Source organism: Homo sapiens, chromosome 4, assembly GCF_000001405.40.
Source record: "Homo sapiens chromosome 4, GRCh38.p14 Primary Assembly".
NCBI classification, from domain to species: Eukaryota; Metazoa; Chordata; class Mammalia; order Primates; family Hominidae; genus Homo; species Homo sapiens.
The window spans coordinates 65200662-65261609 of NC_000004.12; the positions used below are offsets into that span (position 1 = coordinate 65200662).

A 60948-nucleotide genomic window follows, 5' to 3' on the forward strand; every position below is an offset into this window, starting at 1 on the left:
AACCATTGTGAAAGTCAGTGTGGCGATTCCTCAGGGATCTAGAACTGGAAATACCATTTGACCCAGCCATCCCATTACTGGGTATATACCCAAAGGACTATAAATCATGCTGCTATAAAGACACATGCACACGTATGTTTATTGCGGCATTATTCACAATAGCAAAGACTTGGAACCAACCCAAATGTCCAACAATGATAGACTGGATTAAGAAAATGTGGCACATATACACCATGGAATACTATGCAGCCATAAAAAATGATGAGTTCATGTCCTTTGTAGGGACATGGATGAAATGGGAAAACATCATTCTCAGTAAACTATCGCAAGAACAAAAAACCAAACACCACATATTCTCACTCATAGGTGGGAATTGAACAATGAGAACACGTGGACACAGGAAGGGGAATATCACACTGGGGACTGTTGTGGGGTGGGGGGAGGGGGGAGGGATAGCATTGGGAGATATACCTAATGCTAGATGACGAGTTAGTGGGTGCAGTGCACCAGCATGGCACATGTATGCATATGTAACTAACCTGCACAATGTGCACATGTACCCTAAAACTTAAAGTATAATAAAAAATAAAAAAACAAGAAAAAAAATAAAAAATAAAATATCAATTATCTTTCTTCTGACTTTCTCTCCTGGTCATCAAGTTGCTATCAGGAACTCCCAGAGTCTAGAGAGAGTTTCCATTCAGCTATTTGTCATTTAGTTGACTGAATAAAGAAATTGAGTTTTTTTGCCATATATAAAGGCTTGCATGAATATCAGAGAGCAGTCTAAAACGTATCAAGAGATGAAAAAAGTGTTCTCTTTCATAATTTCTGATTCAGCACCCACTATACACAGAAGATCACGGTTTTTGTCTTTGAATGACAAAAAAGTGATCTCTTTCCTCTCTAGGCTTCTGATGTACTGTAACTTTCACAATATAAATCGCTCATTTTATGTATTAATAACATTTACCTAATTTTTCTCTCACCTTTAAATGACCATAGAATTTATACTGGTGAAAGTTATTTCAGTGATTTTTGAGAGCCACAATTTTATCCTGTCATTCCAAAACATGATTTTAACTGTACCTCCCATTTTTCATCTTTATAATCTAAAAGAATATTTGTTGCATAGTAGGTGGGGCCTCATTCATATCAATAGTTACACATTGCTTTACAAAGTTGCCTGCTCCTATATTGCCATATTTTCTTTATCAATATTCTATTTGGAAATGTGATTAATTTGTCTCACCATGTTTATGGAGTTAATAAAACTGCTTAAAATCTATCACTTATGTTAACTTCTTAGTTAAGTCCTCCAGCACCTGTTACTAACCACTTTCTCCCAAAATATGTTACATTTTACCAAATTTGTTGTTTTTTGTGTCTTCCGTATTTTGTGCTATTTTAAACTAATATATATTCTTGAACCAAAACAACGATGAAAAATATTGATCAAGTGTTCTTTAGATTTTTTCTTTCAACTATTTAAAGACTTATATAAATCTGTATTTTCTCTAGAATTCTTTAAATCTTGTATATCCCAAGTAAAGGACATATAGTCACTTCTATCCTTAATTGACACTTCTTCCTGAGAAATGGTTGAGTCACAAATACATATGCTTTTCAGGAAGTACAGTTTTATTTCAACCAAGTCCTTGTGAGATATTTCTAGTCCTTCTGAGAATGCAAGTCTTTATGAAACAGAACATATGTTCCATTTTACAGCCTGTCCCACTTTCTTGGTAGTTGTATTATTTTCTGTAGATTTATTTTCTTCCAAGCCACCTGATACATTTTCCAAATAGTTGCTCACATATATAGAATGTTTCAATAGCTAGGTAATAAAAATTATTATAAATATACATGTGTATTAAGAAATTATATTAAAAAGACTTTTGTAAAAACATGGTGTTCTCTGAAAGTGGGCAAAAGCTCATTTTCAGATTTTAGTTGTTATCTAAACATATTTGAAACCAGTATCATTCTCACTTGAAGCGAAAGTGTGAAATGGTAAAATGCTAAAACTAAAAAGAGTTCTTTTTAGTTCTCAAGAGCAGTAGATGAGCATAAGTATCTGAAGAACAAGTCAAACGAATGAGCTTATGAATGATAATAATCTAAATTCAGGAATCAAATTTACTTATCTTTGTTTTACCCTCATAACTTCCTTCAGTGTCCTGTCCATAAGAGGTGAGTAATAAATGCTATTGAGTAACTGATTAAATAAATGAAAGGGTGAATATATCAAAACATATGACTTATCTCTCTGTACATATACATATACACACATATGTATGTATATGTAAATATATATGCATGTAAAACAAACTCATGGCTGCTAACATATATACATATGCAAGTGTGTATGTATAGCAGTCTCCCCTTATCTGTGACACTGCTCTCTGTAGTTTCAGTCACCTGCAGTCAGTCAGCCATGGTGCAAAAATAGGTTAGTACACTACAATAAGATATTTTGACACAGAAATAAAGAAATCACATTTAAATAACTTTTGTAACAGTATACCATATTTTCTAAATTTTATTATTAGTTGTTAATCTTTTATTGTGCTTAATTCATAAATTAAAATTTATCATAGTTTTGGGAAAACATATATATAAGATTTGGTAGTATTCATAGTATCAGGAATCCACAGGGGGTTTTGGAACATCTCAATCATGAATCAGGGGGAGCTATTCTATAGTGAGTGTGAGAGAGAATCTCAAATCACATTAAGGATTATATCATCATAAAAAATAAATATGAGAAACATACTGAAAAAAATACTGAAAATCTACCACATGCATGACATATATATAGGCTTATTGCTTACCAAGATGTATAGGATGAATATCTTGCCATTAATGGATTCCCTGTCTAGTTTTATAGACTCCAGGAGAACATACACACACACACACACACACACACACACACACACACTCTCTCTCTCTCTCTCTCCTATTTTGCTGAGTGAAAATATCTTCTCAAAAGAAGATATTGATGTAAAGCTTAATAAGTCATTCTATCCTAAGGCTAAATGAAAATAAATGAATAATTTGACAACTTCAAAAATGCAAAGTCGATAAAAGATTCCAATCTCAACCAATGTTGAAATGAAAGCTATTGGAGACCTTGTAATGCTTAGAAATATATGTGCAGCCAAGCACTATCCCGCCTCTCAAGACATGAGCAAAATTCTTCTCTTTGTAGAATATAAATCCAGACCATGTTCCCATTGGCAGCGTGGATCTAAAGCAATGCTGGAGATTCATTAAGTTCCCAAAGTGCATCACTCCATCCTCAAAAATCCTGTGATGGGAACTTATGAGGTTAGATTCTCTTCAAGTTCACCTTAGTGGTTTTGATACTTTTGTCAGCATTACAGCTAGAAATTGCATTGAAATATCTTATGATTGATTTTTTTGTCAGATAATAATGTTATTTTCATGAATTTTACTGAATCTAGATAATATTTGTTGCCTCTCTATGGTGTTTGCAATAGAAGTGCTGAAGGCACTGTGACACTTTGGTTAAAGGGATAATAGAAAAAGGTTACATGATGACCAGTGCCTGTGACAGTTCTTGAAATTTTAACACAAGTAACTGTCTGATAGCAAGGCTGATATCTGACAGCTGCTATGATGAGGAAGGCCAGACTCTTGAAAGTATGTATAGCTTCTCTCCATTGCCCTTCAGGTATAATAGCACTACACACTCCTGCATGACAATTCTGAATGGACAGCTTATATGTAATTGATATATTCAGGGTGGTGGATTTTAAGTTTTGATAGCTTCCATAAAGCAGTAGCTGTATTTTATTCAAAGTATCTTCTAAAATATGATTATTGTATCTCTTAACAACTAAAAATGTGAAAACATTTACATACATGTATGTTTACATATTTAGATAAGTATAACTTAACTATAAATAATAGAAGTGGAGTTTCTGTTTAAAGAAGTATATTTAACATTTTTATATGTCATAATATGTTTCTCTACCAGATAGTTGATAAGGACTTTCAATTCACAAGAATGTTAAAAAGAGGATTGGATCAAACTTTTGAAGAGTTTCTCAAGCTACTTGGTGAAAAAAATGCTATCTATACTTTAAATGTTTATTTATCTAAAGATGAGTGTGATAATCTTTTTCATATTTTACTGGATATTTGTAATTATTTTTCTATTAACAACCTGCTAATGATATTTGGATAGTTTTCTGTTGGATTATTATTTATTTTTATTTATTTATTTATTTTGAGATGAAGTTTTGCTCTCCTTGCCCAGGCGGAGTGCAATGGTGCGATCTTGGCTCACTGCATCCTTCACCTCATGAGTTCAAATGATTCTCTTGCCTCTGCCTCCCAAGTAGTTGGGATTACATGTGCTCACCACCACGCCCAGCTAATTTTTGTATTTTCAGTAGAGACAGGATTTCACCATGTGGGCCAGGCTGGTCTCAAACTCCTGAACCTCAAGTGATCCACCCACCTCAGCCTCCCAAAATGTTAAGATTATAGGCATGAGCCACCGTGCCCAGCCTTAAGTTTTTTATAATAGGTAGAAAACTAGAAACTGCTCAGTCTACCTCTCCATAACTACTTGCTGAAGAGACAAAAAATAAAAACAACCACACGCAGAGGAGCACACACAGAGACAACCCTACCAACTTTTCTTGGGTCGGAGAACCCAAGAAAAAGACATGGTTTTGAGATTAAAATCCCAGAAGTTTAATCCTTAAAGGAAATAAAGAAACAATGATTGTAAAAGTAATAAGATATGCTGGTAATTATATTTTTTGTTTGTGTATCCCATTAATGAAGAGTTTCAAAGGATTAGACAAGGAAAAGTATAGATGGTCCTTTCACTTCATCAGAACTGCATAGGAAATATGATTATTAGATTCCAGGAGTCTTAATGGATGCTATGTCTGTTCTCCAATTATGAGTATTAAAAATAGAATATTTCACACATTTTCTATAAGAAAAGCCAAGGGAAACTCATGTGATCTCTCTGTTGGCAAATAATAAATCATGATATTATAAGCATCTTCTTATTCAGGAAAAAACAGATACATAATAAAACATCCAAACTATACACACAAAACTATAGAACAGAGTTTTGGGCATTCTTGTAAAGCAATCAAATTTACACCCTCAATATATTCCCAAAGCGGTGTGGAAGAGAGTGAGACTAGCATACATATGGGAAAACCTCCTAGAACAATATTCTAGAAGCCCAAGCAAAAAAGAAAAAGAAAGGTGAAAATTTGAGGTTGTTAAAGGTAGACTGAAAAATATGGGCATATTAAATGTATTTTAAGATGGAATTAGCAATACTTGGTATTTGAAAGGATCTTAGTGGTAAAGAAAAGGGAAGCATCATAGATGATGCTGATGATATTCCAGGATGAACTAGTAACTAGGTGGACTGGAATGAGATAGGGAACCATGAAAAAGAAGGAAGATTTCTGTGTTGGCCATGTTCTGAGGTAGGAGAGAGATTATAAAATCAGTTTTCGACAAGATTTCAAGTTTTGTGTGAGAGATCTGGGTATATCACTTAACATCAAAAGAGTGTTCTGAATTGTTTATATACATTACTAAATATTAGTCATATTTCACTGATAGTATGGGTCTGAATATGATCACTGAAAAAAACAGTGTAGTGTGAGAAGGGCCAGTGATTAAGCCCTTTAGAGAAACAATAACACTGAAGCAGTAAGTAGAAAGAAGGAGCCAAGAAAGAGACTGTCTTAGTTTGTTCTTGTTGCAGTAATAAAATGCCATAAGGGGGGAGCTTGTAAACAACAGAAATTTATTCCTCACAGTTCTGAAGGCTGGAAAGTCCAAGATCAAGGTGCCAGTAGATTCAATATCTGGTAAGGGCCAACTTTCTAGTTTATTGATTACGATCTTCTTGCTGTGTCTTCAAATGGTGAAATGGATGAGGGAGTTCTCTGAGGACTCTTTTATACGGGCACTAATGCCATTCATGAGGGATCTGTTCTCATGACCTTATCACCTCCAACGACTCCACTTCCTAATGCCATCAAATTAGGGGTTAAGATTTCAGCAATTAAGTTTTTGGAGAATGTGAACATTCAATCTGTAGCAGGACCGACCTAGAAGAAGTTGAGAAGTTATTTGAAGAAACGAGAGAAAAAATATGAAGTTCTAGTGTTACACAAGCCAGGAAAAGATAACTTTCAAGGAAAGACAACATTGTCAACCTAAAATAAAATAAAATAATTCTGCAAATTTGATTAGAATAACTGAAAATATGTATTTTTATTGAGTACTATATAATCATTTTTAAGTTTAGCAGGAACATCTTGAAATTCTTGTTATTAGTACATGCATCAAACCAGTGAAATAATGCCTAAATACTTTAAATCATTAAGAAAATAATGTGTATCACAACTAACTTATTTTGCAGTTAGGACAATTTAAAATATTTTAGATATGCCAGAAATAGTAAAACAGCATCTATGCAACATTTTTGAAAATGACTATAATACTGGTGCTAAAATCAACAGATAGATTAATGGAACAATATATACAGAGACCTGAAATTATCTCTAGGATCTTTAAGATCTCAATACCTAATAAAGGAAGCATCACTAATGAATAAAAAGTCATGCATTCCTTCAAAAATGTAGACATAAATTTTGACTATCTAAAAAAATTTAACTCAATATATTATAAGATCATTTCAGGAGAATTACATATTTATTCATAAAATTACTATAATTAAATTCATTGGAAAAATTTAAGTAATTGCTTACCAAATTTAAAAAAATCACAACTGGACACTGAAAAATATTGCCAACTGATTTCATGCATTTGCTATTTTTTCCAAAATTTTTTAAGAAAAATTCAAGAAAATGTAAGTATATATAATTAAGAGAGAAATGAAATATTAACTAAGAAATTGTAACAATATATTATAAAGTAACATTTCATGACCAAGTACATTTTATCTCAGAAATACAAAGATCATTCAACATACAACATAATTCCATATAATTTTTTGTTAATACATCAAAGACCAAAAACATACTATTACCTCAATAGATATAAAAAAATCTTTTAATAAAGTTATTCAACTAAGTAAAAACATACTTGTAAACTAAGTAATGAAAAGATTTGAGTAAACTCCAAATTAAAAATCGTAAGGCAGAAAACTGATTATTATAATAATTGTGAAATTAAGAATCTAATATTTAATAAAGATCATAAAATACAAAGAAATGAAAAGAAGACAAGTTTTAAAAGATATTTACAATGTTTATAATAAGCAAGGAAGTTAAAGAGACTCCTGAAAATTGGCACAACAACAAAGGGAAGCTGTGGGAGAAGACTCTCAATGGAAAAATAAACAAAGATATAAACAGATTCACAGATAGGGACAACCAAAAGGTAAATAATAATAGAAAGAAATAGTCAAACTCATTAGAAATTAGAGAAATGAGAAAAAACAAAAACAGAACATAACTTTGCTTCTAAAAATTAACAAAAATTACAAATCTGATAAGTGTAGGCAGATATTTGGTATTCAGGAATTTTTGTCTACTAAAGTTGGAAGTGTAGATTAGTATGTTCATTATGGAGAACAATCCAGCAACATTTAGCCAAATTAGAAACAAATGTATTATTTGTTTCAGATTTTTTGCTACTAGTTATGGAGGCCTAGGAAATTCTCACATATATCCATAAAGATATGCACACAATGAAGTTCACCTCATTGTTTGAGGCTGTGAGGTATTGGAGGCAATCTGCGCCACCTTCTCTGGGAAAATGGATAAGTAAAATATGTTGAATGTATATTAAGGAATATTACGCAGAAATTAGAATCAATTATGTTAGAAACTACATTTAGAATGCAGTGTGAACACAAGGAATTAATAAATTCAGGTTTATAATGTGATTTCCCTAAAGTTACAAAAAATACATATACTATATATAGTTTTATGTACATATATATCACACAATATATAACATAAATACGTATATACATGACACATATCAGAATGGCTTCCTTTGTAGAATTGAGAAGTTAGAGTGAAAGATTAGAAATATATTGGAATAAAGTCATATTACATACACCAATGTTGCCATATTGTAAAGATTCAGATTTATTAACTTAATTCTCCCTACCTAAAACTTTCTCTCTCTTTATCTAACTGATTTAGTTTACAGGAGATTATAAGAAAAGTTCTAAAGAATATCATTGATATATGTGACTTCATAAAAATGTATATACAGTCAAATAGCAGATAGACATATGACAAACTGAAAACACACTTTGTAGTAAATATGACAGGCATAAATTTAAATGCATTGACATGTAAGTTTTACACATCAATAAATACAAACATAGTTTCTTTAAATTATATGTAATAGCCTTTTCACATAAAATAAATACAAAGTCCAATAAACATATAAACAATATTCAATCTAATTCAAAGTCATGCAAATTTTTTAAACTATGTGGTATTTTTTAACCAAGGAATAAGAAAATATAACGTTTTCATAGTATGGAATGCTCCTTAAATGATGGTTGAAAAAAAGAAATTAATAAGTCTATATGAAAATTTTTTGCATGGCTTATGTCAAGCACAAGTGCCCAAAATGATGAGCAAAAATGAAGGCTCTTTTTCTGGCAATAGTGTGACGATAAAATTTTATCACATGAAAAACAAGAAAAAAAGAAAGCAAAAGTTCTCATTTCACATATGTCAAAATGCTAAGAGCCATCTATGACTAAGCCACAGCCAACATCATACTGAATGGGCAAATGTTGATAGCATTCCCCCTAGGAATTAGAATAAGACAAGGATGCCCACTCTCACCATTCCTATTTAACATAGTACTGTAATTCCTAACCAGAGAAGTCAGGCAAGTGAAAGAAATAAAAAGCATCAAAATGGGAAAAGAATAAGTCAAACTATCTCTTCTTGCTGACAATATGATTCTATGTCTAGAAAACCCTAAAGACTCTGCCAGGACCTCCTGGCAATAATAAATGACTTCATTAAAGTTTCGGGATAAAAAATTAATATACAAAAATCAGTACATTTCTGTGAACCAGAAATGTTTAGGCTAAGAGCAAAATCAAGAACAAAATCCTATTTACAATAGCCACAAACACACACACATATGCAAACACACACACAAAAAAAAACACCTGAGAATAAATCTAACCAAGAAGGTGAAAGATCTCTACAAAGAGTACTACAAAACACTGTTGAAGAAATCATAGATGACACAAATACATGGAAAAATATTTTGTGCTCTTGGGTTAGAAGAATTAATATTTAAAATGGTTATATTGCACACCATAATGTAGAGATTCAATGCTATTCCTATCAAAATACCAATGTCAAACTACCAGCATCATTTCAACAGATTTAGAAGAGAACTATTTTGTAATTTAGATGGAACCAAAGAAGAGCCCAAATAGCCAAAGCCATCTTAAACAAAACAAACAAACAAACAAAAAAATGGGAGGCATCAGGTTACCTGACTTCAAACTATATTATAAGGTTACAATAACCAAAACAGCATGGAATTGGTACAAAAAGAGACACAGAAACCAATGGGACGGGATAGAGAACTCAGAAATGAAGCCTCATAACTACAACCAACTGATCTTTGAGAAAGCTCACAAAAACAAGCAATGCGGAAAGGACTCTGTATTTAATAAATAGTGCTGGGATTACTGGCTAACCATATACAGAAGAATGAAACTGAACTCTGACCTTTTACCATATGCAAAAATTAGCTCAAGATGAATTAAAGATTTAAATATAAATCCTCAAACCATACGAATTCTAGAATAAAACCCAGAAACACCATTCTGGACATTGGCCATGGGGAATAATTTATGACTAAGTTCTCAAAAACGATTGCAACAAAAAAGAAATTAACAAGTGGGATTTAAGCAAACTAAAGAGCTTCTACACATCCAGAAAAACCTAACAACAGAGTAACAGAAAACCTACAGAATGGGAGAAAATATTCACAAACTATTCATTTGAAAAAAGTCCAATATCCAGAATCTATAAGGAACTTAAACAACTCAACAAGCAAAAAACAAATAAGCACATTAAAAAGTGGGCAAGATACACTAACAGACACTTCTCAAAAGAAGACTTACAAGCAACCAACAAACGTGAAAACGCTCAACATCACTAATCATCAGAGAAATGCAAGTCAAAACCACAATGCAATACCATCTCACGCCAGTCAGAATGGTGATTATTTAAAACAAAATAAAATAAACAGATGCTGGCAATGGTGTGGAGAAAAGAGGAAGCTTGTACACGGTTGGTGGGAATGTAAATTAGTTCAGCCACTGTGGAAAACAGTTTGAAGATTTCTCAAATAACTTAAAATAAAACTACCATTGAACCCAATAATCCTATTACCGGATATATATCCAAAAGAAAATGAATTATTCTACCAAAAAGACACATGCACTTGTATGTTCATCACAGCACAATTCACAAAAACAAAGGCATGGAATCAACCTAGGTGTTCATCAATGGTGGATTGGATAAAGATAACGTGGTACATATACACCATGAAATATTACACAACCAAAAAAATGAAATCATGTTCTTTGTGGTAATATGGCTGCAGCTGGAAGCCATTCTCTTCAGTGAATTAATATAGGTATAGAAAACCAAATACTGCACATCTCACTTATAAGTAGGAACTAAATATTGCATTCTCGTAGACATAACAATAGCAACAATAGAGAGTGGAGACCACTAGAGGGGGAAAAGAGGAGGTCGGTAAGAGTTAAAAATAACTATTGGGTACTATACTCAGTACTTGGGTGAAAGAATCAATCATTCCACGAACCTCAGCATGACACAATATACCCATGAAACAAACCTGCAATGTACCTCCTGAATCTAAAATTAAAAAGTTGAAATTTAAAATAAAATAGGTCCTCATTTCTCTGCAACTAAACAATGGAGGTTGTTAAATAAACATTTTTAAAGTAAGGAGTCTGAAATTTTATAAAATAATCAATTTTGAATTATTCCCCACTTTTGTCTAGATACAAAAAAGATCAGCATTTAAACAAAAACAAAATACAACATTTGCTTTATTTTCCTGGTTATTTGTTTGTTCATTCATACCAAATATTAAAAATTATTTTATTTGAGTGGTATTGATGTGTGATTTTTATTTGTGCCTTTGACATTTCTTGATTATGTAAATTTTCAACTATGCACACAAATTACATTTATATTTACAAGTATATTTAGGAGAATATTTTGAGAAAATTCAATCCACAAAAGCCCGTTACATGAAGAATGCAGTTAACTTTAACCCTTGTAGTTTTCTTGTGTTCAAATTTGAAACATTTGATTTTTATTGGTAGTGTTTGTTGGGTGGGCTAGGGAGAATCTCCAGAACCGAAGAATCTTGTGAAATAAAGAGAAGTAATAAGAGCTATGTCTGTAGTTATAATTCATCTGAGAAGTAACACCATTTGAAATGAACAAAAAAAAACTTGAAAAAATTTTATTTAATATATGTAGGATAATATGGAACATGGAAAATTCTATTCAAAATTATTTAAGATAATTTTACTTTCCCTAGACATTTGTGAAGTCCTTCTGACACCTTTGGAGATAGTTAGGTACAAAGTAAATCTTTGAGCAAATCATGCATTTTAAGAATATTCAGAAAAGTAAAGTGTATTGCTGTGGCATGTTAAGTAAACCAACCATGTGATCAGAGGGTTGGAACTTTCAGCCTCACCCCTCAACCTCCAGGGAGGTGAGAGGGGCTGCAGGTTAAGCTGATCACCAATGGTTAATGACATAATCAATCATGCCAATCTAATGAATCCTCCATAAAAAACAAAAGGAGAGCTTCTGGATAGCTGAACTCACGGAGGTCCCTGGAGGGTAGCAGCACTTGAGAGGGCATGAAAGCTCCACAACCTTTCCCCCTACCTCACCCTGTGCATCTCTTCCACCTGGCTATTATCTGCATCCTTTATAATAAACTGATAAACTTAAGAAAACTGTCCATTTATTTTTTTAATTCAGAATTTTAAAATATTATTAAACAGTACTATAATACTTTGGGGAATTAAAAACAAGAGAAGAATGAAAATTTTGCTAATAAGGGACAAGAGTATTGAGTGACAGGCAATTTCAAAACCAAATGATTCTATCTTTTCACATAGCTGTCATAGCTTCACCACCAAGAAAATTGTCACATTTTTAGAGAAGCCCCTAATTTCAAAAGAATTTCTGCCAACTTCTTTCACTGTGTTTTATTTCACCTGACAAAAGTGTTTACCTCATGTGATTGGAACAGTTTCATAGCAGTAATTAAGAAAATGTAATGAACAGAGGTTGGTAGCAAAACACTTTATTATTGAGTTTTGCTTATGTCTTTTCACCGTGTGGTTTATAAATTCAAAATATTATTGGCATTTATAAATAAAATAGACTCTCACATAAAAATAATAATATCTAGTAAGTACTAGCTCATAAATAAAATTTCTTATATTTTTCAATGAAATGTATTCCTTAATTGCGAAAATCACCAACCTGAATTTAGCACACTAAATATCTTCAGGTGCAATTTTTATTTGAGTCACCATTCTTCTTTCTTCAACTACATGTTTCTGTTACTTGTTGTTTCACCTTCCTTCCTATAAATATATATCACAGCCTATATTTCCATGGCAACACTGCTCTGTTCTGCCAGTTATCATGAAATAAAAAAATGGGAATGTGTTCCCTATGGTAAACAGTTAGCTCAACAGAAACTATCAACCATGGGTGAGAAATTTACTGGTATATTATCTATGCCATGTGATCATGGAAAACCTGAGTTTATGAAAAAAACAGAAATTTTGTATATTTACCTGAGAACTTTATCATATCAAATTGCATTTTGGAAGATCAAGCAGTCAAAAATATGCTACTTACCTGTATTAAATCAGAATATCCCACTATTTGTTATGCAATGAGTTTGTGGTATACTAATAAACTTACATGTTAAGAAATGTTTCAGGAATGAAGACATTTGTAAATGCTTATTTAAATAATGTAAGTCATTACTGAAGAACTTAGAATATTTTCAAAAAATGTGAAGGTCTGGGGTTTTATCCCACTTGCAAGCTAACAAGTTAACTTGACACAGTTTCATGGATGCTGACAAAAGTCATTAAAGTCCTGGGTCAGAGACAAATTATTTTATTATTCATGGCCCACCAGGAAGCATGAGCATCAGCATATTTTTGATAGTTGCCTTCGTTCTTATGTTTCACAGAAGCAATGTGAATACGCCCAGAGGCAGCCAGCATATGCAGCAGGTTGCATTACAACAGAAGAGCTCTAAGTTTAGGAAACCCAAATTTCTTATAATGGACAGTAAGCATGCTTTTTCTTTATTGAAGAAGTATTATATTGAATAGCATCTATGCCTTACATTTGCTCCAGAGGAAGACAATATGTCTATTTCCCAAGCTGTTCACTATAATAACGTATTTGAAAAGATAGTCCAGATTAAATGGCATCCTGTGTCTCCACTCAGAAGACATTCAGAAATACAATAGTCTATGGAGAATTGTCTCCTAACAGTCCTTCCATATGCTTATTTCCATTGTAAATCTTTAAGGAGTAAGATGTTCTAAATCTAATTTGCATATCAAAAGTGTGTGTGTGTGTGTGTGTGTGTGTGTTTGTGTGTGATGTGTGAAATCTTAGTAAGAGGATGTAGAAATCAAGAAAAAATTGAAGTAAAATTTTTTTCAGTGCTGGATATTTTCAAACAACTTAACATTCCTCTACTGTTGCATTCTCAATTATTTTAATGTGTAATGGGAAATAGGAGCATAGGAGCTTTTCATTCGATTTAGTAAAAATATTTATTTAGGTATAATGGCCTATATTTGAATACCATCTCCAATATTAACTGTTTAGATGTCAAGAAAAAAAAAAAAGAAAAACTCTCTGAACTTCAGGCTTTTCTTCCTGTGGAATTTTACCATATGAATTCAATTTTTTGACTAAATGAAATAATGCATGTAAATAACTTAATGTCTGCCTAATAAATACATATTTTCTATATAATTATATTAATATATTATTATAGAATACTATATCTTATATTAATTTCTATGGTATTATAATTTGAGTAATTATGAAATAAACCTGAAAATTATAAAATTAAAGTAAGGGTAAAGTAAAAACTGAATTAAATATTTGTGCATGCACAGAGGCACATGCATATATATATATATATAAGACAATATTCATTAGAAAATATCAAACAGGGACATAGAAGAATGCTGTCACCAAGATGGCAAAGTACCAGCCCTCAATCCCACCACATAAGAACAAATATAGACAGCTATCCAAATATCAAAATAGCCCCAAAAAGGCTCAAGGATCCATTAAAATCTGCAGCAACACAGTAGAGTGAAAAACTGGAGAATATCCACATAGATTGCTGGTGAGATTCACATACCTTAGACACCAAGAGACAGCTAGGAGCAAAATAGAAAGGCAAAAGCTATTGGTATCAGTCATGCAGCAGGAATCACTGTGGTCCTCAGTGGCCTGCTCCACAAAGGACACTGGCATCTTTTGCTATGAAGGTAATCAACATTCATTTCTACCAGAAAACCCCAGAGATGGAGATATGGCTGCCTCAGTCCTCGCCTACCCAAGGAGTGGACACCGTTGAGCTGCTTTGAGAAATAAACCACGACCTCTCCCAAACCCATGAGTCCCCTAACCTTGGAGCCATGGCTAAAATGAGAGTGCCCACACTCTCAACCCAGGCTCTGTGGCTGTGGTGAGCCAACCCACCTTTCAGACACTAGGGCCATTATCATAGTATGCTAGTTTGCACTATGTGTTCCAGAGGCTAGTTCTTGTTACATGTGCCAAACTCCAGGCACCAGCTCAGCTGCCATCAAAACTAGTCCCTGCCTGGACACCAGACCCTTTCTAATACTGCTCATGCCTGAGTTCCTGTTCTTGGCTCCCTCATTACTTCACAAATATCCATGTTTTGCATACTGTTACCAGTGCAGTAGGAGGGATGCCTGTGTCTTAGACGTCAGTGCCAATACAGACATGGATCTCCAGAGTTATAGTCTTCCATGCATGACTATACTTCAGTCCTCAGCTGTGTGGCTACTCAATGGACACCACTCATCAAAGACACCAGGTGCTACTGCCACCAAAAGTGAACCCATAAGTGAGACCCAATGCCAAGAGGGGCCACATCAGCCACAACTTTCCAGTGGGAGAATAATTGATTGGGAGGATGTTAGAAGCCACTGCCACTAAAGACCCCAACAACCCTTGCTGCCACTGAAGACATCCACAGCATTGGTGCCTGAAGATCCCTGCAATCTTCATCAATACCATCCACAACTCAGAGCTACACAAAGACTACACCTGTGTCCACACAGGTGCCAGAAGCCCTACAACAGATCTAGCAAGTGCCCTTGCATCCATCCACCCCAAAGGGGAGAGAAGGTTTTTCCTTGGAAAAACTAGCCTGTAAAATGCTAGACATCAAAGTAAGGCAATAAAAATCCATGAAAAAAACACACAAACAAAGAAACATAACACCACTAAAATAACACAATAATTCCCAGTATCTGACTCCAAAGAAATGGCACTATATAAACTGCCTGACAAATGTTTAAATAATTGTTTTTAAAAGCTAAACAAACTTTTTTAAAAATGCAAATAGATGATTCAACAAAATTACAAAAACAAAAAAGGTCTAAAATTAGAAATTAACAGAGAGAATATATATATATATTTCCAGAATTTCTGGAACAAACAGAAATTCTGGAAATAAAAATAAATAGAATGAAGTGAAAATGTGAAATAGAGTGTTAAAGGCAGAAACCTGTTTCCAGTTTGTTAAAGAATATAAACTGGTACTTTCTATCACACTAGTACCTGATATGTCCAGGTGGAGTCTCCTGAAGGTAGCAATTTTAAGAAAGAGATTGTTGTTGACTTATAGGGCTATCTGCTGCTCATAAGAGATGAAGAGGGGCCCCTAGAAGGCGTAGTTTGCCATGCAGGTGTATGCTGTTATGTTTTTCCACAGCTTGGAGAATGTGGTAAGCTTGCAGACTGTTTGCCACTACTACAGTTGAATGGCCAACTACCAGAACACAAGGGAGATTCTTCTAGTTCTGATGGGAACTCAAGATGCCATAAGTTCCACTAACCCAAAGGTCATCGATGACACCAGGGTGAAGAAGCCCTCTAATGACCTAAAACGGTGCATGTACTACGAGATGTGTGCTACACACAGGCTAAAAGTGGAGAAGGTCTTCCAGGACATTGACCAAAAAATTGTTGCCACAAGGAGCTATTTCTCCTCTGTCCCATCAAATCCCAGCACCAGCCAGAAGGAACTTTAGATTGACGTTCCTTCTACTGCCAACAAGCCTATGCCCAATCATAAGCAGTCCAAGTGCCAGTCCAACCTTTTCACCTCTTGAAAATGGAGTGACCCAGACAAAGAGAAGAAAGGCCTGAAAAGTCACATGGACAGCATGGGGAGCAGCTGAGCCATCCCAGTTAAACAGGACTTGCCCTTCTTTGTCTTTGCACTGAGAGCCAGTACTTATCTCCAGCCTGCTGTAGCCTATGTCCATTATCCTCCCCCTGGCCAGGGCCGAGGGATGGTCAGACCAGCCTGCATTGTGCTGAAAGCCCACAATCATCCCAGCTTTCCAGGCCTTAATCAACTGGTGGTGGGAGTGAACTCTGGATTGGCTGATTGCTCCCAGACTGCCACTGTTTGTCCTGACTTCAATGCATCTCTGATAGACCTTTGACGCCTTGCAACAAAGAGTTTATAGGAGGGAGAACTGTAGAAATGGAGTGCTCCTCAAGAAAGCTGGGCAACTCACAAAATACCCCTTAATTTCTATAACAGGCAATTCACTCCACAAAGGAAGGAAATCAATGAGAGTTTACACTTTTTCTTTGAGGAAACTTTCTTTAAAGAAAAAAATCATTTACAGGAGCTTTGCATATTTTGGGTACAAGCAATGGTAGAAACATAAGACATTAAAAAGCAAAAGAAAGAATCTCTGAACTAAATGATAGTTTATTGAAATACATACAGCCAGAGGAAAAAAAATTAAAAAGGAATAAAGAAAGCTCATGGAATTTGTGGGACAGCATCGAAAGAACAAATATTCAACTTACAGGAATTCAAAAAGAAGAAAAGCACAAAAGTGCATAAAGCTTATTTTAAAAAATCATAGCAGAAAACTTTCCAAATCTGGGGAAGGGTATAAAAATCCAGTTACAGCAAGATAAAAGTTTCCAAACAGATTCAATTCAAAGACTACACTAAGGCATATTGTCAAAAACCAAAGACAAGGAGAGGATCCTGTAAGCAGCAAGAGAAAAGATGCAAATCACTTATGAAAGAGTTGTAATAATGCTAACAGCAGATTTCTCAGAAGAAATTTTGCATGTTAAGAGAGAGTGGAATGATATATTCAAGGTGCTGCAGTTAAACTGTCAATCAAGAGTATTTCATCCAGGAAAACTATTCTTCAGAAATAAGGAGGGATAAAGATGTCCCCAGACAAACAAAATCTGAGGGAAAATATCACCAACAGACATGTCTTTTAAGAAATACTAAAGAGTCTGGCATGGTGACTCGTGCCTGTAATCTCAGCACTTTGGGAGGTCAAGGCAGGCAGATAACTTGAGGTCAGGAGTTCAAGACCAGCCTGGCCAAATTAGCAAAACCCTGTCTCTACTGAAAATGCAAAAATTAGCCAGGTGTAGTGGCACACACCTGTAATTCCAGCTACTCAGGAGGCTGAGGCATGATAATGGCTTGAACCTAGGAGGCAGAGTTTGCAGTGAGCCAAGATTGTGCCATTGCACTCCAACCCTGGTGACAGAGCAAGAGTCCGCCAAAAAAAAAAAAAAGGAAGGAAGGAAGGAAGGAAAGGAAGGAAGGAAGGAAAGGAAGGAAGGAAAGGAAGGAAGGAAAGGAAAGAAGGAAAGAAAGGAAGGAACGAAGGAAAGGAAGGAAGGAAAGGAAGGAAGGAAAGAAAGGAAGGAACGAAGGAAAGGAAGGAATGGAAGGAAGGAAGGGAAGGAAGGAAGGGAGGGTGGGAAGGAAGAAAGAAAAAGAAAGAAAAGAAAAACTAGAGGGAGTTATTTAGTTATTTCAGCTGAAAGAAAAGCATGGTAATTAGTAAAATGAAAACATATAAAAGCAAACTCTTACTAATAAAAATGAGTACACAAATTCAAAATAATCTAACTCTCATGGTGGTGCATAAACCATTTCTGTCTGAAGCATGAAGGTTAAGAGATAAAACAATTAAAAAATGACTGCAATGATACATTAAGAAATGTAAAATTTAAAATGTAATTTGTGACATAAATCATAAAATGTGGAGTGATGGAGTAAAAATGTACAGTTTTTTAAATGTAATCAAAGTTAGTTAATTTATCATCAGCTTAACTAACCTGTTGCAACTATAAGATATTTTATGTAATTCTTACAGTAAGAAAAGGCAAAAACATATAGTAGATATATAAAACACAACAAGTAAGGAATCAAAGCATACCACTATAGAAAATCACCTAAATACAAAAGAAGATAGGATGATAGGACAAGAGGAAGAAAGGAATAAAGAATCTACAAAACAACTGAAAAAGAATGAACAAAATGACAGTAGTAAGTCCTTACCTATCAGTGATTACCTCGAATGTAAATGAATTAAATTATCCAATAAAAAGACATGGAGTAAAAGAATGGACATTAGACAAAAGAGGTCAATCTATATGCTGGCTACAAAAGACTCATATCACCTTTAAGGACAAACACAGATTGAATATGAAAAGTTGTAAAGAATATTCCATACAACTAGAAACCAAAAGATGCGGAGGTAGTTATATTTATATCAGACAAAATAGACTTTAAGTAAAAAATTTTAAAAATAGAAAAGGTTATTACATATTGGCAAAGGAATCAATTCATCCAGAAGACATAAAATTATAAATATGTATGTACTCAACACCAAAGCACTTAACTGTATAAAGCAAATATTAACAAATTGGGGCAATACAGTAATACTAGGAGACTTCAAAACAAGATTGTTAACAATGGCCAGATCATCCATACAGAAAATCAGTAAAGAAATATTGGATTTGAACTACATTTTAGATCAAATGGACCTAACAGACACATAAAGAACATTCCATCCAACAACTGTAGAGTACACATTGTTCTCAAGTGCACAAGGAACATTTTCCAGGATAGATCAGATGTCATGCCACCAAATAGGTCTTAACAAATTTGAAAAGACTGAAATTATATCAAGTATCCTTCTTAACCACAATCATATTTAACTACAAATAAATAATAGAAATATTTTTGTAACATTCATGAATATGTGGAAATTAGATGCCATGCTCCTAAACAACCAGAGTCAAAAAATCAAAAGCAAAATTTAAAAAAAGAAAAAGTTGAAAAAAACAAAAAGGGAAAAAACACACAAAAACTCATGAGATATAGAAAAAGCAGTCCTAAGAGGTGCTTTATAGCAATAGACACCTACATCAAAAAATAAGGACAATTCAGAATAACCTAATATTACCTCAAGAAACTAGGAAAAGAAACTAAGTCAAAAGTTAAGGAAGAAAATAAAGATCAGAGCAGAAATAAATGGAACAGAGACTAGAAAAATGATAGAAAATATCAACAAAACTAATATTCAGTTTTCTGGAAATGAAAAAAATTGACAAAACTTTAGCTAGACTAAGAAAAAATGAGAGAGGGTGTGGATGAATAGAGTTCAAAATAAAAGAGGAGACATTTCTTTGATACCATAGAAATACAAATGATCATAAAAGACTACTATGAACAATTATATGCCCATAAATTGGATAACCTGGAAGAGATGAATAAAGCCTCAGATGCATACAATCTAATACACAAAATCTACTAAGACTGAATCATGAAGAAATTTAAATTCCCAACAGAACAATGAATAAGGAGATTGAATCAGTAATTAAAAAGTTTCCCATCAAAGAAAGCCCAAGACCTAACAGGGTCACTGAATTCTACTGAACATTTAAAGAAGAAGGAAAAAAAAGCAATCTTTCTTAAACACTTCCAAAAAATTGAATTGAAAGGAACACTTCCAAATTTATTTATTACAATGACACTAAAGCCAGACAAAGACACTACAAGAGAAAAAGATTACAGGCCAATATCCCTGATGAACACACATATATGCAAAAAAAAAAAAACAACAAAATTTCCATTTCAAATAAGGACCAAATATAAGATAGAAACAAACATCAAAAAATAAGACTCAAAATAAACTTTAATTTTCAATATTTCACGTTTGTTTTTAAATTAGCTATACATTTATGATCACAAAGTTGCTAACTGGTCCATCTTACTTACAGTCTGGAAGCAAAAATTGACATAGTGTTACAATTAAAAGCTGTAGTAAGGACAACCTTTAGAGAATAAAATTGACTGATCACATATTTTTTTCCTGCTCTAAATAGTTCCATCATATAGACACAGCATTGGCACATCTTTCCTATTAGCTCATATTCTCAAGAGTGTATGAAAATAATGCCAATTATCAGTTTATATTATTTTTATTTGGTAAGAATGAATATTGTAATTTATAGAAAATGCAATGTATTAACATTTAATTATATAGTAATATGTTAAATAATTTATAACTAGAAAAAATATTTTTCCTTTATTAACATCAGAACAATGTTTCAACCAAATTCCTTTTAAGAAGCATAGGGCTTAGATTAAAACTGACTTTAATGAAATCAGATTAATGGCATCTAAGAATGAAATTCAGACTTAGTGTGCTCATTACTTGTGTTGTAGTCAATCGTTATACCCTATTTTTTTATTTTTCTATAGTAATTAATTAACACCAAAGAGTATTTTTTCAATTTTTAATGTTGATTGTCTCTGCAACGTTTTTTTTTCTGTCTTTGAGATGAAGTTTCGCTCTTGTCACCCAGGCTGGAGTGCAATGGTGAGATCTCAACTCACTGCAACCTCCACCTCCCGGGTTCCAGTGATTCTCCTGCCTCAGCCTCCCAAGTAGCTTGGACTATAGGTGCCCGCCACCATGTCTGGCTGATTTTTGTATTTTTAGTTCAGACGAGGTTTCACCATGTTGGCCAGGCTGGTCTCAAACTCCTGACCTTAGGTGATCCGCCCACCTCGGCCCCCGAAGTGCTGGGTCTGTTACATATTCTAATAAGTAAGTCATTGTCAAGTATATTTATTTCAATGATCCATTTTTTTAAAAATTCATATAAAGAAATTGGACTGAAATTTGTGAAGTGTTAAACTACCAAAGCTCCAAAACACCTTGGCAGTGTTGCACTCATTAACGAGTTTGGCATAAAAATTCTCCAGATGAGATGTCAAACTAAGGTATTTTCTGTAAGTCAAAATTTTTACTTGTGCTCTTTCCAGATGGCCTTATCTAAGCCATTATTTTTCAGTTTTCCATGGAACTAATGCTGAACTACACATTTGCTTAGAAATTACTTTGTTAGAATCATTAATATAAGAGAAAAAGACAAATTTAATCTTGAAAGAGCTGAATTTGAGGTGTGTTGCAGACATCCAAGAGGTACTCCCAGCGAGTTAGGCAAATATGTAGGTATGTTGTCCGGAGGCTAGGTCTTGATTGACACAATCTGGAAGTCATCTGCATATAGATAATAATTAAAGCTGTGAGTAAAGATGAGACTTCCTAGTGTAAGCATAGGGAAAAAAAGGTTTCAGATTCACTTGAGGAACACAAACATTTGGTAGAAAGAGAGGAACTGGCAAAAGTGACTGACATATGTGATCTGAGAAGTAGGAGGAATCCAAGGGAAGAAAGTGTTACAGAAAGAGATAAATTGGTAAATGTAGTAAGTGTTGCTTGGAGTTGGAATATAATGAGGCATGAATAACATCTTTAGAATTTAATGGTACAGAAATCATAGTTAGCTTAGTGATTCTGAAATATTAGAAAAATGGAGATGAAACTGCACAAAATTATTTGAGTATATTAACATAAATTTTATCTTCAGAGAATTAATGAATTTACTATATAATGTGAAGTGTAATGTAAAGTGGGAAAATGTTCCATCTCATCAGGCAGAAATTGATTCTTTTACCTAATAGGTTAACTATTTAAAATTGACAATTCTCAAGTATTTGAGGCACATAATTTTATATTGTGAGGAACAGCATACCATGATGATTAGAACCTTGACCCCAAAGATTTTTGTTGTTGTTGTTGTTGTTGTTGTTGTTTTGAGACAGAGTTTCGCTCTTGTTGCCCAGGCTGGAGTGCAATGGCGTGATTTCCACTCACTGCAACCTCCGCCTCCCAGGTTGAAGCGATTCTCCTGCCTCAGCATCCCGAGTAGCTGGGACTACGGGTACCTGCCACCACACCCTGCTAATTTTCTGTATTTTTAGTAGAGACGGTATTTCACCAGGTTGGCCAGGCTGGTCTTGAACTCCTGACCTCAGGTGATCTGCTCGCCTCGGCCTCCCAAACTGCTGGGATTACATGTGTGAGCCATTGCGCCCGGCAGCCCCGAACTTACAACACATTGAGTCCAAGCTAAACTTCCTCAAAGTATGCATCTTTCGTGAGTCTCAATATCTTCTTGAGTAATTTAGGTTTAGTAGAATAACTAACTTATTTCTCAGAACTGTTTTAAGGATTCAAAAATGAAAAAATTAGGATATGTACAGGATAATGTTCTTTATCTACAACGTCATAGGCAAATAAATTATATAAGAGACAGACTGTCTGGTTGTATGTAATAATGATCTGATATCATTATCTCCACTTCTGGTCTTGCTACCCAGTATTCAATCCTCTAAACTCTGCCTTGAAAATGTGTTATTTACATCTCCACAAAAAGATAAACGTATTGTACATTACATGTTCATACATACCTAGAACCTTCCATTTAAGTACTGTCATGTCTTATTGTGGTCACGCAATAAATATTTCTTCCACTGGCTTTTAGAAATTGTAATTACTTGAAGTAAATAGTTACAAAGCAAATGAGTCAGTATTGACAGTTGCATCCTTTAAACCATGTTGAATCAGTGTAATCTGTACATTAATCTGAAGTCAAAATGCTGACAGTTATTAAATACACTTATTTGATCTAGCTCTTTGTAAAACACAATTGTATTTTCTTTTCTTTCCTAGCTGCTTTGTTTTCTCCTGCTGCCTCTACCTTGGGTAAGTTAAGGATGGTCATGTTTCACTCAGTGCTAAAGGATATACAGACTTAGCTTAATAAATACCAAGTTGAAGCCTGACAGAAATCAGCTGTGCTCCTCTCCAGTTTGATGGCCCCTTTCCAGGTAGGTTTAATGTGCACATAAAATGTCAACTCTCTGAAATAATTTGTAGAAGATTAGTTCCATCGTGATTCAATTTGATAAGAATGGGTATTAAGAACTACCTCAGTGGACTTATTTGCACTAGTCTGGCTTATTGGTCATTTCCATAAAGATCTCTGAAGTGTGGATGATAAACTAGCAGGAGGAAGAGCTCTTGAATCAGCAGCCCCCAGCCCTCTCAACCTGCCAGCCTTGTGGTTGCTGAATGTTTTCCATTTCCCTAATGTATTTATCTGTTACACTTATGACCCCGGATTTAAATAGAGGGCTCTCACTGCTGGTCTTTGGCCTCCAGTTACAGCACCTGACTTCTAGTTGTCTTCATCATATTTTATTTGTTTTAAAATAAGAGAGCTACACTGTTATTTATCATTTTAAAAGTGATACGCTGGAGGAAAATATATTAAAATAGGAAACATTTTTGCCCCTGAATGATGGGATTATAGGTAATGTTTCTGTTTTGTTTTTGTTATTTTCTCTACTTTCAAATTCTTTAAATAACAGAAAAAAATTTCACATGAAATATATTTAAAATGAACAATGAAGACTAATGCACCAGCCCCACAGATCATTAAAAATACCCCAAAATATTAAAACAAGAGTCCGTGTCAAACCTGGAAAAGATCCATTATCATTTCAGTTGAGATTATGAGTGTCATCAAACTATAACACTTAACATATGAGAAAAATGTTAAGCAACTATACACATGGAGAATATTTCATAGTTCACAATGAGGTAGCTTCAACTCAAAATACCCAAGGATTGAAAGTTATATTTTTCAAATAACACTTAATGATTATTTTGTGGACTGGAGCATTTCTGTAAAGCATTTGTTTTCACCATCTAATATCTTTAGAACACAACTCACATTCATTTATTTTACCCTCTTTTTTACCTCCCTGTTTTATGTTCTCTTTGAACTTAAAGGGACTAGTTCATATTCTCTAAAATTTTCCTTTTTTTCCTCCACATTGCCCTCTTCAAATGTTTTTCTACTTAAATCTTAGGATATACATTGAAACAGATTTTACAAACTCAGATAACTAAACTACAAAATTAGATGTTTAATATATTAGTATTCAGTACTTGGGTGACAAGACTGAATTAAGTTAGAAAAAAATGGGTTAGAAAAGTTAAACATAAGACAGGATTGCCATTTATACACATCTGATGGAAATGAGTATGGTGACAATGATCTTAGATGAAAATATTATATAACTGTATACTCATGGAACTGAAAGCTGCATAAAGAAGAAATTTTAAATCCATGTTTACTTATCTTCCTAAGTATAAATGATAGACTAGTACCAAAGTATGTTAGAGTTTCTCCACTAGATTTCTGATAAGATACATGAGAAGTAGAATCCCTTCCAAGTGGTACTTACCTTATAGTGTGACTATTTTCCCTAACCCACTGACCACCCTTACTATTACAGGGAAAACACACAGTTGTTTCCTGCTTTGCACTATCGACTCCTGGGCACTGCTGCTCCTGCTGCAATGCCGGCTTCCTCATAGTACCACAACACTTCAACTAGCCCTACTTATGCCTTTTCATGGTACTCCATTCTTCAATGTGCTGAAGTTACGTTTGGTTCATTGAGGGCAAAAGCTAATGCTTATTTATTTTTTATACTATGTTTCATAAAGCTTATTTTTACCCCCACCCCAATTTTAGTAAATTTTTGGTTAAAAAGCACTATTGTAGATTTAACTTACTGATTCCTTTTTTTCCACGAGTACAGGAGGTAGATTGGTGAAGGATTTAAGTGACAGACACCACTTTGTGTCTCGCAATAAAATTATTTCTTCTCTCCAAACATGATACTCTCTTATGCAGTCAAGTTTGATATCCTTGAATTCATCTTAACTGAAAAACAATTGTATAGCACTTAATTTGTGCCAAGTGCTGTTGTAAATACTCTCTTAACATGAACTCATTTAATTCTCACTACAATAACAGAATCAGGTACTGTTATTAGCTTCATGTCACAAATGAGGAAGCTGTGGCACACAGAGGTAAGCAACTTGCTCAAGGTCACACAGCTAATAAAATAAAGACTTATACTTCAAACCCAGGTATTGTGTGCCCTTACTGCATCACTGAAACAGGCTGCCTCTTTCTTCACAAGAAAATACTTCAGTACCTCAATAAATGACATATAGTAAGCCTGATTTACCAGTTCACTATACATTCCAGGTTAGTCTGAAACTGCAGCCCACAACATAGACACCGTGCACATGAATAGGCTTCAGTCATAAGAAATTGACTACATATGTTCATCAGTCCTTTTTCATTTTATTTCAAAGCTGAGATAACTGTGCAAATGCATATGCATTATCTTTCCTTCTGTTTCTAAACATTCATGTTCTTAAAATAGCTTTGCACTTGTAATCATATTATTTTGTTTTTTGTACAATGTTAGGCAAGTAGCAAGAAAACCATTTAAGAGCCTGTGTTTTGCTGCCAGACTGCATTGGTATGAATCCAGATTGTCACATAATATGTGACCTTAGGCAAGTTACATACTCTGTTGCTCAGTTTTCTCATATGAAAAATAGAGATTATAATACAACTTACTTTATAGGGTTGAAATGAGAACTAAATTAGCAAAGAATGTAAAGCATGTACACAGTGTTTAGCATGTGGTAAGCATTATGTCAGTGTATAGGTTATATACAATTTGCAAAGTATGCTACCATTCATATATACTTCAGTTTGGTCTTTTCTCATTTTTGGACAATTATTGATATATTTTTATAAATCTAGAGGTGCCCAGAGTTTGATTCTTAAGCCTCATTAGCATTCTCAAAGAAAAATTACATATTAAACCCATTTACCCATACATTGTTGAGAAGTAGCAAGTTAGAAAGTAAAAAATTAAAAACTTCAACATAGCACAAATTTATTGAATTCAGTTACAGCCCTGGCTCTGTGGAATTCCTGCAAGCCTTTAGTCTTCCTTCTAATTACATGGGAAACACATCCATTAAATTACAAGGGTAAAATACCAATGATAATTTGGAAATTTGTATAGATTTCTTAACTTTTTGGCAAATACACACATAAATTAAGAATCAAGGAAATTTCAGTATCCTAAACAAACATATCATGGGTCATATTTCTATACATTTTAGCCACTTATTGTATAATAGTTTGACTTTTGAAATGACAGACAAAATAATTTATATGTGTATATTATTTTACCTAGCATATGTAGGTATAGAGAATGCTTAGTTTCTTATGGGGATCTTATTATTGAATGGTATTTTGAAACTCTGATAGAGTAATAGGATTTGAAGACATGTGATTACAAATGTGCTCACAAATTGAGGTCAAATGTAAGATGATTAGTCAAGTTATATCTAATGTTGTTATAATCCTGTGCTATTTAGAAATGTCAACTGAGTAGTGACTTAGAAAAAAACTGACACTCCATTTTCTTATCTTTCTTTTAAATGTCATACTGAAGAGCAAAATACATGTGGGCCAGAGGGTATTTTGAGTTGTTTTTGAACTAAGGTTTTTATATATTGAAGTCAATATATACTTTGGTCTCATTTATATGATAACATAACACCTTATTTCAATGAAACATAGAATATTAACACATTGAAACATAGCATAAAAAGGGAAAGCTCTAGAGAGGGGGCAGTGAAAGAGGAAGTTTAACCCTTCAGTGCTTCTTCATGGGTCATTGAAGCTGTGATGTCAGTTTTCCAATGTACACTCAACTGGGATAGACTGCTAGAAAAAATTATCCTTTCATAAGTCCTCTATTACTTGTTTTTTTTTGTTTTGTTTTCATGTTATTCCACACTTTCAGATTCAGAATTCAGATTCAGATCAGATTCAGGCTTTGTTAGCTCCTGACATGCCTTTACCAAATTTCTACTGGACAATGGAACTTCCTCATATTCGTGTATATTTATTGAAGTCGTAATATATGACAGTCTGGCAGGTTCTGAGAAAGTATGTACTATAGTAATGTTTACTGATCACCTAGAAAAATATACAAGTAACTTCACAGTCTCAGTCAATATGATGAATTCTTGTCAGAAATATCTACAAGATTGATTGAAGCTTGTGGAGAGGTACCCAATTCAGAGGGGCACACTTAGAAAAGGAATTTGTAGGAAGAAGAGACAATCAATCTGAAGTTTGAAGTATTCACTAGAGTTAGTTGAGTGACAAAAGAGTGTAGTAGTGACAAATACACGTATTGGAAGAAGTGAATCTCAGTTTCATCAATAACAGGTTGTGTGACCTCAGTAGGGACATCATGCAGAGTTGTTCAGGGTGATCTTCATACCAATGTTTTGGGCCAAAATTGCTAATCAACATGAAAGCCAGCCAGAGGTCTGCTTGCCCACCCACAGACCACACTAATTTCTATGCCTGCTTAGGGCAGACATATTTTTCTAATCCACAGGTACAATGCAGCTCTAGACCTTAAATTAGTTACTTAACATCACTAGCCTTCAGATGCTTAAAGTGGAGATTATAATAGTAGCTACTTCATAGTGTTGTGAGAATTACATGAAACAATTCTCATAATTTGTTTTAATGTGCTTAAATAAGCTCAGGAAATTTTTTGTCATCATGAGAAAAGATGAAGTCGGGGAGATAAACATGGATAAGAATGATTACCAACACCAATATTTTTCCAAGTGGAAGTCTCACAATATGAAATAAAACAAGATTCTGAGATATGAGATAATATCAAACAAAAACTATATCTGACATCTTGAATTTAGAATAAGTTACTTCTCACTAAATGAAACTTTTTGTTTAATTTTTATGGTTTAAAAAAATCTCTATTCACATTATATTTCTTCTTTTCACTTTTTTTTCTTCTCCTTTTCCCTTTATATTCAGTGTATAAAGAGACCTGCCGGTCTTGTCCATAAATATTGCTTGTAGCAAGTAAAAAGCTTCAAAACCACAAAACATCTGCATGGTTACCCATTGAATTTATTTTTCATATAAACGGCTTTGACTCTGCTAATAGATAAATAAATTAACTGTCATTTTAATTTTCAGCAAAATTTAGAGAGAATTGATGTTTCAAATATCATACACTTTGCCCCTGCTGTTTCTGTTTCTTCCTTCTGAACTACTCAGACCAGTACCAGCGACAAGGAAATGACTCCTTTTGATTACAAAATAAATGAAAATTGAAGATCTGTCAAAATGTATCCAGTAGAATTGCACAGAGCAAAATAATTCTTCAACTCTGTGATGAAAGGATGAGCTCCCTCTGTGATCATCACTTACTAGGATTGAAGAATTCATGGTTGTGTGGTTTGAAATTAAACTGAGTTCAAAAGTCTGAAAGAATTTTTTTTTCTTTCTGGTTATCTCCTTGAAAACAAACAAACAAACAAACAAAACCTGAAAAGTCCGTACCAGTAAGATATTTGGATTACTATGCAGCAAAATTCACTATTGAGCTATTAAGTAAATGAACGACAGTGGTTGTTAAAATTTTCTTATATCATTATATTATCCAGATATCCATAAGTTATGCTAATTTTAACCTACATATTTTGATATTTAATTCTCTGTTATTAAACTCATGTTGCTACAAATATTTGAAAAATTCCTAACTGTATAGAGATTTTGATGTATGGCAATTATGACTAGCTTATGTAGAATATAAACTAAAAATACCAGAGAACATGGACACATAGCAAATTAAATAATAGGTTAGGAATCTTTCAGAAATTTGTTAATTTTAAGATTGAAAAACAGGTATTATTCATCAAAAACTCACAATATCATAGATGAGAAATTACATGTATCTGATTCAAATTTCTGCAATAGAAAATATATATCAGCATAAAACATGATAAATAATTACACTGCAAAAATTTCCATGGTAAATTATACCTTTATTTTACAACAGTGAAAACTTTTCATCAAATTAGAAATTTAAAAAAACATAGAACATAAGCCTTTAATTTTTTTATAGAATTTTTGTACTCACTCTTCATTCAGTGTTTTAGTCATGATCTTTTATGGTTATTATCTTCATTCAAAATTGACCCCAAAATAATATGCCAATTATTTATTTACTTTTTATCTTTCAATACTTTTTTGTTCACTCCTCATTTCCATTATCATTTTGTATAAGGATTATTGGTTAACTTTCCAATGCTTCTTTTAGGTTTCATGATATTAGGGTGGGATTGTAACTAAACAAGAAGAGGATGAACATGAGTGCTGGGACTGAGGCCAAAGATAGATGCCATGATTGTTAGGAATTTGCATCTGGCTTCTTGTGGAGAGAGTGAGAGAGATTTATTTTGTACTGGGGAGAGTCGCATTTTGTTAGGCAGAAGCATGTTGCTTGTATTTGCTACATCAACACAAATGGCTGTAGACTGGTATAGTCTGTATTGTTTGTCAATTTTCTCTCAGCTCCAAATACGACAAAATAGAAGGAGATTGGAATGCAGGAAGAGAAAGGGGGACAAGGTCCTACTAAATGCTTTGTTTACTATTTTTGCCCAGAAGTAGACCTTTCCTCCTAGAGCAGCAGGTAGTTCTCCACGAGCTTCTTCAGACACTCTTTGAACCAGTCTCATTATTCTTCCTTAGTGGAACCAGCTACAGATTAGTTTCTTCTTCAGGAAGAAGTTCCAGATCTGTGTTGCTCTTCTTCCCAGACTCTAGGATGTGACAAAGTAACTTCTTCCTTTTGTTCTGCAAGTCATTTTTTTTCTTTTTTTTGAGTTATTATCTCTGGATCCTGTTTTCTCTTTTTGCTTATACAGCCTTCCAACAGCTTTGTTACAAATTCTCTATATTAAATATAGGGAATTTGTTGAAATAGGTAGTGTGATTTCTTTTTGTCCAGTTGTGTGTAGCTCAATAGAAATATTAAAACCATATTGTCATATCATTTGCTAAAATATTAAAGTTCAATTTATCTCATATTTTTATGGAATCTTGATATTTTGAACTTCATAGATTTTACTTTCTGTTAGTTCTGAAGATTCTTGTAGTCCCTGAAGAAAAATTCTTGCTAGAGAACTAGCTAAATACAAGGTTACTATTTTAAAATGTCAAAAGTAAACAGAAAATTTCAAATCAGATGTATTATCTTGAAAACAGTATAACTTGGAAGTGAATATTAATGTCTTGGAAAAACTTTTTTTGTTCACTAAAAATAATTGGAAGAAAATAAAGTGATGGGGAATCACTTTTTTTTTTTTTTCTTTGAGATGGAGTCTCTCACTCTTGTCACCCAGGCTGGAGTGCAGTGGCACCATCTTGGCTCATTGCAACCTCCGCCTCCAGGGTTCAAGCAATTTTCTGGCCTCAGCCTCCCTAATAGCAGGGATTACAGGTTCGTACCACCATGCCCAGCAAATTTTTGTATTTTTAGTAGAGACAGGGTTTCACCATGTTGGTCAGGCTGGTCTCGAACTCCTGTCATTAGGTGACCGCCTGCCTCAGCCTACCAAAGTGCTGGGATTACAGGCACGAGCCACCATACCCGACTGGGAGTCACATTTTAAGGTATTTCATTTCTTGTAAATGTTCTTTGATACAAAAATGAAAATTAATTTTATGAATAGGGTAATTTGGAGAGCTATTAAAAAACAGAGCAAAAAGTAAAGGAGAAAGCATCCCAAGTTATTTGTCCATTAATTTATATCTTTAAAAGTAGACAAATCTAAATAGAAGTAGTACAATAATGAGGACTAAATGTTCCCAGTTGTTGTGAATCAAATCAATGTCTCCCATAATACTTCACTAATGTATAATGAGGAAACAGGCAATAAAATAACAATATGTTATAAATAACCAAAATGCATGAAGTACTATCATAATTAAAGAATGTTTCTTGGATCTCATAAACATCAAAAAGATATTTGACACCACCTTACACATGGTTATAAAGCAGTGGTCCTCAATGTTTTTGGCACCAGGGATCAATTTCTGGTTGTATGAAAGACAATTTTTCCATGCTTGGGGCAGGACGATGGGGATCCCTGTTACAAAGAATACATTTTCAAAAACCAAAAGCAACTGCACACAAAAATCTGTGGTTGATTTAATAGAAAGTATGGTTCTGTCCATGATAATGACAATGGGAAAAAGGACTTCTAGTAATGACAGCAGAGTGGCATGTTTGCATTAACTACTTTCAGATTATAACTGTAAACATTATGTAAACTTTTTTGAAATATTATTTCATTTACAGCGTACAAAAAAAAGTAAAGCAAAGCTAGGAAGGGGTTAATTTCAAAAACTACAACTGAAAGGAATAAAATAATTGTGATTTTCTTCCTTTTGAAAATTTATAGAAAATTGTAGAGTCACATTGGTCTAATAACAGTAAGTGATTAGGAGATGATGCCATGTAAAAATTTAGAAATTATTCTTATTCCTAATATTATGTGGTTTATTATGTTTTAATTTTTCACCTACTTTGATTTATACAATTGTACATTTTATGATGCAATCCACATTAAGTATTTTTGGAAGTAATTTCCTAAATATGTAAATATATAAAAAGTATTCTGGGTACCTCAAAAGAAGTAATGAAGTGGGTCCACTCCCATCAAAAGGAAGTAGAAGTCATGTACAGCATTGTTATGCTTGTCACTAGTAGGAATACTCGTTATATTTTATTAAAATGACAACTTTTCTGGCCTTGCAATGGTCAGGTAAATAAATCCTTATCACTACCTAACTGAAATAGCTCTGTAACTGAATTCATCACTCTTTTCTTCCCTGAGTCACTCCCATCTTACACCATCAATAATGGTTTCCTCTCCCATATAGCACAACTCCATTCTTTTAAAACTGTTATTTTAATCACTTACTTGATTATTTGTTATCCACTCCTTCTTTCAATTACTGTATCTAATATATCATCTTTGGGTACTTCTATTTTTATGTAGATTTGTTCTTACTTATCTCAATTTAACAAAGAACTATTCATATACTTAGCGCCTTATGACTTCATTATTTCTTTCTAAAATGACTGTTTTCTTCTCCTTTCAAACTTTTAATGTCTTAGATTAGAGTCCTCTCATGGTTGTCCAGTGTGTATAAACACTGATACAAAATTATTTTTAAAACAAAAGGTACGCTATTTTTAATCTTTTGATGTTTCAGTTTTATCCACTGTAAAATGACTGACACTTTCAGCTCCCTTGTAATAGTTTCCAAAATCTGACCTGACTCTAAGAAGACAACCATAACTCCTGCTTTTCCCAAGACAAATCTACTTCTTCAGCCTAACCATTCTCCTCATCTTTCTTATTCTTCACCACTCCTAACAACAACAAGAAAAAGGGATATGCTCTCTAGGTTTGAGGTGCTTGTCTTTTTCTGCTATCTATATGAAAGCAATATATTTTATCAAAGACAAATTCAGTTCCCACTTTCTCTAGCATCCTTTGTCAAACTACATCAGTAACATCTGTGATACTGTACCATGTTATTTTCTTTATTATATATTTGATTACTTAAATACATGTCTATATATTTTTCACCTTAATCGTCAGTGCCTTACCTCTTTACCTTGGTGGAAGCTCCTCCAAGGAATTCATGGAGGTAACCATTTCTTACATTTACATATCCCCTCAGTGATTAGTAAAATGCTTTATGTGTAGATGATGTCCAATGAATATTTGCTTGAGCACAGTGCTTATATATTTCCAGTTTGTTAACCAGAAACATTCGACAATAACAATTTATTTTTTCAATAATCATTTGTTTGTGCTGATTTGCAATGGACATCCAAATGAATCTTTGGGACGACTTTTTTTTGTGTCAAAATTATCAAATGAAGAGCCACAGCAAGAGGTCTTCCAAATGTGCTTTCAGAAAAAATAAAATACCGTATGGTTTTAACAACAACAAAATCCAGTTCCAGACAATTTTGTGTGCCTAACAGATTGGAGTTTTATCGCAAATATGTTGGTTAGTTAATGAATTCATTTGAGTGTGATTAACTTCTGGATTGCCGCAAACCTGTTTATGTATGAAATTATGGTTTGGAATGATCACTTGTTGGCTTATGAATCAAATAACTTGGTTTGTATATAGAAAATCCAATGTGCATATGGTGTGAATACCACTTGTAAAAATATAATTCATAGGAAATGGATAGTGTGAATTTGTGGTGACTTTGTAAATTGGCTGACAACTTGTTTTGTGACATATGCCCAGAAGGAATGCTTTATGTATCTCACAAAAGAGAGTTTTAAATTTTAGGTTTTATTCTCTTTATAGATTATAATCAAAGGGGTATGAAATTATCTCCTTTGGATTCTTCTTTCAATACTTCATCTTAATCATTGCATATAATTATAATAAAGCCTTTTGATTTTAAGAAATTAATCTATGTTTTTACATGTAGCATTTTGTAATAGCTGCATAATATGAATTTTTAAAGTTGTAATATAGACAAATCTTCACTGCACTTATGAATTTTTAAAAGTTGTTTTAAAATAGACAAATCTTCAGTGCACTGATATCTGTGTAACATTGGCTAAGAGAAAGAGGAAGCCTTTGAACTACATGTTTACTAAGCCTTTTTATTTTTAAGCTACCATTTCCTTTAGTTTCATCTACCAATTACCATTTTGGTCAGTTAATTGGAAACTATTTGTAAAGTCTTTTATTTCTGAGAAGGTAGAAGAAGAACAATCTGAAAGAATTCAGACAGAAAATACCTAGAAATGTTTGACTTGATGTTATGCTTTCAAGCTAATTATAAATCAATGATATAGCATACGAATTTTTGAATTTTCTAATGCAGGAATCATATTTTACCACAAAATTAAATGTGTTGCCTACCAATAGCTATATGCCTTAAACATAATATACACTGGTGGTTTCTTCTTTTCCATTAGTGTTGACGATAGAGTGATTCTCTCATAGTTTCATGATGCAGTATATTTTTATAACAAAGGTGTGACAAAGAGAAATTCTTCAACCTATTTTAATATAAGAGGATAAATTGAATTTTAGTTTTGTGTTTTTACCTTCCTTAGTTAAAATCTGACAACCAGCAAAACTCAGGAAGAGCCAGAGGTAATTAATTAAACAGTTATTGAGTGCTTATCATATGCCAAATAATTTTCTTAATTTTAGAATGTACAATTACAATCAATGTTTACTTATATAATTTCTAAATGCAATCAATAATGTTGCCTCTTCTGACTGGACATCTCCCCTGGTATGTTCCCAATAGTGTCAACTACATCTCCCCTGGTATGTTCCCAATAGTGTCAACAATTAAAGAAAAAATATATGCCACAACAAGTATAAAGCCAGGGAACTGCAAACTTGTTTTGGCAAAAGTACAATGTCTGTTATCATGGAATAATTTTTAGTATTTTAAAATAATTTAATTTTTAATATTAAAACTCATCAATACATAATTCCCATAAATTCAGAATTTTGTACTTAATTTCAAAGTTTAGATAAAGAATGAGGGCACTCAAAAATAATACCAGATATTTGACATGAAAAATAGGAAGTAGTCCGTGAATCTGAAAGATTAATAAATGCATGTGGTTTAAATGTTTAAATGCAATTTTCAAGAAAGAGCAAATTTCACATTGGAAATTTAAAAGACTGAAACAGAACAATCTATGTATCTATCTATCTATCTATCTATCTATCTATCTATCTATACTTAAATTCTGATAATGCCAACAAAGATGATAAGAATGATTTTAAAATGATGACACATTTAGCATTGCTCTTAGAGTCACAGGTTTTAGGTATCTAAAAGGCACATTCAACATAATTATGACTCCAAAAGCTTTTATAATAATAATGATTCCATGCCAGGCTTACTGGCTCATTCCTGAAATTCCAGTTATTTGGGAGGCTAAGGCAGGAGGATTGCCTGAGGCCAGGAGTTTGAGCCTGGATAACATAATGAAGCCCTGTCTCTACAAAAAATATATATATTTTTTTAGATAGCCAATATCTAAAACTCTTGTAGGCCCAGCTACTCAGGAGGTTGAGATGTGAGAATTGCTTGGGTCCAGGGGTTTGAAATTGCAGTGGGCTATGATGGCACCACTGAACTCTAGCCTGGAAGACAGAATAAGAACCCATCTCTAAAAATATATAGATATATAATAATAATGACCCCACCTTAGGTTTATACTGAACTTTGCAGTTTGCTAAACTCTTTTATAGATAATATCACATTTTGTTCTTATAAGTCTAAAAGACTAAAAAAATTGTCTTACACACACACACACACACACACACACACACACACACACACAGGCTTACTTTAAAATTAAGAACGATAGTACATGTTCCATAGTAACTACTGACAACTAAGCTCTTTCCATATGCTGTTGTGATGCTTAATTTATGTGTCAACTTGGAGGGCATTTTGGATGAAATTAGCATTTAAATTGGTAAACTTTGACTAAACAGACTGTCCTCCATAATGTGGCTAGGGCTCATCTAATCAGGTGAAGGTCTGAAAAGGGCAAAAATATCAGTCTCCCAAAGCAACAGGGAATTGTCCAGAAGACAGTCTTTGGACATCACCCTTGCCATCAGTTTTCCAGAGTCTCCAGCCGGCCAGTCTTTGAACTAGAACTGAAAAATGGGCTTTTCTTGGTCCTTGACCTGCCAGCCCACACTGTAGATTTTAGAATTGTCAACTTCAATTTATTTTTAAAAATATCTATCTATCTATCTATCTGTCTATCTATCTATCTATCTATCTATCTATCTATCTATCTACCTACGTATCTATCTATCTGTACATACATACACATCCTAATGGTTGTTTCTCTGGAAAACACTGACTAGTACACCTGCTCTCTCATTAGTACACATTCCAAACATGATGCATATGTATTATGTGCATATGTGCATATATGTGTTTATGTACATGTTTGAATTTGTGTGTACATGTACATACACATACATGCATACAGAACTAGAGATAGAGATAGAAATAGAGATATATCCAGGGACACTTGAATAAGCCTGCATCTAGTGGACTGAGGGATTTGAGGCCTTTTCCATGTAACAATACTTTATCATCTATGAATATTTGAAATTGGTAAATTATTACAAGAAGAGCCTATTAGAGCCAGGCTTAAGCCATTCCATTCCTATGATGCAATTTAATTCAGTTATAACAAGAAAATATAATACAATGTTCTTTTGTCTCTGTTTCCCCTATTTTGAGAAATTCTTTCTTGCTTGTCACCTTGTGATATCTCTGAGGGTGAATAGACAATCTGGTTCTTTAGTGATGCAAATGAGAATGAAAGAATTGTAATTAGGTGCCATCACAGTCAATCATTGTAGGCTTAATGGAGGAAGGGAGACTATCTCAAGGAGGAGAAGTGACATATGTCCATAAAAACATGTCCCAGAATATGTCCCAGAATATGTCCCATATGTCCCAGAATATGTCCATAAAAACAAAAACCTTTTGTTCACCCCTTTTCAAACATGGTACCTGGAATCTAGGATTGGTAACTTAAAGTATTAAGAGAAAAGACTTAAGCATCAGAAGATTAGGAAAAAGGGTCAACAGCTATATTTATTATTCCATATTAGCTTTGGTAGAGGGAAAAAAAAATCTTCATAAAAAGTTACTTCTGACTGATCTTCCTCAGCTTCCTAATGTCTTGGAGTTCAAATTGACAAAAGACACTGATTTATTAATATAAACCTTGACAAGTTAAAAGATATTCTTCTTAATCTTGTCCCAAATTCCCCTAAGACAATATGACTATCTGAGTTCTAAAGATAAAATTTATGAGTTGGAAGGATTAAATTACTTGCCCCAGGTCATTCAGCTTCTAAATGGGCATGCACTGGTTTCCAATAGAATCTGATTCTGAATCCTTTTGACTGGAGCACACTTATCACTAAACCACCCACCCCTTGTCTCTCCCTGCTGGAATGTAAGTGCCATGGGGACAGGGAGTATTATGCGTATTGCTCACTATTAACTTTTCAGTACCCAGGATAGTGCCTGACATGAAGCAGGCACTCAATGAATATTTGTTAAATGGTATATATTTGGACCAGTTTGAAGTGCCTCACTAGTATTTTTTATTGTGTGTGTATATGCATATATACATATATGAGTAAACACTAAGTTAATAGAGTTTTTCTGTGTCTTTTATTGTATAATTTATCTCATCCATATTGTTCACTAGTAAATCAAATAAGCAAGCAAACAAAAATAATTTTTACTTTAAGCAAAATATTGTACCTTTAAAGTTCATGATTGATTCAGGATTTTAATTCTTCCTTTAATATCAGTCTTAGCCACAGGCCACTGCGAAGATCAAACCTAAAAAAAGTCATTTACTTTTGTCAAGATTCAGTCCTTAAGTATGTAAATATTTCATATAATATTTTATTGATATTAGAATAATTGGAATAACTTATTTATGTTCCAAATGAAGTCAATAATCTGTGATATTCACTGCTAGAAAGATAAAGATAAAATAAAGTAATTATGATAATGAAAATTTGAATACCTACAGTATTGTGTTAGATTTCTTCAGAGTTACAGAACCAACAGGATGTGTGTTGTTGTGTTGTGTGTGTGTGTGTTTGTATTATACACACATATATACATATATGTGTATATACACACATATATACATATGTGTGTATATACACACATATATACATATGTGTGTATATACACACATATATACACATATACATGTATAACATGTATAATATGCAACATGTATCTGTATATAATATATGCATACATGTTATATATGTATATAGGTATTATATATTATATAAAGAGAGACAGATAATATATACATACATATGTACAGAGAGTGTGAGAGAGATTTATTATAAAGAATGGACTCATGCAATTATGGAGGATGAGAAGCCCCATGTTCTGCAATTAGTGCACTGGAGACCCTGGAGGGCCAATAATGTATTCCCAATGTGAGTTTGAAGGCCTAAGAACCAGGAGGGTTGATGGTATCAGTTCTAGTCTGAGAACCAATGTTTTAGTTCAAGTCCAAAGACAGGAAAAATCTCTTGTTCTTGCTCAAGCAATCAGACAGAAAAAATACCCTCTTACTCATACGAGGTCAGCATTTTTGTTCCATTTTGTGCCTTATCTGATAACCTGAGGTTTACTTACATCAGAGAGGGCAATATGCTTTACTTAGTCTAACAATTAAAATATTAATTTCATGCAAAAGCACCCTCACAGACACACTGAAATAATGTTTGACCAAATGGGCACCCATAGTCCAGACAAGTTGAATCATAAAATTCATCATCACAGGCATCTTTTCTTCTAATCCACTACTAGAAATGCTCTTCGATAAATGCTTTACTCACAGAAGGTCTCTTTATTCCAATACTGCAGTGTTTTATCTCTGTGAAAAAACTACATTTCAGTTTAAGAACATTATTAAACTGTGGGTTTATGTTTAAATGTCAACCTTGAAATACATTGCATTTCAAAAGATCAATAGAGTTTTAATTTATTTTTGATAAATGTCTTTCATTGAAAGAAAAATAAGAAACTGTCAATGATCTGTTCTCATGTAGTTATTAATGTAGTAATTTTTTAATTGTTGTAGAGACTTAAGGAAGGAACACTTTCTCAGTCAGTATCACATTTTTGGATTAGTGTGTGTGTTTCCAAATTCTCGACAATCAATCCTGATCATTTTTTTTCTTAATGGCTAGATTGTTGAGCCATGGTTTATTTATTTACCTGAGCCACACAAAATCAGATATTCTAAACTTAAATGATGTATTACATACATTTATAAAATTGTCTTTCTAATTATTTTATTATCTGAAAAAATATAACTTTGTTTTCTCTTTGTGTGTAGCTGTGTGCTCGTGTGTGAGTGTGTGTGTGTGTGTGTGTGTAGAAGGGGAGTAATTTATGTGCTTAGAGAGATTTGTTGTTGTTGTTTTTTAATGTTTTTAGCTAAACAATACTGTTGTCTGACTTCAGTCTTTTTCAAGAGCAAAGAAATGTCAATCCATGAATCCAGAGAGATAGAGTTCAGGGACTTGTTTCTTCTGATAAACCTGCAGTTGACTCTCATGGTGTATTTGGAATAAATGGGTCAGATTAGTGAAATGTCATTTTTGTTGTTTCTATTTTGCAGTTTATAAACTTGGAATGCTCCAGAAGTTTAAGAGCCAAGAACAATGCTGGCATGATCATAAGGTCAATTACATCTTAACATTTGCCAAAAATAGAGTAGTGGCCTCAAAATAGTTTCATTTCAGAGAAAGGGATATAAAAAGAGTGGGTACCAATAATTATATAAAAGTATTATACTAATCTAAACCATGATCATCTGATGTCCCATTTCTATGGCTCCTGAGTTTTTCTCCAACTTGAATAAGCCTGAATCTAGTGACATATGCATTCTATGTGTTAACTAAATATCAAGGATCAATAACACTGGGTTTCCACTGAAGAGCCTTTAGGGCTACTAAGAATTTAAAGGTGAAACAGAGTCTGCCAGCACTCCTGCTCCAAACAGAAACATGTGCTGTCTTAACTATTTTAAATTCTGGGATTTGACCTCAACATTTTATTATGCAACCCTATTATACTGTCTAAAAATAATATTTTCAAGCCAGTGACTCTCCAGCAAGTCTGTGTAACTACCACCACCACCATCATCAAGGTTAATTACAATATTTCCCAAGACTCTTCCAAAATCTTTACATATATTATACATTTGTGGCAAAGGTTAAATGTATATATGAGGAAAATAATACATTAACTGAAAAGTATATAAACATTATATCTAATGCTATCCAAAAAGGTTGCTCTAGAAATCTAAAAATTACTTTACTTTGGCTCAACTTACTTTATTTCCAACCAGATTAACAAGACTTATGACTCCATTAACACTGAATCGAAAATGATTCACTGTGGTGACCTTTCTAAGCTGAAAAGAGGACTATAGCATCTTGAATAGTCAACGCCTATATTGTAATTTAAAGGCTAAACAATACGTAAACTAGATTTTAAAGTGTAAATGCCATCCTTACCGTGTCACTTTTTCAGTTGGAAACCTCTGCGGCTGGTGGTGCCTTTGCCTGAGTTTTACACGGGCCCGCTGGCCTCTTCTGCTCACTCGCCCCAGCAGGCTGTATTTGGCTCATAATACTGACCTGGATCCCACACCTGCCAAGGGCGAGCCTGGTGAGGAGTAGCAAGGGGTGTGTTAATAAGCATGGGGTCTGGCCACTGCACACAGCCATGCGTGCTTGCTGCCACTGGGCAGGCAGCTCCAGGCGCCAGCACAGGCGTGGGTTCCGTGTGAGACTGGCTGGACCAGGCGTTACCACAAATGGCTTCCACTGCAGGCACTGGGAAATACGATGGCACCCGGAAGCTTGGAGACACCAGAAACTGCGGAGCCCCAAAGAGGGTGTCACAGCCCTGGCTCAGGAGTCTCTAGGTCTGGGATTCCTGAAGGGCCACAGCAGTTCGTTTCTCCTCGTCGCCCACAAAGTGGCGAGCGGTGGGCATGTTTCAGCCCTGTTTGTGTTACCGCTCTTTCAGTCCCACCATTCACTGGGTCCCAGGGTCTTGTTCCACGACAAGAATGAGGTACACGGACAAGTGGAGGGTGAGCAAGGCAGAGAGGAGCTTCATTGACAGAACGGCTGCAGAGGACCGGAAGTGGACAGCTCCTTTCCGCAGGCGGGTTGTCCCAATGAGTGTCCACCTCAGCAGAGAGGAGACCCGTAGTGGGTGGTTCCGCTCACATGCAAGTTGTCGTGATGAGTGCAGCTCTCAGTGGAGCGGAGAACCAGAATGGGTAGCTCCTTTCCACAGGCAAGTCATCCTGATGTCTATGTGAGTTTGGCTGGTTTCGGGGATTTTACGGTCTCAGAAGGGAGAAAGTACGTGCTGATTCATCCATGGGCAGCCATGGGCAGGCTGGTAAAAAGCACCATGAGTTCCCACTCCACCTGGATCTGACAGCCCGGCCACCAGGCTTCAGGCCGTCTCTACCTTGAAGGTGGGGCTTCACGTGGGACTAATCCCTTTCCACCCAGGAACCTGTTTGCCTCCCGCCATCAACATGCAGTCCACAGTGCCCAGGCTGTTCTTACCAAGCAGTGGCCTTTGCCAAGCTGACTTCAGCCCCTCCTCAGCCTCCATCCCATGTTCGTCGGTGCCCGAAGTCCAGAGGGGGCTGAGGTGGCAGAAGGCTGGCATTTCAGTGTCACCCTGAGCGTGCGCACACACACCCGGTCTGGTTGCAACAGCACCCAGGCTTTGCCACAACTTTGATCCTCACCAGAGTGGGCGCCAGGAGTGGGGTGAGGTCAGGCAATGGGAGCAGGAACTTTCAAGCCTGCGGTGGCAAGGAGCTTCCTGGGCCCCTGACAATACAGGGATGCTCGGATCTGAAGCTACAGCTGGGCAGCTGTAGCTGCGCCCAAGACCACAGGGCTCCCACTCTGCCAGCTCTGTAGGGGGATGGGCTCCTGCCTGTTCCCAGTTCCTACCGCCCTGAGGAGTGTGTCACCCGGGCCGCACTTCCTCCCCTGCAGCTGGCGTCTTTGCAGTGGCTGTTCCAGACCAGCTACCATTGCCATCAAAAACATGTGGTTGAGTATGAAAGAAAGCAGAGATTAAGAAGATGGATTATTTTCTGGTCTTATTCTTTTCAATACACAGTTGACCCTAGAGCAATGCTGGTGTTATGGGTGCTGACTTCCATGCAGCTGAAAATCTGAGCATAACCACTGACTGCTTAAAAAGTTAAATAGTAGAAGCCCACTGCTGACTGGAAGCCTCACCCATATCACAAAGATTCAATTAACACCTACTGTATTCTAACAATAAAGTAAGCTAGAGACAAAAAAACGTTATTAAGAAACTCAGAAGGAAGAAAAAACATATTTACTATTCATTAAGTGAAAGAGGGACATCCTTTCTGTCTTCAGGTTGAGTAAGCTGAGGAGAAGGAGGAAGAAGAAGGGGGGTTGGTTTTTCTGTCTCAGGGGTGGCAACGGCAAAAGAAAACTTACTTATAATTGGACTCATGCAGTTCACACTTAGCTGTTGAAGTGCTGACTGCATTTTACAATATTAATAATTATACTTGATTATAAAATTTTAGAGGTAAGATATACTACCAACTGAAAATGTAGTTATAATTACAGAATAACCATATTAGTAACTGTTGCTTCATTTTTGACCATGTAAGATGTGAAAAATATGCACTACTGAGGAAAAGGCAGAACAAATTTTAGTAATTGATTTCCCTAAGAATTCCTAAATGGTGATGAACATGAACTGTGATGGTTTCCACCTTTAATGTGGGTGGGCACTATCCAGCCTGCTGGGGGTCTGGAGAAAAAAAACAAACCTGTCTATCTGTTAGAACTGAGATGCACTCTTTTTCTGCTGTCCTTGGACAGCAACTCCAGACTCCATGGCCTTTTTATTCTTTTTTTTTTTTTTTCTTGAGACAGAGTCTCGCCCTGTCGCCCAGACTGGAGTGCAATGGCGTAATCTCGGCTCACTGCAATCTCCATCTCCCTGATTTAAATGATTGTCCTGGCTCAGCCTCCTGAGTAGTTGGGATTACAGGCACCTGCCACCATGCCTAGCTAATTTTTATATTTTTAGTAGAAACGGGGCTTCACCATGTTGGCCAGGCTGGCCTTGAACCCCTGACCTCGTGATCTGCCCACCTCGGCCTCCCAAAGTGCTGGGATTCCAGGAGTGAATCATCATGCCCGGCCTTGCCTTTATATTCCAAGACTTACACAAGTACCAAGTCTCTCCTGGATGTTCACACCTTTGGCTTTGGACTGAGAGTTACATCTTCAACTTCTTTCGTTCTGAGGACTTTGGACTTGGACTGAGCTACACTACCAGCATCTCATCCTCCACCTTGCAGGAAATCTGTTGCAGGTCTTCTCAACCACCATAATCAGGTGAGCCAATCCCTCTAGTAAATTCCCTCTCATTTATGTATGTATGTATGCGTGCATGTATGTATGTATGTATGCGTGCATTTATGTATGTATGCATCTATCTATCTACCTACCTATCTATCTGTTATTAATTCCATCTCTCTAGAGATCCCTGACCAATACATGGACAAAATGTGACTTCAACTGAAAGCCAAAAATAGCAAATGGAGTTTGATATGCCACCTTGCCTGTCAAAGTGTGATACAGAGTCCAGTAGCATCAACATCTCCAGGGAGGTTTTCATAGATTCAGTATCTTAGGCCCCACTACAAAATCAGGATCTGCATTTTCTCAAGATCCTCAGATAAATTGCGGAAACATTCATGGATAAGAAGCACTAATATAAGGAATGTATTCAATGTGGGTTCAAAAACATTGATGAGAAAGATGAAATTCTTGGATTTTTATCTTATTTTATTCAATTACTATCAAGTTATCTAATTTTTAGAGATCAAAAGATAGCTTTATAACGCCCCTTCTATTTTTCTTAGGATGATCAAAGGGATTATGAAGAAAATGCCTTGGAAAAGTTGAAAGTAATCTATTTATATAATGAATAAATTATTGTTATTTTGGGATAAAATCTATTGCTTTTATTTAAACTTGGAACTTTGCTTCAAATAATTCACAATAATATTTGATTTGGAAAGAAGTTAAATTTATGAAATATTGAGAAAAACTTCAAAAGAGATTTTTACTGAATAATGAATTAATAATTCTAAAACTTTTCTATAAGCAGAATCTTACTTTTTTATTCTAGATAATGCTCTATATGCAAGAAGTGGGAAATTACATAAGCTAATTTGAAAATAAGTTTATGCTCTAACCATCCCTGGTCACAATGCCTTTTTTCTTTCCTTAATGGCAAACTAGGCTCGCCCGATTTGTACACCATGCTGTCTCAGGGCAGGGAGTGGTTTAGAGTTATTTCTGATTCAGTCACTTGTACCCTTATGTTGAACTAACATATATTGAGATCATAAAGATAAAGAATACTTAGTTAAGTACACTGTTCACTGAGTCCTCCTAAGGTGGCTCACATGGGCCAAGTCGGGGAATGTAATGGGTTTCTGTACATTTTATCAAAATGCCCTGTCTCTTTTCTACCTGATCCTACTGGACAAAAGGTGTAGGTATGAGTAGAAGACGATTCAACAACAACAACAACAAAAAGGCAAAGTTACAACTCTTGGAAATAGAGGCACCAATTTTGTGGAAAGCAACAATCATAGCACCTGGAGAGAAAATACCTTAGACTCCTGGAGATATGAGGAGGGGAAAACGTTAATGATCTTTTTTCTTTCAGAACTACCCTGGAAGCTCCCTCAAAGAATACATCCTGGTTTGACTATCCTAAACTGTTGGAAGTGCATTAAATTGTAAATGACTGCTGAATGTCATTCCTTGCCAGTTGCTTCTGACCATGATTTGATAGATATTCCACCTCATCTTAGACATCTATTAGAAACAGTAGACCATGATCCTATTTCTTACATCTCCGTGTAAAATAGCTGTTGGACTCTCTGAGTATCTACCCCATCTGCATTACCACGACAGTCACTCGGTCATTCCAAGGATAGACAAATGTTGTCCAGTGAGTGTCTGGATAACACAGGGTAGATTGATGGCCTTTAGGCAGTTTTTTTTTTTTTTTAAATCAAGCACTAAATGTAATTATTCTAACTTAATTGGAAACTCTAAGGTTTACCAGCCAGAGAGAGGCCATGTTCACTGTGCCATCAACTAGTACTTCCTGAGTGATGTAGGTATACTCGGTAGATCTCCAACATAATTAACTTTCCCTTTAGGGACACCATATACATCCCTGCGGCTGTACTTACGGGAAGCCAGAAATTAAGTTGCTTCCCTCCCAGAAACATGGTAATTGCACCTAAGGGGTGATAGCGTGATAGTGAAAGACTTTTAATTGTTTAAGAAAACACGACAGTAGATTATGTAGCCTTCAAATAAATGCTTAGATAGCTAAAAAATGAGGTTATGCTTGGTTACTTGGTGCATTTGGCTGAATGATGACCCCCCTTCCCCAAATATATATCCATATTCTGATACTTAGAGCCTGTGAATGCCACATTATTTTCTGATAAAACGGGTCTTGGCAGATGCTTGAGATAAGGATATCATTTGTATTATCTATGTGAGCCCTAAATGATTAATGACAAGGGTTCTTATAAAAGAGAGGTGGAAAAATATTCGAGAGACAGAAAGGAGAAGGTAATGTGACCACAGAGACAGAGATAGCGGTGAGTCCACTGCAAGCCAAAGAAAAACTGGAACTTTCAAAAGCTGGAAGAGGCAAGAAACAGATTATTCCCTAGAGCATGTGGAGGAAGCATTTTCCTACCAACAAATTGACTTTGGACTTTTGCTTTTAGGAACTGTAAGATAATACATTTTTGTTGCTTTAAGCTGCAAAATATAGCAGCCAGAGAAAATGAATACATTTGAGAAAGCTTCCCAGAAAATAAATGACTCATAAATTTCGTTTCTTACATAAAGTTATCTCAAAGAAGGAAGTAATTTAATTAGAAAGTTCATATGAAATTTGTTACTGGCTTTAGCAAAGTAATTAATGACACAACCTTGGCTCCTGGAGGTATTCAGGTCATCCCCTACTCTCTGGGCAAAGATGTCATGGATGATAGGTTTGCTCTAACTTCCTCCTTGCAAACCAAGACAGTGGCTAGAAAATTGCTAATGCATCTTGCTGCACCAGGAGTGATGCCTTCTGCTAAGTAGAAAGATCCCAATATAATTAATAAACCTAAGTAGAAAGCCACTTGGCTTTCTAGGGTAGATACTGATGGTTTCTGGGTTTGTTCACCAGATTGGATTCTGGACCCTGAGGTACATACTAAAATCAATATGGCAGGAATCTTGTTGATAATAGTCTTGATTAAACACTGAATGGACAAACTGAACAAATTTGGTCCCAGCTTCTGTTTTCAGATTAATCAGAGTGGTCAATGGAATAGTGTACTCATGGGAAAAGTCACTGGAAGTCAAGATGGTACAGCAACAAGGTGGGTTTATTGTTAAGAGACAATTTATCCATGGGCCTTTCATGTTTCTGAATGTCTTACAGACAGAGGCATTGGCTTCTTTTTTTCTGAAAAACTTTTCAGGAATATTTTTAGAACAAAATATTTCATAAAGGAGAAATAGTTTATCCCTTTAGACTAGAAAGGATGTTGGTTTACCATTCAGTATAAGAAAGGTAAGGTGTCCTTCTGGGAAAAGGCTTACTGCCATTATAAAATATTCAAGTTCTCGAAATAAGGGATTTTTCTCTTGTAATGCCCCCGCCACCCCACCACTGCATATGCAAGTACCATCTGGCCCTCTTTGCACTGTATTGTGGTGATTGTGGCTCAGCAAACTGGAGCAAATGCTACTGTTGTGAGTAATAAAATTATTTGTTTCTGATCCAGGAGCCTCTTCTGCAAGCATAAATGAAACTGCGGCAAGCTAGCTTGTAAGCTTGCAAGTCAGGTAAAATTGAAGTTCCTCAGATCCTTCACTGTTCTTGCTACCGTACAGCAGTCCAAAAGGGATGAACTTCATTTATGCATATCATATCTCGTTAAGAAACTGCTAATAAAAAAAGTGATTGAAAACATCAAAAGGACAAATTTTTTAAACCTTTTTTTCTCTTTTTTCTGAAAATACAATTTACATCTGTTAGATATACCATTTTGATTAATATAAATCTTACTAAATTTAGTCCACTTGGGATGCTATTTTTTGCATGTTTGTGTCCTCTCCAAAATTCAAGTTAAAATTTAAGCCCTAATGCAATAGTATTAAGAGGAGGGGCCTTTAGAAGGAAATTAGGCCATGAGGGCTCTGCCCTCATAGATGGGATTAGTGCCTTATAAATGAGCGAAGGGAGAACTAGTTAGGCCTTTTTGCTCTTTCATCCTTTTCACCATGTGAGTAAGGACACAACATTAGTCTCTTCCAGAGGATACATCAACAAGGTACCATCTTGGAAGCAGAGACAGGACCCTCACCAGATACCAAACCTGCCGGTCCCTTGGTCTTAGACTTTCAGCCTCCAGAACTGTGAGAAATAAATTTCTGTTCTTTATAAATTATCTACTTTAAGGTATTTTGTCATAGCAGCACAAATGGACTAAGACATGGAGTGATTAAGTGTTACGGCAGAAGTATAGAGCAGGTTGTTTTCTCTGGAATTACATATGAGGGGCCAAGAGCAGTTATGTGGTGGCGTGTGGGAGGGAGGAAAGTGTCAATTGCTGAAAGCTTCCTGACTGTTGTTACAAAAATTTTACATATTGTGACACCATATCTTCTGGAGATATACAGAATCTAATCAGCCATCATTTAAAAATATATAAAATTTATGACAAGAATGTTAAAATAATGTATTATATACTAGAGTAACAAACATATTAGTTGAGTTCCATCAAGACATATAGCAACAGGAGGTTTGAGGGTTAGACTGTCACATGAATTATGAAGTATCCACTATAAGACTACTCTTTTTTGACTTGAAATCACTTATGGTTGTAGACATGGTAGAGGACATTTCATCATGGCAGTTAACACGTACAAAAACTGCACCAGAGATTTGTTCCTTAGCTTTTACAACCTGCCTTAAATTTCTGGCAAGTATGCAGCACAAATCATTGGAGGTGTTATCTTCAGAACTTTTATGAGACTTGTATTAATTTTATATTGCTTCTGTAACATATTATTACTAATTGAGTGGTTTAAACAAGAGAAAATTATTAACAGTATTTTATAGTTCTGCAGGTCAGTAGTACCACACAGGCCTCATGAAGCTCATATCAAACATTAGCAGGGCTGAATTTTTTTCTGTTGAGTTTCAGGGAGAATCCATTTCCATATGCATTCAGGTTGTTGGCAAAATTCTGTTTCTGTGATTATAAAACTGGGTTTCAGCTGAGGGACATTCCCAGCTTTTAGACACCTACAGTTTTTGGCTTGTGCCATCCTCCTATTTTTAAAGTCAGAAAAAGTGGATTGAGTCCTTCTCCTGTCATATCTTTCTAATCCTTCTTCTCTTGTTATATGTCTCTCTGACCCAGCCAGGAAAGCTTCTTCCTTCTAAGGATTTATGTGATTAGATTGGGTCAAACCAGAACATTTCAAAGTCCATACCCTTAATCACATCTGCAAAATCTCTGTTGCCATGGAAGATAAATATTCACAGGTTCCAGAGATTAGAGTGTGAACAAACAGGAGGAATGGGTGTCCTCTGTTTGTAGTCCTCTGCATAGCAGAGGACTACATAATTGTTCCTTGGTGGTTTTGTGTATGTTACTCACAGAAAGATTTAAAATTCAGTACAGAAATAACAAAATTGATTGCATACATAAGGACTGCTTTTATGTTAAGGAATATTCTATGAATATTTGGTATTATTAACATTTACTATACTTGAGAGAATTTAGCTTAATTGAGTAACAGCTCTTCTGAAAATATTTTATGCCATTTGTTATGTGTAATTATTATTATAAATTGAAATTTTAGTCAGGTTATATACTTTACTAGAGCACTTAAATGAACTTAATAGTAAAAATATTTATATGTTTAATTTGTTAGATTCACAAGTATTATTTAAGTACTTGAGTAGATTTATTAGCGTACTTAATAAGAAAACCAGATGTGTTCATATGTAAATGTAGTTTAAAATTTTAGCAAATTTATCTAAGTTTTTAGAATGAATATTAATCAAAAGACCACTTAAAGTAAGTGTTACTATTTTCTAGTTTTATAAATAGCACAGTAATATTTATAAGGTATAAATAAGCATTTAATTAAAATATGGAGTTTTAAGTTTAATAATTTAAATTAATAGAATAAAATGTAATTTTACATCAAAATAAATACCTGAGTATAATTTTCTGTGCATAGAATACACAGACACACACACAAACTGTTAACAAGTTAACATAAATATCATGTCTTAGATAGTTCCCCAAAATTATGTAGGAATTAGCCAGGCATAGGATAGGAAAGGGGAAGAAGGACAATGGACAAGTAGTAAAATTAAGTGTCAAGGAAAGAGAAAAATTGATGTTTTTCAAGTCAACGAGCCAACAGAATGCCTATGTAAAGACATCAACATATGAGACCATAAGGCACCCTTTAGCTTAAGCCATTGGGATCTCCTGTTTTTCAGTTAATATTAACAATCCATTATTGTGAGAAATCATAAAAGGGAAAACAAATCAGTCATAAATTAAACATTTCATTTTAATTTCAAATATATGCACGTGTTTATTCAGGACTTTGAGTATGGGATCTACAAGTTAAAAATTAATTTAATTTTTTTCATAAATTATACCCACACTTCATAATCTATGTTCCTCAATTTTGTTTTTGTTTTGAATGGAGCTGGAGAGTAAAGATAATCATAAGCTTGAAATTTCCCCTGTCTTTTATAGTTGTCCATTTCACTTAAATAACTCACATTTATCATTTTTCTGAAACATTTCATTTAGTTTTCATGGAAATAAGGCCTTTTCTCACACATGTTTCATTAATTTACTCAATAGTTAATTAAATTGAAATAGCAATAAGACACAGCTGCATAAAAATTTGAAAACAAAAATTATATACTATTGACAAGGATCAAGCTAACCAGAAAGGGACCTAAGTATTGATTTGTAAGTGAAATAATAATTCACATTGTAGATTCCGTTAGAAAGATTTATAGAGGGAATGAAGAACCTTAGTTGATATGGCATACAGGTAAGGAGGAGGCACGTTTCTAAAATAATTCCACTGTATTTGGTTATAATGCAGTGTAGAGTTTGGTGGAAAAAAAAAGAGTTCCCAAATTAGGCAAGAATTAGATAATTGAAGGCCTCATATGCCATAATATTAATAAATAGGATAGATTAGCCTTAGGGAAATGTCTTAGCATTACATGTTTTCTTACCTTTTATCATCTTGAGTTATTGCATCATCTAGCTCAGGGCCTTGCACACAATACATATTAAACAGTTGCTGTATGGATTTAAGTGAGGTGGTACTATCAGGAAAACTACTTGAACAGTGTTCCATGGTGTTTACGTAGGACATTTTCTTCATCCGGTCTATCATTGATGGACATTTAGGTTGATTCCATGTTTTTCTATTGTGAATAGTGCTGCAATGAACATAAGTGTGCATTAAAAAAAAGATCATGTTTCTTGCAGGGACATGGATGGAGCCATTATTCTTAGCAAACTAACAGAAACAGAAAACCAAATGCCACATGTTCTCACTTATAAGTGGTGGCTAACTGATGAGAACACATGGACACATAGAGAGGAGTAACACACTGGGGCCTTTCGGAGGGTGGAAGGTAGAAGGAGGGAGAGGATCAGGAAAAATAACTAATGGGTACTAGGCTTAATACCTAGTGATGAAATAATCTGTACAACAAAACCCCCTGTCATGTTTACCTATGCAACAAACCTGCACTTGCACCCTTGAACTTAAAAGTTAAAAAAAAGGACATTGAACAGTGGATGAGCACCTCAAAAAGAGTTAAATTATACTGAGGAGGCCAGGCGTGGTGGCTCATGCCTGTAATCCCAGCACTTTGGGAGGCCAAGGCAGGCACATTGCGAGGTCAGGTGATGGAGACCATCCTGGCCAACATGGTGAAACCCCGTCTCTACTAAAATACAAAAAATTAGCTGGGTGTGGTGGCGCATGCCTGTAGTCCCAGCTACTTGAGAGGCTGAGGCAAGAGAATGGCTTGAATCTGGCAGACAGAGGTTGCAGCGAGTTGAGATCACGCCACTGCATTCCAGCCTGGTGACAGAGCAAGACTCCATTAAAATAAATAAATAAATAAATAAATAAATAAAAATAAAAATAAATAAATAAATATAAAAAATTTATACTGAGGAAATTTGGGGGCCTATTAAAGTTAATAACAGTGTGTAATTTGTTGTAACTCACTAATTTGTGAACCTTTTTTTGTTCAAACACTCACACATTATTAAAATAATCTCTTTTCAAATGAAAGAAGTGGTATGAAGTTTACAAATTCCACAATCACTAATGCAATTGAAATAACTGATTCTTTTTTACAAGTCAATCTCAAAATTATCCAAATCATCTTCTTTCCTATTGATCTAACCTACTCGGGAGGCTTAGGCAGAAGAATAACTTGAACCCGGGAGGTCCAGATTGCAACGAGGCGAGATTGTGCCACTGCACTCCAGCCTGACGACAGAGCAAGACTCCATGTCAAAAATAAATAAATAAATAAAAGTTTTCTTTTATATCAAACAAGCCCTAAATCTCTGTAGCTTAATCACTCTCAGTACTTTGCATCCAATACATCTCATATGACATCTCATCATTATATCAAAATAAAATATCCATTCATCACACTGGTTTGAACATGTAAAAGTCAGTGAAAGATTGGAGAGATGAGGGAAGAGCAAACATAGAAAAATGAACAAAGAACAAATCTAAATGTCATTAGGCTAGTTGAGGTTTTTAATTTAGCCAAGGCGTTATCTCATTAGCAAGGTGTCTTTATACCCTGAAAATGTCTTCATTTCCTCTTTCTTTATTTTCTTCATTAGAAACAAATTACTCAGTTGGTTCTTTACATAAACAGCTAAGACCTGCAGTAATCAAGTCATAGATTTCTCGTGGTTTGTAACATGAGGACAGGAAGACTAAAGGACTGCTCAATTTCATCATGAATAGGGTCCCATAGAAATTATATGGTTTTATTTCTAGGAATTTTGACCACTCACTATATGGTAAAATGTTTTGTCTTTTCAGCTGCAATTCTTGATCAAAAAAATTTTAAAATATCAGTTGTATAGTTCATTTCAAACATGACCTTAGAAGTAACCTACTGCTGATTACTTAAAGCCAAATTTATACTCAAATATATTTTGTCCCCATGCATATCATTATGTTACAGTGTTGGTATAGTAATAAATAGGATACTTGTTTTAAGTTAATGGAATATTTTTATCTTAGTACTAGTTTTGTTATTTTTAATTATATGTAAGTTTCCAGATACACTTGATAGCACCATAATATTTTGAATTTGTTCTATTATTCAGAACAGGAAAATAACTTTTTGATAATATCTCCAAGATCCCTTATTATACACTCTAGAAGAATGTTGATTTCCAATTAAATGTTATACAAAATCTTGACTGGGAGTTCTGCGGATTGCCAAAATCTCCCCACTCCCACCCTGAACTTTCAGCTGGTAATGCTGCAAGAAATACAAACCATCAAATCCCACTAAACTTTAAAAAATGTTTTACATCACAGATTGACCTCTATTTTCCTTTTAAATAATAGCATTTCTTAGCCTTCACTCCTTATATTCTGGGCATAATTTATATGCAAATAGCCTCCTTCTTATAAACCTCGATCTCCCTCAAATGAGCTTACAGAAGATTGTAAATGTACTTTTGGCTTGCTGACAACAAACATATTTAGGAAAGAAAGACTGCAACTTACAAAAGCTTCCTTATAAAAGCTAAACTGATTTCAAGGCTTCTAAACTAATCAGAGAGAATTAGCAGGGAGGAGGGAAGGATGATGAGTGAGGAATGTGCAAAGTGTTAAAGAACATCATGGTGGTTTGCTTCCTCTCATGGCCTGACAGCCTCGATCAGCTAATTAGGAAACCTTTACCCAAACTAGTGTTAATTTGTTATTTAGCCCCCATGGGAAATTTTCACAGCTAGAAGTCACTTGTCTTATAATATGTAGAGATATTTAGTTTGAAAACAAGGAGAATCTAGAAAGATATGAGAGGATGAATGGAGGATATTTGTTATGAATTATCTATTACTTTATGCCATATCAACATTGATGTTAAGAATGAGAAGAGCCATTTTGTGTGCAGTATGCCAACCTGTGATCATTTGACATATAATGTGAATCATGGGCTGATTAAATCCATCTCCTATGCTAAGCATGAAGCTTAATTATATAAAAAATCACCCAAGTACAACTGGCTGCTTGGGCCTGACTGACAGGAACAGTATTTACTGTCAGGTTCCATCTAGGCCTGGCCCCTTCATTTCTTAAAGCCTTCATATATCAGACAGTGTGAATATTAGACCCCATCTTCTGGGATGGGACTTCTCAAATAATAATAGTGAAGTACTTTGCTTAATGATTTACTTACATTTTTGAAAGCTGGCTACAATGGGCACTGACAGTGGAAAAAGCAGTAGCCTGCTTGGAGGACTAATCTTTGATCATTACACAGAGAATCATGATTTATAGAGTAGTATTGATTTTTCCACATTAATCATTTTTTATTTCTAGGACAAAATGTCCTTTCACAAAATCCAAATATTTAGAGAACTTCAATATATTAAACAGCTCCAAAAATAAAATACTTCATTCAAATATATTTAAAACTTACAGATTTTATTTCCTTCAAATTAAAAGAAAAACCTTTAGACAAAAACAATTTTAAAATTCACTTTAATCTTTAAAAATATTAACAATAGGTTTAAAATAACTTGAAGAATTTCAGGTTAGAATAATGGCAGGAAAAGCTAATACATGTTGCCTACTTATTATATATAAGGCGTTATTCTAAGTACTTAGTAAATATTAAATCATTTAATCCTTACAACAACCACATGAGGTAGGTTTATTATCTCCATAATGAAAATTAGAAAATAGATTCTCAAAATTTTAAATAACTTGCCCAAAATCATATATAAGTAGGTGTTAGAAATTTGTTTCAAGTATACAGGCTTTAAAATTCCTCCAAGGTAGTATAACAGACATTGTATATAATTAGCATGATCATTCTTCATGTGTTCATTGCGTTTCCTAAGCTCTTTGAATCCATTTATTAGCAATTTATATAGTTCTTGCAGTTACTGCTCTAAGCATGAAACATGCCAAAAAATAATCAACTTTAGCAGACACTCCACTGTTGAACACCATATCCTTCATCTTAGAGTCTGAAGCCATTTGTAACTGAGGGGCTACTCTAATTGCCCTTGGCATTTCTCTCATCCTCTGCTTGTTTTGAATAAACTTTGGAACATAGGTGAGTACTCACTTTCTGTTTAGGAAGGCCTGAGATCATCATATATCAAAAAGCTAGAACCCTAAGAAAAATCTTAAATAAATTTTTGCTGAAATGTTGTCAATTCGGACATTGATTTCCAATTACTTTTTAAAGAAAAAATTCAGTCTTTTTCAGTGTAAGAATTGAAAGCAAAGATTTTCTGGCTAAAGGTAAAAATTATATTTCTATAAAACATAATACTTTTGCATTTAATTTTTAAAATATCAGCATAATACCCTATCTGCATTCAAAATGAGAAATAAAGGACATTAATTTATAACACAATAATAATTCTTTAGTTTAATTTCTACAACATGATTATGCTAGAAAACCTGATATAGTTGTTAAATGGTTGTACTGAGAAGGAAAATCCATACTAACATAACAGGTACAGATATGCACTGTCACCTATTGCATTGTATTTAAACTCAATTATCTCAAATATAATGTGCTGTGATGCTGGGGGTGATTTATTTTTCAAAAATAGTGAAGAACTATTGGTAACTTTCTGAACAAACTAAGTACAATTTTATCTCAAGAATACAACCTGAATGAAATAAATTGTAAATTCATTGTGTAATAAAGACAGGTAAAATTTTCCTTATCTTCATCTTCTAATCAGAGCTATATTCTAGACACAGGTAACAGATTTTTATATACATGAATCAATGACAAGACAGTTAAAAGTTGTAAGGTATACAAGAAAACACTTTCATGAGGGTATGACTGTTGGGTTTGTTGCAGTTTTTATAGCAGCTCTAGCTTCTGCTTTCTAAAAGCAAGTATCATCCCTTCCCCAATCATTTCACAAATGAAAATAAACCTGAAAATCTTTAGGATTACTACAGATCTATAGTAACACGAGTAAAGGCAGAGGAAATGAGTAGAGGTGCAAGTTGGTTGGCTAAGGTGTGGAGAGGAGCTAGTAGGATCAATTCTATTTTCCAACTGTGAGAATGGGGAGGACATATTGGAAGTTGAGGAGGAAAGAAAATCTCTGAGTAAGTGGCTGTAATGAATTAAAGAAATATTGTCTTAAATACTACAACAACTGAATACCACTGTGTGAAGACCACAGCATTTGTTTAAGAAACTTTGAGGCTTTCTGTTTATATATATCTTACAGTGTTTTTGTTTGTTTGTTTGAAATGTGTAAGCTTTGATTTAAACCGTTTACTTCAATATATTAATGATATAGTAAAAATATGTATTGAAAGGCAAATTAGTGTATTTTAATGTTATACCTGTCATTTTTTTTTCCTAGAATATATTCTTTGCATCTAACTGCCAGTGCCATTGTCAAAACTTATTTTTTAAATTGTTGTACATTTCTTATTAAACTAAGGGCTTAATTTTAAAGTATTATGTTGCGATCATATAGTGTATAAAATGTATAATTGCCAATTGATTGTAACTATTATTTATTTTTAAATAAAAGTATAAGAATGCTTTCTGATTCAAGAAATTTGTTATCAAACTGTTTCTTTATCCTCTTTTCTGATGTAGCATAAAAGTTGTCCCTGTTTGAGCTGTAACTGCCAGTAGATGACCAGTCACAAGTGAACCACTTCCCAGTTGCCAGTCTTTGCTCATATCAAACACTACTTACAAATGCTTAGTTTTTGTATCTAATCTCTCATTATTAAAATGGTTATAAAGTTTATTTTTACCAAAGAGGATGCTATTCATTATGACAAAGTATTGCATAATAACTTTGTTTTATAACAAAAAAAGGAAATGTTGTAAGATTGTTGAGAAGAGTTATAGGCTCAGATAATGCTAGCGATCCAAAAATTGAGATCAGTCTTATGACTTTATAACTTCTTGCTTGCCAAATTACCTACATGAGGTGGAATTAACCAGACTTGAGCAATCTGAGCTTGAGAAGAGGAGCGTTTAATGAAAGAACTATTTTTAAAAGTCTAAAGGAGGAAAACCATAAGGGAGAGTGAGAACAGGGCATCATTTTTTTCTCCTAATCTTGAAGGGGGCAAGAGGAGGAATGTACAGATTGGGAAAAAACTGTGTGAAGAAGCCGCCTGATAGAAGTGTTGATCTAGAAAATGCTAACCCATAGTAGCTTCACAGGGAGAATGCTTGAGGAATAAATATACCAAACCCACTCTTCTCTCTCTTTCTCTCAGATCTTCTATAACTGAGTCCCATTGACTGCATCCAATCAGAGGATAGTACAAGAAAATTGTTGATGTAGCCTGTGTTAATCACTATCTGGGACACAGAACAGAATGGAGAAGCATAGAGAGTAAATTTGAAGATGTGGGAGATGAGGGTCAGATTATGGGACACATGGGCTTCTCAGTAGATAAGAATTCAGGTTATGAGAGATGACCCAGGAGCCTAGGATTTTGTGTGACCTGCATAAACAGGGGAAGAAGGGTCTGATAGGATTAGTCTAAATGGTCTTGATAAGTTTTGATGGGGTAACTGTGAATGTAAGAGTTGAGAGGAAATAGGAATAGCAAACTCTCCAAGGATCATATGAACCTCTAGGGCCCTCAATTTGTTATACTTTGTGTATACTTTACATATATTTAGTTCCACAAAATTTTTGACTAATTTTAAATGTAAAAAGTGCATTTAATACTTAAGGAACATTTTAATAATAAAAATAAAATCTGTATTTATCACATTTTAATAAGTTGTGCTATGTTCCATGTACATTATATGAACTAATCATTTGATACTTCACACAAAACCATATAAAGTGTGAAATTCTATCATTCCCATTTTATAGTCATTGAAATTGAGGCAAAAAGAGATTAAGTAACTTGCCATGCTTACACAGGAAGTTAATGACAGAATGTAAACCCACCTTATATTGACTATTAAAAGCCTAACAAACATGCAAGAAAGAATTATATTAATTATCAGTTATGAAAATGATAATATTAGTAAGGAAAACATTCTGAATTATAAAATATTTTAAGAGTAATTTCAAAAATTACATTTTAAAATAATACATGTCACCTAAGACATTAATAGATTTATGTAATTTAATGAGTTAACTCATTAAAATATTAAATCAACCTATAAAAGTAATACACTAAGGTGGTTATGTGTACAAGATACAGAATTGAATTCCCTGGAGTTAAGTCCCTGTCAAGGAGGCCTTGGAAAATCTTCTCTAACTTCCAGAATTCTCGGCTGCGGAGTGGAAATGCTAATACAGTAGAATCAAACCTAAGGTGTTGCTATGAGAAATAAATGAGAAATGTAATGTAATACTCTTAAGAGACTGTTTGGCCCCTAGAAACTGCTCAATGCATGTTGTAATTAGTAATTTATTGTAATTCAAACCATTAGGAGTTTGGACTGGAGATGTACTGGAGAAAATGACAATGAGTCAGGAGTTTATATCTTCAAGGACTGAGGGGAAACTTATAATAATAATCTTGTCACAAGTGTACTCTCCCTTTAATAATTATTTGCTAAACCCACCAGTTTGAACATAGAATTGCTATTGGAGCTAAACAGAATTTTAATGAATATCAAACATAGCATTTTCTAAATTAGTTGGGTCTTTGTTAATGAAAATTTTGTGTGATCAGTTTGTGATCAGTTTGTTATCAAGTCTAATTGAATTAGATCATGATCTTTTGGAGGATGGTGAGATTACTGAACAATTGTCAGAGAAGATCATCACGGCAACTTAGAAAAGAAAAAGTTATAAGTAATTCATTTAAAAGTGGTTTAGAGTTGCTTACTATGTAATATATATACATATATGTATATACATTATTTATGTATATTTTTTCAAAGCTTGAGACTTAGTAAAAATAAAATAGTCTTCTATAGCAGTAAAATTGCCTATTTTCAAATTGAAGTTCTAGGAGAAGATTAATTTTATTAAAACTTCCACTTAATAGGAAATCACATGTGAAATATTCAGTTTCTTTATTTAGGGAACACTTTATTAATGCTTCCAACTTATTCCCAAAACATGTAGACCTTAATGTAGACAGTAATGTTACTTGGCCTTACCTACCTATGATCAGACCATTTTCAGTGACTTCTAGATCACAGGCTCCATGATAATGGTCCTTGATTTCTCTTTCTCTCCTCAGTGGTAGATGTTGTCAAGGCTTGAGCGTCATTACTCCCTGACGTTTCAAGAGCCAAATCGCTTTTTATTTTAATTGTAATTTAAATCTACTTACAAGTGTACAGAATGAATAATCAAAAGAACTCAATGGATTAGGATAATGTTTTTTGTTCCAGAAGCCTCTCTTATTAACATTTTGCCTTTTGTATTAACATCTGATTTTGCATTGCCATCTGAGTTCCCATTTTTATGTAAATAATGGCTGACCTCTGGCACTCAATGTGTTATTAAAAATGCACTCTTGGAAGCACATGTATTTACTAATTAGAACCACTCAGAGGCTTTGCAGGAACAGTAAAGAATAGCATTTGTGACAATTAAGTTTTACCACCTCTTACTGTTGCTGAAATTTTAAAATGTTATTTGTTCAACCAAAGTCTATTTTTCAAAATGATGTTTAAAACATATTTTGCCAAAGATGCTTGGAAAATAACTTAGTGAAATATTACTCTGTGGAGCTAAAAGATTCTGGGCGCAATAAATCTAATATAAATTTTAAATATGGCATTTTTCTACTAATGTTTATATGTAGAAGAACTTAGACATTGTTGCTGTGTGGAAGGCTTAAATTTTATTCCTATCAATAACATCAGTGAAAATTAATCTGCAAAGTAGATCTTGTAAGGTCATTCTTCAGAAGTTTCTAATTCCAATTTATTTTGAATTGATTTTTGCTTTAAAATATTTTTTAAATCACATTTTTTTTAAATTTTGAGCCCCACAGAAAAAATTACATTATTACTCTATTTACTTCTGTATTTGAACAGATTAAATATTAACAAGTTGGAATTTCTCTAACTTTTATAGATCATGCCTTGTGTTATTGAGAATACAATGTCTTAGGGCATCTTATTATTTTAATGATTTAGGTAGAGTGAACTACTTTTAAAATTCACGGGGTAATGTTAATAACCATTTATGGGTTTTTAAAATAGATGCTTAAAACATTTAGATTTGTTCTCTCTCTCGTCTGATCAAATAAACAATTCAGTTCATTATAATTACTCTTACATTCGGACATGTATGTGTGTGAGAGTGTGTGTAACAGTATTAAAATGTTAGCAAATTATATATTTATAATTAAAATGTAACATATTCTCAGATGTGAAAAAACAGAAAACACAGAAGATTTTAAAGGAAAAGTTGCCCACAAACCCACCACACAGACATAACTGCTTTTAACAATTTGTTACATAATCTTCCACACTTTCTTCTGTTTATAATTTTGTGTGTCTATATACCCAATGCCTCCATCTCAAAAAATAAGATCAAACTTCCACTTTTTATAATCTGGTTGTTTTGAACCAACATTATATGGTGACTATTTCATGAGTTAATAAAGAATTGTTATTATCTTTATGATGACAACGTTGCTTTATATTATGTTGAGATTTCATAATTTATTTAACCAAGCCTTTCTCAATTGACATGTTAGTTGATGTTGCTATTTTTACGCCATAAATAATAATGTGAAAAATATTTTTTGTACATCTTTGCACTTTTCCGATTATTTTTCTTTGCATAAATCACTGGAGGTGAAATTGCTAGGTCAAAGTGTATGCACATTTTTAATTTTTATGCATATTGGCTTTCAGTAAGGTCGAGCAAATTTTCACACTGGTCAATAGTATATGACGGTGGTTATTTCCATATGCCCTCACTAATCAAAGTGGGTTAAAGTGTCAATGAGGAGAAATGGTATCTCTAGCTTGCCTTTAATAAACATTACTGATGATTGCATGAATCTTTTCATATGTACAGTGAACTGACTTTTTAAAAATTACATTTATATTTAGTACATTTTTCTGTTATTTTTCTCAATATTTTTTATAGTAGTAGTTATTTGACATGGGAACTTTAACATTTTTATGAAATACTAAGTAAATTAATTTCTAAATTTTGGAATACAAATGACTATGCTCATCATTATTTTCAGGGAGTAATTTTATCCTTTTATTTACTGCTTCAGCTTACATTCAAGAAACAATAGATCCCTCTTCCACAAATAATTTAGCCTTGTATTACACTACTCTCTACAACAAAGGAAAATTATCCTAATCTGTATGTAAAATAATTACGGTAGAAATAAGGTACTTTAATATTTCCCCAGGACTAGAAACCTCCCTTACCACTTTAAATGAAACTTTTTCTCTTCTTCCCATTCCCAAGATCTCTTCGATATGAATACTGATTGGGCACAGGCAGCTCCAACCCATGTATATTTCATAGACATATTTTGTATTTCTTGAGAAATATTAAACCAATAG

The 60948-nt window shown here is 34.2% G+C and overlaps 2 long non-coding RNA genes and 1 pseudogene across 2 annotated transcripts, besides 1 other annotated feature; 2 read left to right on the top strand and 1 right to left on the bottom strand.

The window, feature by feature from the left end:
* Positions 1 to 15972: 15972 nt before the first annotated feature.
* On the top strand, positions 15973 to 16733 carry LOC112268475 (arf-GAP with GTPase, ANK repeat and PH domain-containing protein 1-like; annotated as a pseudogene).
* An 8464-nt stretch (positions 16734 to 25197) lies between these two features.
* LINC02835 (long intergenic non-protein coding RNA 2835) lies at positions 25198 to 41159 on the bottom strand. The gene is made up of 3 exons (XR_002959796.2): positions 40521 to 41159; positions 37723 to 37803; positions 25198 to 25349 (listed from the first exon to the last, which is right to left on the bottom strand). It is a non-coding gene; the product is annotated as a long intergenic non-protein coding RNA 2835 (long non-coding RNA).
* Positions 40534 to 41411: an enhancer, noted in NCBI's record as "H3K27ac-H3K4me1 hESC enhancer chr4:66106913-66107790 (GRCh37/hg19 assembly coordinates)". NCBI's record gives its function as "activates a minimal SCP1, AML or CMV promoter by ChIP-STARR-seq in primed H9 embryonic stem cells {active_cell/tissue: H9 hESC(primed)}" and the evidence as "EXISTENCE:reporter gene assay evidence [ECO:0000049][PMID:30033119]".
* Positions 41240 to 46411, top strand: LOC124900852 (uncharacterized). The gene is made up of 2 exons (XR_007058452.1): positions 41240 to 43433; positions 44779 to 46411. It is a non-coding gene; the product is annotated as an uncharacterized LOC124900852 (long non-coding RNA).
* The last annotated feature ends 14537 nt before the right edge of the window (positions 46412 to 60948 follow it).